General features: G+C 38.1%; 1 protein-coding gene and 1 long non-coding RNA gene across 2 annotated transcripts; both read left to right on the top strand.

Annotated features, from left to right (window-relative positions):
- The first annotated feature begins 16,037 nt into the window (after nt 1–16,037).
- LOC128011191 (uncharacterized) lies at nt 16,038–43,505 on the top strand. The gene is made up of 3 exons (XR_008182503.1): nt 16,038–16,274; nt 24,345–24,617; nt 42,984–43,505. It is a non-coding gene; the product is annotated as an uncharacterized LOC128011191 (long non-coding RNA).
- Nucleotides 43,506–51,545: 8,040 nt separating this feature from the next.
- On the top strand, nt 51,546–69,598 carry zgc:113278 (Translocating chain-associated membrane protein 1-like 1-like). Its single transcript, XM_052593323.1, has 11 exons — nt 51,546–51,809; nt 52,565–52,631; nt 52,860–52,984; nt 53,866–53,982; nt 54,065–54,123; nt 54,646–54,730; nt 55,013–55,083; nt 55,917–56,021; nt 56,200–56,343; nt 61,452–61,609; nt 65,680–69,598. Exons 1-11 carry the CDS (start codon nt 51,690–51,692, stop codon nt 65,751–65,753), a joined length of 1,125 nt encoding a protein of 374 aa, XP_052449283.1. The 5' UTR covers nt 51,546–51,689; the 3' UTR covers nt 65,754–69,598.
- Nucleotides 69,599–72,089: the final 2,491 nt, after the last annotated feature.

Raw genomic sequence — 72,089 nt, 5'->3', positions numbered from 1 at the left:
TATGTCTGAGCCTCGTCACAAGCATTTCAATGCCCAGTTTTCCCCAGTGTTAACTATGCAAATGACAAATAAATGCCTCTTGACCTCTTGACCCTATATTAACCAGTCATTTTCTGTTTGTCTTCATGGAGTCCTTTCTTTCCGTCACCCAGTTTCCTTGTCTTCTGAGTTCCTGTTCCTGTTCCCATTCCTGTTCCCGTTCCTGTTCCTAATCCTGTTTATTTATTTGTTCGGATGGATTTTTGGTTTTGACCCCTGCTTGTTCATTTCCTCTTTGGATTACCCAAATAAACCCATACTGCGATTGGAACTATCGTCTCCTGCATTTCACTGGGTCTCCGATCATCACAGTTTTGGTCCATTTATATTTAGAAAAGACAGTTTCTGTGTCATTCTCTGACAAACATTTCTGTGGAGACCAGAGGTTAAAAGGCCCCCCTTAAGAATTTCAGTCTGGTTCTGCTAGGTGGGGGAAGTGCTTATTACTCTCATGGGTTTACATGTGATGTCCGGCATTGCATATCAATTACTTGCCCCAAATTTGACAATCTCTTCTCCGAATTGAAATTGTCAATAATTGTTCTAATTGTGTTAATGTCAAATGTTCTGTGAAATTTCTGTGTTAATGTTCTGTGAAAGAGTTGGTTGGTTGGTTATCTTGTTTCTGACTTGTGGCACTAGGACTGATTTATGACCTCCTGTTGCCTTCCTGAGGAATTTAAATTTCATGTTTCAACCAAAGTCCTAATCGACTCTTTAATTTGTCTGGTTCGGGTCAGATCCGCTACAAGAAGAACCAGCTGTCTTCAGCCATCCTGGTGAACTTCTACAGGTGTGCGATTAAGAACACCCTGACCAGTTGGGAAAGTCTTTGAGTGTTTAGAATTGAAGCAGTGTTGCTGTGCTGCTGTATAATTCACAGAGATTAAAATTGTTTCTCTCTAGCATGTTACAAGTATGCAATAAAGTATTGTCATGCTCTCTGATATATTAAAGGGGGGGTGAAATGCTCGTTTTCACTCAATATCCTGTTAATCTTGAGTACCTATAGAGTAGTACTGCATCCTTCATAACTCCAAAAAGTCTTTAGTTTTATTATATTCATAAGAGAAAGATAGTCTGTACCGATTTTTCCCGGAAAAACACGAGCGTCTGTAGGTGTGACGTGTGGGCGGAGCTAAAGAATCACGAGCGCCAGTAGGCTTTTGCTTTGATAGCGTTTGGAAGCTTGAGGACAAAACCAACCAAAAACAAACCATGGCTAACAGACAGATTCAGCGTATATTTATGATCCAGAATCAGATCCAGAGGCTGAAATTTAACAAGAGCAGCAGCAACAACAGTGTCTCTATGTGGTATGTACTGAAACTGTATATATATTTGCTTATATTTACTTAGTTTTGGAAAATGACTAAGTTCCACTTTGTCGTCTTTTTCTTTTTTTTTTGCTTTTTTTTTTTAAGCTGTACATGTGGAAAGTGCAGTTTGATGACAACATCGCATGTTGTTTACTTGATGTGCTTACAAGCCGATAGCTAAGTTAACAACACATAGATATATGAAGCAGTTTTACTCATGCAGTTTGATGACAACATCACATGTTGTTTACTTGATGTGCTTACGAGCCGATAGCTAAGTTAACAACACAGAGATATTTGAAGCCGTTTTACTCACCGCATGCGGTTCCAACACACGATCGTGACCCTTTTTCGTTGGGACTGCATTATCCTTAAGAAATAAACGATGTGCAAATCCGTGGTCAAACTGGGCCTTGTTTGTAAAACAAGCATCTACGAAATGCAGGGAACAAACACTTGCACAACTCCGTTGATGCTCTGTAAAAATAAACTCCATCCACTGGTCCCTTAATGCTGTTTCTCTTTAGGTAATCTGTGCAGGGTTGTCTTGCCCTGGCAACCAAAAACACACTCCTTTTGTGACTTTTTGCGACGCTCTCGCTCTGATCAGTGAAGTCTGTTGTGCTCTCAGTGCTCTGCTATACAGGAGCGGGCGCTCTTCCGGCAGAAGTGCCTCAGGACCCATATAAGGAAATTCCGCTCCATCTAACGTCACACAGAGCCATACTCGAAAAAAAACTTTCCGAAACTTGTGACAAACCGGAAGGAGTATTTTTGGAACAGAAATACTCCTTCAAACGTACAACTTAATTTTTGAAACTTTGTCCATGTTTAGCATGGGAATCCAACTCTTTAACAGTGTAAAAAAACTCAGTATGCATGAAATAGCATTTCACCCCCCCTTTAATTATGATTTAAAATTTCAAAACTGTCTTTCAAGATTATAATTAGTTACAGCAAAACAAACTCCTATCACTCTGCATGGAAAAGAATTGGAAAGACATTTGTTGACTGCACTAGTAAACAAAGCGTTTTGAAATGCAACATCAAAAGGACATTTACTCATAGTTTAAATTCTTAGATGATAAAATGATTTGTAATTAATGAAAGCTGTTTGATAGATCGAGCACTCCGGTCTTTCCAAAATCATCTTATTTATTTTTTTTCTCTCTCTGTCTGTCTGTCTCTCTGTCCAGCCATTTCCCCATGATTCTGCTTTGTCTCACTTTAAGTCCATGGCACTGAAATCACTGAGAAACATCTTGCACAGGAACAGAGACAATACAGCTCTGTGTTTATTGCTGGAAATGCTCAGTGTCTCTGGTCCACTGGGAACATAAACACTTTAGCCATGCATGTGATATTATAGAAATATTGGGAGCTAAAAGGTCTGCATGAGCTCTTGATTAGCAGATATGTCTAGAACCAAACAAATCTTCTGATATCTTCTCTGGCAAGGCATCTTGGGAAGTACCTTTTGGTATGCATTCTCCACTTCTGGTATTTTTCAGCTGTAATTTCATGGCATGCAGCATCCATTGTATGCTGTAGGGACATTTGACTCTGTGGACGGTGCTCAAAAACCTTCAATCTCCAGAATCAGAAAAACTCCTCAATTGGGGTTGAGGAAAGGGGAGTAAGGGCCAAGGAAAAGAGAAATAATTTACTGACTGCTCTGGGAATGGTGGAATGCCGCATTGTTCCATGTGATCACATATATTGGCAGGTGATCTCCCACCTGTCTTTCTCTGGCACCAGTCTTTGGTACAGATCTTCTAAAATCTCACATTTATGCAGGAGTGCACTTTTCCACACAAGATCAGCCCAAAGAGGTCCTCTTTTAATGTATGACCGTATGAGTTAGTTTATAACATGATGTTATCTGTTCTCGCTTTCAGTGTGAAAGCATTTGAAAATTTTCTAGTAAAATTACATAGTTTTGGTCTTGGTTGAGCTTGTGTGTAAACAAAGTTCAAGCATTTTAAATTTGTGTTAACTCTATGCATTTTGTGTCAAAGCAACAAGATATTTGTTAGTTGTATAGCCTACACAGATGGATGTTGTGCAAACTGTGTTAAAAGTTTAGGAAAATTGTTAAAAGTATTGAAAAAAATTGTCATAGTGATCCTAAAAACCTGTAAATAATACGCAAGATGGCTAATGTCCTGTGAGTTTAGTGCGCGTTTGGAAATACAGCAGCCACCAGTTAGGTTTTATTTTTACTGTTAGTCATTACAGCATTTCACTAGATTTGTAGTGAGAAGCGTTTTTGTAAACATGTGTTCACTGAAGCTGAAGTTTTCCTTCAAAATAAAAGCTCTACTGCCATTTCCGTCCAAATAAAAACTTAAAAGTGCAAGAATGAATTGCTGCCAGATAGAAGATTTAATTGCAGTCCAAATTTGAAATATCTCTTTTAAGTGAAGAAATTTGGAAATAAGTATTGTAATGTCCCTACTGTAGCATAGAGCAAAAATAATATACCTATGAAATATTAATTTTCACTTATTTTACAGTGCAATTGTTTTACAATATATGGCTATTATTGTCATTGTTGTTATTATTATATTTTAAATTAGTTTTTTTTTTGTTTTTGTTAGTTTTTTTGCTTCCTAAAACCCCAGAGTAAATGTAATTTAAGCTAAGACAGTGAGACAGATACAAGTCAATTCACAGACTTTTTTCTAAGTTAAGTTTTCTTAGTTAAGAACATGGGTTAGAGCTCATAATTTTGAACTCTCAAAGTTCAATAGATAGAATAATTTAACTTAACTTTTTTTCATTACTATTATATGTTCTCTTGTTCTTTTTTTCTGTAATGGTAAGAAAATATGAAAATAAACAGTTTAAAAAATAAAAATAAAACAATAAAATTAAATAAATTTCCCAAATCTTCATGTGTGTTTTTGTTTTGTTTTTTCTCCGGGGACTGCTAATATAAGTGTCTGTTCTGCTTTCTGGCCTTCTCAGTACAACCAGAGGTTAGGTTCCCTAAAATGCATCTACTGAGAGAAAAAGAGGCAGATAGTAAGAGAGAAATAGTGGGATGTCAGAGTGTCGGACTTCAACTACGCCTGTGTTTTCAGTGATCTGATAAGTCAAGAATCTTTCCACCTGGCATTATCATGCATCTTAAATGCATATCATGTGACCAGTTGTGGTGGATCTCTTTTGTTGTAGCACAGTGTGTGATGCACAAAGACTATTGAATGTTACACGGCTTATAACTGGACACATTCACAAGTGAGATTTTCAAAAACAAAGTTGGCAAACTATGTTTGCAAGTTCCATTGTTACCAACATAGTTAAACAATTCAGTGTTTTCCAAAACCACAGCTCAAACAAATTTTTCAAAACTGAATTGTGAAGATGTGTGGTTGGAACTACAACTCTCCACCTGTGGTTAGTATCATTTTGGGAAAAAATGTAATTTATGGACCAGTTGTAACGAACCTGGTTTGAAGTCTTCTGTTTGATAGCCACCAGAGTTTGCCTGTGCTTTGCATTGACTCTTGCACCACACAGACTGTCACAGATCACCCTGGACTACAGTTCCCACAATGAATCTCGCTGATTACATGCACATCTGAGGCCAATAAACATGCTCTACAAAAGGCTGTCTCTTTTGCCATCTGGGCCGAGTGTTGTTAGCGTTTAGCGTTTGAGAGCTAGCTACTTTGCAGAGCTGTTTATCTTTCTGAGTTTCATTCTGTTTCTTAGCTTTAGTTCTATCATTCTAGATCCTGACTTAGTTCCTAGTCTTAGTTCTACTACTCTAGTTATCTCTTGTCGAAGCTTTAGATTAATCATTCTAGTTTCATCCCGTGCCTCGACCTTCTGCCTGTCTTAGTTTTACCTCTCTAGTCTTGCCCCTATTAGAAATTGTCTGCCTCTTGATTGATCATCACCAATGGACCCATTGGACTACCCAATTGAATCTTGTTCGTAGATTGCAGATCCACGCCTTCCTATGCATCACTCTTCATCTTGTATCCTCGGTTCCTGTTTTCCAGTGTCTGATCTTAGCCTTGGATTACCATGTGGTCTAATAAAGCATTGCATTTGGATCCGCACGTTTTCCTGTTCTGTTTGCTCCGTAACACCAGTCCTAACTATTAACAAGTTTCTTATTAGCATGCATATCTCTAGCATATTGGCTGTTTATTATTGCTTATAAAGCTCAAGTTAATGTCTTTTTTTGCATGACCATATTTTAGATCCTTTTTAATCCACCCACACCTAAACTACCTTATTAACTATTAATGAGCAGCAAATTAAGAGTTCATTGAGGAAAAAGTCATAATATTTAATAGTTAATTAATAGTGAGAATTTATCCCCAAACTAAGTGTGACCATAGTTTAAGTATTACATGGACCAACATAATCATGTGAACATGCAGTAAAATCTATATCTTTCATTTCAAATATTGTATATATGCACATTTTATTCTGTCTTTTATTTTTGCTATGGTCATGATCTGTTTTGATTTAGTTTTCTGTGACTCCATTTCTCCTGCCTTGTTTGTTTCTATGGTTTTTGATTTGCTTATTAGTCATTATTAGTTAACTCCCTCCACCTGTTTCCCCTCATCAGCTGTCACATTTAAAGCTTTCTTCCTGTTTGGTATTTTTTTTCTCCTGGATATTAGTAAAAAAAAAAAAAAAAACTTTTTGTTGACCTCATTTGTCCTAGTATGTCTGTACCTCACCAGCCCATAACAACTTTATTCTATGTCTTTTATTTTTATCTATGTCGAGATTGAAAGTGCCATTATGAAGAGTGTGCATACATATTCTAGAAACTTTGGGAATATCAGAGTAATTTACTGTAAGAGGGAGCTTTCAATCGACTCAAATATCTGTAAATAAAGAAAAACTACATAGAAAAAAAATATCAAAGCAGTCCTCATTATTTACAGCAATAGACTGACATTAATTCCGTTTATGAGCAGAAACTACTACTCCACCATCTGCATGATACCATCAACAGCAGTTCTGTTTTGTTGAACCAACATGGTTTGAACAGCAGATGTGTGACAGAGGTAAAGGTATAACTTATACCTTTATGTAAAGGTTTAGGTTATGAGGTTAAAGGTTACATTATAAACTACTTTTAATTGTCTTTATGGAGCTTGACATTTGTGGTTAATATAAACTGTTGTAAGAGTTGTCGTAAATTAAAACAAAAAAAGAACAAAAAACAAAAACAGATTCTTCTGTGTTCCATGGTAAAAAAAATTTTTTAAATAAATAAATAAAAATATAAAATAACCATACCATTCATGTTCGGAAGAACTTGAGCATGAGTAGATTATGTTATAATTTAAATTTTTTAGAGGACTGTTCTAATAAGATGGGGAATTTTCTTGAGCATGTCAAAGAGAAGCAAAGGAAAGTGATGGCCACTCAGAGCTTCCCTATGTGAACTAAACACCTCAAACACACCCAGCATACATTTAATCTACAGCAGGCACAGGCCCGTTGCATACTATGTGATACATCTGGAATGTGTGTGACTATATGTGTGCGTATTTCTGAGGTAAGTTCACCAGGCAATGAGAAATACAGCTGCATAAAGTACATCATTAGCTTTCTAACACATCCCGCTCTTTCTCTGAGAGCAGATTTTCACATGAATATCAACGAGACATGAATCGCACACACAGGGCAATAGTAAATGTTTGGTGCTGTTTCACATTCAACATATTGACACAGCTGGAGATTTATTAGGGCAATTGAGCTTAAACACAATCCTTAGGATCCAGAGGCCTGCAGCAGCTGGTGTTGAAAAAAGTTCTCATGTAGTCTGAATATACAGTCAAGGTCTATTCTAAGAATGCATGAAGGGTGTGGAGCCCAAATAAATCCTGTGGGTGAAAGCTAAAACAGACACTCAAACGTGTTGACTTTAAATAGATTTCACATTTCATTGCTGTGGCTTGCTGTAAAGACTCCTGACTGATTAAGGTCCGTGTGTATGGAATTTATTTACAAATCTGCATTAGATTACAATCTCTAAAGCAGTGCTCTATATCCATCGCTGTCATATCACGTAGTCAACATACTGTATGTCTGTGATTTTCTTGGTCAATCTTCCATCAGTTAGATGAGCGCCAGCGTGGACCAAAATGTAAAGCATTGGAATCCACTGAAAGTTTTCACAAACTCTTTAAACGCATTTTGAACATTTATGATGTGTTTATGGTTTACACTTTGATATTGATGTTCATTGTGGATATGTTTTGGATGTGCATTGTAAACTACTACTACTAAGACTAGTCATTTACAAGTCTTTTTTTTTTAAGCCAAGTCGTAACCTTTTACATTCAGTTACATAAAATAGTAGATTGGTCTAATATGAATCCAAAAAGTGTCACACTTATGTTCTCTTTTGGTTTTGTATTGTTTGTCATTTGAACTTATTAGTTTGATTATCATTCGGTTTACCTGTTGTCTTGTAAATTATCTTGTCAGTCCCTGTCTATTTATTCTCTCCATTTGGTTCTGTTTCTGGTCTGGTGTCTTTCATGTTATGGTTGTGTTTTGCTTACTTACCTTTGTCCGGCTATATCCATGGATACTATTAAAGCATATTTTGACTTTAAATATTCTTGTGTGACTGTAAGACCACTTGGTTAACTGCTAGTCAATCAAACTAGTTGTTAAGACGCAGTCATAAGGCCTTTCCACTTGGAGTACGAAAAAGCAAAACGAATATCGGATGCGATGACGCGCTGGAATAAATCAATAGATTCCTATGGATGCTTTCACATTGAACGTGAACATTCACGGACCGAAAATGCAAATGTTTTTTTTTTTGTTTTTTGTAACCAGTCCAACGAAACTTTTCAGTTTTGCAAAACGAAAACACAGGCCATCCAATAAGATTTTATCTAGGATCACGTGACCAAAGCAGCTGCTGTTACACAAAAAGATGAGAGAGGTAGCGCTGTTTAGAAAAAACAGTGTAAACAAACACCGAAGAACAGTACTGCGGATAGGAGAATAGAGTGGATGCTGAGTTCTTGTTATTGTTGGTATTTGAGAACAGATTTATTCTCATACATTTTTATACAGAATAACATTTATATTAATTCTCTACTAAATTACGGTGATCTCTAAAGCACCGTCCATTTTTCTACACATAAAATATGATTATGACGATAAATTTTCTGTATGTGTTTTGTATGTAGCTCATTGTGTTTTTGTAGCAATAAAGGATGTTTATGACATATTATTAGTGTAGCATTATTAAACACAAAGAGTGCATGTGTCTGCTTATTAATCAAAATCAACTATAGATCAAAACTGGAAGTTATCACAAGCGCTCGATGATGGTTTAGTGGGTAAGCAAATACATTTATAATTACATTTTCAAGTGTAGCTTGATGCTAATTGTACTTTTATTATATTTTAGGTAAAATAGTTTGCAGGCATGAATTAGCAGAAGATGAACAATTGTTTCGTGTTCGGTGTGAAAGCACCGTTCGTTGGCATTTCAGCTCACATGGCGCTCAGTGTGGAAAGGCCTTTAATATTGTGTATTTAAGTAACTGGTTCATGTAACTGGTCCCAGGTCTGAAGAACTAACTGACAGGTTTCTATCAAAATATTAAACATGAGTGCAAGGTATTTCAGAACTGAATGTAAATTGGAGAATCAGTTTACAATATAAAGAGAGTACTGTCAGATTCCGCTCCCAATCTGCATGGACTGAATTTTTATGTTATAACATGGTTTCACAGTTTCACAAGTCAATTGTACTGCTCAAAATCTTGTTAAACTTGTTAAACGCTTTCTCATAATTTTCTTTGAGTTGGACAAGGGAACTTTTAATGTATTATGTATGATCTCTTTCCTGATTCCAGATTGCAGTACTTGCAGCAAAAGCCTTTTTTGAGTGATAATTAAAACAATCTACCATTTGTCAACGGGAAGTAAATGTATTGAAATTATACCTGACAACTTCTGACCAAATACTTTAAAAATCAGGCTTATGCATATGTAAGTGGAGTACAATGTCCAACCTACATCAGAATGAAAATCAGAGCTAATGTGGGCCAAATACAAATTTATACTGAACAAACATTTTAGCTGGTCTTGGTGAACAGAATCACTGTAAACAGATTATCTAGTCAAATTACTTCATAGGGAAGAGTGTTTCTACTCAGGAATGAGCTTTGTGGTAATTAAATATGTCATGAAAATGTCTAGAGCTCAGTTGAATTCGTTCTAGATAATGCTGTGTAAGCCTGCCTGAGTTTTTTTATACAAAGAGTCAAATATCATACGGACGAAAGTCGATATGCATTTATGAAAAGGTCAGATTTCCTTGCTTCCATTGAAGCACACAAGATGCTGTTTGGGATGCTGTCAGATCAAGCTGGATAACATGGAGCATCAGGTTTTGCCTGATCAAAATCAAGTCAAGTCAAGTCACCTTTATTTATATAACGCTTTAAACAAAAAAGATTGTGTCAAAGCAACTGAACAACATTAATTAGGAAAACAGTGTGTCAATAATGCAAAATGACAGTTAAAGGCAGTTCATCATTGAATCCAGTGTTGTCATCATCTCAGTTCAGTTTAAACAGTATCTGTGCAATCATTTGCAATCAAGACAATGATATCGCTGTAGATGAAGTGTCCCCAGCTAAGCAAGCCAGAAGCGAAAGTGGCAAGGAACCGAAACTCCATCTGTGAAAGAATGGAGAAAAAAACTTTGGGAGAAACCAGGCTCAGTTGGGGGTCAGTTCTCCTCTGACCAGACGAAACCAGTAGTTCAATTCCAGGCTGCAGCAAAGTCAGATTGTGCAGAAGAATCATCTGTTTCCTGTGGTCTTGTCCTGGTGCTCCTCTGAGACAAGGTCTTTACAGGGGATCTGTATCTGGGGCTCTAGTTGTCCTGGTCTCCGCTGTCTTTCAGGGCAGTAGTGGTCCTTTCTAGGTGCTGATCCACCATCTGGTCTGGATACGTACTGGATCCGGGTGACTGCAGTGACTCTCTGATCTGGACACAGACTGGATCTGGTGGCTACGGTGACCTCAGAATAAGAGAGAAACACACTAATATTAGCGTAGATGCCATTCTTCTAATGATGTAGCAAGTACATCAGGTGTTAAGTGAAGTGTTCTCGGTTCTGGTTTACCTAATTAATGCAGCCTAAAAATAATTTAACGGATTTGGATATTAGAAGCATATTAGTGTGTTATGTGTAAGCCAGGTTAAAGAGATGGGTCTTTAATCTAGATTTAAACTGCAAGAGTGTATCTGCCTCCCGAAAAGTGTTAGGTAGGTTATTCCAGAGTTTAGGCGCCAAATAGGAAAAGGATCTGCCGCCCGCAGTTGATTTTGATATTCTAGGTATTATCAAATTGTCTGAGTTTTGAGAATGCAGCAGACATAGAGGACTATAATGTAACAAGAGCTCATTTAAATACTGAGGTGCTAAACCATTCAGGGCTTTATAAGTAAGATTAAAAAATCTTTACAATGTTTAATAGGGAGCCAGTGCAGTGTTGACAGGACCGGGCTAATATGGTCATACTTCCTGGTTCTAGCAAGAATTTTAGCTGCTGCATTTTGGACTAACTGGAGTTTGTTTATTAAGCGTGCAGAACAACCTCCCAAAAAAGCATTACAATAATCTAACCTTGAGATCATAAACACATGGATTAACATTTCTGCATTTGACATTTAGAGCATAGGCCGTAATTTAGATATATTTTTGAGATGGAAATTTGCAGTTTTACAAATGCTGGAAACGTAGCTTTCTAATGAAAGTTTAATATCAAATAGCACACCTAGGTTCTTAACTGATGACGAAGAATTGACAGAGCATCCATCAAGTCTTAGACAGCGTTCTAAGTTATTACATGCAGAGTTTTTAGGTCCTATATTTAACACCTCTGTTTAGTTTTTTTTTTTTCAGAATTTAGCAGTAAGAAATTACTCTTCATCCAGTTTTTATATTGACAATGCATTGCGTTAGTTTTTCAAATTGGCATGTTTCGCCGGGCCACGAAGAAATATAGAGCTGAGTATCATCAGCATAACAGTGAAAGCTAACATCATGTTTCCTGATTATATCTTCCAAGGGTAACATGTAAAGCATGAAGAGTAATGGCCCTAGTAGTGAGCCTAGAGGTTCTCCATGCTGCACTTGTGATCGATATGATACCTCTTCATTCATTGCTACGAATTGACGGTGGTCATATAAGTACGATTTAAACCATGCTAATGCACTTCCATTAATGCCAACAAAGTTGTTGTCTATGCAAAAGAATGTTGTGGTCAGTAGTGTTGAATGCAACACTAAGATCCAATAGCACTAATAAGCCCCTTTCACACTGCCATTCCGGCAAGTGTTCTGGCAATTGTTCCCGGGTCGCTAGATTTTTGCACTTTCACACTGCCAGTGATTACCCGGGATATGTGCGTGCTTTCACACAACCCGTAAAGATCCCGTAATGACACATCACATCAGGTCGTGACGTGTAATGTACGAGTCGAAAATGTTAGGCACGTTATACTTTCACTGAAGCAAGCAAACAATCTCGGTGTCAGCACAGAAAGTGAGGAACTAACTGTTCCCTTTCAGTCGGTCACATTCGACGTTACAAATGGGATCTCGCCCGAGAGCCCAATCACCTACACAAAGTATCTTGGTCTGCAGGATTTGCATCACAAGCTCCACCCCGCAGAGTGGGTATATAAGGAGCAGTGCGAGCAACTAGCATTCAAGCTTTCGTTTCGGAGCCGAGCACATTGCGTGCTGTTTTCACCGGAGTGCTACAAGCAAGAGTCACTGGTGTTGGTGTGACAGCGCGATTCAGCGGTTTGTCTGGGTTTCCTGCGACAGCTCCCGCGTTCCGCTGAGCACTTCAACACATCTGAAAGAGCTATTTCCTTTCACAAAAGAGATACAGGGCGATCTGCGTCTATTTAAAGATGTAATTTCGCCCGTGTGTTTCTGAGTGAGGTCGATACATCGCTCCTTGTGACGGCCACGATTGCTGTGTCACGTGTCTGGGCTTCCAGCATGCTGAGACTGCGTTTGTGGATGGCTCATGATCTCATTGTGGGGACATGACCATCTCGGCATAGAGCTCGAGACTCAATTGCCTTAAAAGGAATAGAGTCCCCTCAACCACACCCCGTTCTAGCTCTTCTTCTTGTAAGAGGGCTACTTCGGCTGGTAGCCAGGGTGATCTGAGGGTTACTATGTGGGCTTCCCCGATGAGCCAACCTCCTCGGGCCACACCCCCATCACATACGCCGCAGCCGGTTGAGTTTCCGGATGAGTATGCTTGACCCTCTCAGGCTCTGACATCTCCTTCGGGCCTCGCGAAGAGGACCGTATGTCAATTACCACATCACAATGCGGGCTTGAGTCCTCAGGAGATGAGGATTTGGCTGCGTTGCCTCCTTCGGGAGTGCCAGCGTTGTCTGAGTCCGATCCCGAGCTGACGGCTGTGCTTTCCCGGGCAGCGGAGAGCATCGGGCTTGAGTGGAATCCTCCGCCCTGTCCCGAGCTCTCGAGGATGGATGATTGGTTCCTGGGGGCTGCTCATGTGGATCGCCAGCACCCCCCTCTGGTTCTCGGGCGAGATCCCATTCATAACGTCTCCATTCCCTCCTTCAGGGAACGAGGGTTACATACGTAACCAAGACGATCTCTGCTTCATTACAGTTTGCACATATTTTTTTGTCGCAAACGTTGATCTTCCTTCAAAACAGCCGGTAAAAGAGTTGCGCGATAACACGTGTCATCACTTCGACACGGCATTAGATCCGGCTTTTTTTACACAAGCTCCAGTCTGGATCCAGAACACCTGAGAAGAGATGATGCTGACCCCCTCATAGGAACCCCTGATGATGCTAACCCTGAATCAACAAATAGAATTAACAAATATTGCTACTTACTATGCAATCACATTATAATTGCTGTTAATATTGTTCATCATCTGATTGACTATGTCTTTTATACATTTTTTAGAAAATTCCTGTCATCTGTACATAAACTGACCACCACTTATAAGCTACTACTAAATATTTTAGAAACTTAATTTTCTGTAAAGTTGCTTTGCATTGATTTGTATCGTAAAAAGCGCTATACAAATAAACTTGAATTGTTGTTATTTTTAGTGATCTCCAACTTGCGAAGTCAAACATCATTAGCGTCAGTGTGAAATCTTAAAGTATTTAGGTTTAGCATTAGCCAGCACTTTTAAATTTGCCAAGATGTCAGGCGCTCTGGCTCCCAGTAAACATTTGACTATGGTGGCTGGTGTCTCAACATTCACGGTCCATACAATAGAATTGCCAATAACTAGAGCACTTGCATCAGGTTTCTCAGAGGATACAGCACTGAGTGGGGGGAACTTGTTTAATGTTTTGATCGAAACAGAATCGCGGTGTTTTGACCCACTTCTATGCCACATCACTCTCATACCAGAAATTGAATTCAACCTGTGCAAGATATTCCTGAGATTTATGATTGTTGTGCTTTCAGTCAAGAATGAGAAGGAGATGCATTCTCAAATCCCAAATTAGGAAATAACAAAATGAATAACTCTGACCTTAGACTTTAGATTCCACTGTATATTAATGCACTGCCTTTCAGATGAGAATGTTTGTGGATACAGAGATCTGCTTGTTTATGTGCTCAGTACTCTGATCTGTTATGTCATTACGTAAAGTACCAGGGAAGAAACTGGAGATGTTTCATCCTTCTGACCTGTTGTTTCTGTCCCTGGTCCAAAATAAAAGCATTTACTAGACTTTTTTCCAAAAAAAATAAAAAAAATAAAAAATAAAGATTTTTATTTAGTTTAAATAAAAAAAGAAGATTGTGGAAAAATATGGAGAAGGTAAGAAAATACCATGAGGCAATGAGTTTGCTCTCAAGTTCACTGCTGTCTTCAGGTCCAGTGGCTGCATGCTTTAATACTGAACAATCTAACATTGGCCAAAAATCAAATACAAATATTCATTGCCATGTTTTCATGGCCCCCAGTGATATTTAACATGGCATGTCATTATGTCATAAGACACGCTGCCATTAACCCAAACAATACCAGAAATTGAATTCAACATGTGAAATATATTCCTGATATAGATTTATGATTGTTGTGCCCTCAGTCAAGAATGCCCAAAAGATTACACCAAAATATTTTAAGCACTGAGGATTATTATCAATTATGTAAGGGAAACATAATTTTGTGTCCTGAAGACACAAAATCAGATTTATGTATCTGGGTCCTGGGTTTTGTCATAGTGTTGAACATTAGCTGAAATCAGATCTTCCTACAAAGTACCAACATCCAGTTTTCAATACCCGAGGTAGACAATGCAATATGATACCAGTGTGACTGAGCCCACTCTTCACTGGAGTTCATTACAAGTTTTCCAATTTTTTAAGTAGCCTAATAATATAGTAGTTTGGTGCTTCTCCTGGACCAGACCTCCAAATGTATCAAGGTTCCAGCTTTCTTGTATTCTTCTCCTACTCCTCACTTTATCTTTTACCTTTTTAGTTTAATGTAGGAAACAGGATTTCTCAAAATATTTTGATATTTACTGTAGTGGGCAATCTCAACTAGAAGAGAAAAATACCTTGAAAAATAAATTAAAGAAATAAATGTATATATATATATATAATTTTGTTTTTGCCTAGTGAGATATGTTTTGGGCGCCTAGACATGCTTACTCTCTGGTTGTTTAACAATTTGTAGAATTTGGATATCACTGTTCAAATTATTTAAGCATCTGGAGAAATCTTAAGTCCATGATCACCAACACCAGATGTTCAGCCAAGATACTTGCAAATTAATGAAGGGAAATCATTGATATATTTCACTATGTTGCAATGCTTAAAGGATTAGCCTAACTGAAAGACTGCAGAGATTAATTAATTAACAAATGAATGAAATAATAATAATAATAATAATAGATTAATTTTGCTAAGTTACAAAGAGAAAAGAGGGTGCAGTTGAGCATCCTGAATGCAAAACTGTTGACTATTTTTCAAATCTTAAATCTGTTGCATATTAAAGATTTCATAAATCTGTCATTATTTACTGAAGTCATTCCATAGCCATGTGTTGCTTTTTTTTTTGTTTGTTTGTTTTTATTTATTTATTTTTTTTTTTCATGCAGCTTGTTTTCCATTTAATGTCAAGCTCCATGCAGGAGAAAAAGCGCTCTAGTCCACTGCATTCTAAACAAACTTTTTGTTATGTTCCCAGTTTTGAGAAGTCATACAATAGCTTTGATTTTTTTTTTTTCTTTCATGTTTGACAAGTTTCAATGAAAAGACTGTGTGTGAGTGAATAATGGCTCGACTAGCCAGTCGAAAACATCTTCTATATGTTGCCTGAAAATTAACACCCATGGATGCTACAAGTCAAGGCACCTTTATTTATATATCATTTTTGCCAATACAGATTGTGACAAAGCACTTTACTATTTTCCTTTTAAATAGGAAAATAGTGTGTCAATAAAGCAAAAAGGCAGTTCATCATTGAAATTCAGTGATGTCATCATCCAGCGCAGTTCAGTTTAAATGGTATCTATGAAATCAAGTCAACAATATCACTGGAAAATGATGTGTCCCAAACTAAGCAAGCCAGAGGCGACAGCAGCAAGGAACCAAAACTCCATCGGTGACAGAATGGAGAAAAAAACCTTGGGAGAAACCAGGCTCAGTTGGGGGGGCAGTTCTCCTCTGACCAGACGAAACCAGTAGTTCAATTCCAGACTGCAGCAAAGTCAGATTGTGCAGAAGAATCATCTGTTTCCTGTGGTCTTGTCCTGGTGCTCCTCTGAGACAAGGTCTTTACAGGGGATCTGTATCTGGGGCTCTAGTTGTCCTGGTCTCCGCTGTCTTTCAGGGCTGTAGAGGTCCTTTCTAGGTGCTGATCCACCATCTGGTCTGGATACGAACTGGATCCGGGTGACTGCAGTGACCCTCTGATCTGGATACAGACTGGATCTGGTGGCTACGCTGACCTTTTTTTTTTTTTCTTTTTTCAATTGCTAACATTCTGTTGTCCAATCTGTAGACACATTTTCAAAATACTATACACAATTAACACAATATCAGTCTGTTGTGACCTTACCTTTAACACAATTCATGTTGTTTTCACACAATATTCAGTAAATTAACATTTCTAGAATGCTTAAATTTTATTTTCATATAAGCTTACCCCATTCCAAAATCATAAATCTTTCTTATCTTTTTTTACAAATGCTTAAACACAGCATGACAGAAATGAAGACCTAATATTCCAAACTTTAAAAATAGCGTAAAGCCTATACTTCTGCAACATCAGCAACTTAAAAGTATTGAAAAAATATTTCTATATAAAATATTACAACTTAGAAGTATTTTTAAGTAACAGATCACTAATATATTTAGAAATAGCTGATTCCAGTCTCAGTTAGAGGAATAGTCAGGTGTTGGTGCTCTTTCCATCACATCAACAGAGTAAAAAAAAAAAAAAAATGCTTATTTGAAAAAATCAGAGAGAGAAACAATAATGCCTGGGAGGGGAATAGTTGGAGGAGGGAGAGGAGTAGTTGGATCAGAAGAAGATAGGTAAAAAAAGGGGGGTTAAGAATCTATGCTGGACTTTGCATTTTTATGTTTGTTTATGTTTGTACCCTCTTTCGACAAGCATTCAAATAATGCAGCTCATAATCAGTGACTTCAGTTGCATCTGATCAAATGCACATTTTTATTCTTTAGCTTGGGTTAAACTAATTAATTTGACTTTGTTGGAACAGCAGCTATGCTAATGATGTCTCTATTTGTTTCTCTGTTTTGGTAACTAGGATTTACACAAGCTCCAGTCTGGATCCAGAACACCTGAGAAGAGATGATGCTGACCCTCAGAGGACCTCAGATGATGCTGAGCCTGAATCAACAAACAGAACTAACAAATATTGCTACAAGTGTGATTGCATCATATAATGATGCAAACCTTTAAACCTGACAATAAATGTGTTGCTCTCTGATACAGTTTCTCATGTCATGGCTTCAGATGGAAGAAACTGGCTGCCGGACACACATATAAAAAATCTATATATATTCAAATCAGATTACATTTAAGCGTACATTTAAAGGCACAATATGTCATATTTTTTATTTATTTTTTATTTTGCTGACTTGTGTACTTTCACTATCCCAAATGTTTCGAAGAATGTTTAAATCCAGAGAAACATGGAAGAAATTTTAACTAGTGACACAGATAGTGTCCATAGTGTCATTGTATCACCTGCCAATGACGTCATAACATCTCAGAGCTGCTTTACTTCACATATGCACGACCAGAAGGAGCAGAAGACGTCGACTGTGGCATAATAAAAGCTCCACTGCTTTCGAGCTGTGATCACCCTCGTCCCTCATTAGCAATTGCTTCAGCGGCCTTGTTTCGCTTACATATGTTTTGCATATTCATATTACAGTTTGCAAAAACTTACATATTGTGCCTTTTAACAGTTTCAGAATAGTTGTAGAGTTGACAAAATATAAAATATTAGCTTGTAAAATATAAATACAGAATTTCCCAAACTGTTCCTTTAAGAACTGAATGCACCATTATACAGAATGTTTTGACTTCACGTGCTTTTACTGTCTCTTTTCACCCTTAATTTGATATGTGTAAGCATGATTAGGCTTGCTGGTTTTCCTGCTGTAGGCTAAATACAGCTTCATTTCACACCTTCTAATCCAATTTCACACCGTTCATGGGGTCATGAAGAGAGAGACTGCCGACCCACAGTCTCTCTTCCCCCATTAAATGTGCTCCTTCTCTCCCTCCCCACCTCTCCACTGGACTAGGCCAGAGTTGAGTGGGTATTGGAGACACAGAGCTGGTTGTGTGGTTTGTAGCACATGTGTGGGAAACTGGAGGAAGTAATCATCACAAATGTGAGCAAGGACATCATACAAGTCTTTGGAGTCACATGGGGAAAACCATAGTGATAATTTTTTACAGATTAGGCATTAATTGATTGTAAATAATGTGGTGTGATGCGTGCATTAATACTGACACACAAGTTTTCATAAAAGGCATCCCTTCAAGTGACCTTTAATCGTGTAATATTCAACCACTAAAACACATATAAAACAAATCATAGTGACGCTACCTATGTTTACTCGATTTTAAGTATGTAAGGGACTGTAGGTAGGAAAATATGATTTCCTGAAAGTTTACCACAGACCCCTTCAAAAATCCTGTACTTTTCAAATATGAATGGCAGTTTCCTGAGAATGATCCAAAAGTTGCCCAAAGTTCTAAATGCCATTAATTCACTATTCAATCCCACTACAGTTATCTCAAATAACTGCTCTGTGTTTAGTGAAAAGGACATATTTTTTGGCCTTTTTAGACAGGCTGGAAAGATCATTCAAGCGTTTTACAATGGTAGTAATGAATAATGATATGGACAGGAAAGCAGAGGTCAACACAGATGGAGCGTAAGGTGCTAGAGGAATGCTAGCAGTGCTAATTGAACATGTAATTTACCTTGACACTCAAACTAACTACAGCAGAAATAATAAATATGAAAATCATTCTTCAATTCTTTGTTCAACTCTGATTTTCCACATACTTTTCAATGTTAATAATGTGAAATGTAGTTTTGTTCAGTAGTAAATCTGTTTAAGTAAATCAACATTTGAGCATTAAAGGCTCCTCGTATTTGGTATTAACTCTGCTTATGGACAGCAGGCAAAATTTAAAAAGAAACAGTAGCACTTAAAATTTTCTCTGAGCCTTGTTGGATGGTTTGAATAACCAATGACTTCACTCCCCCATGAAGTTCTGCTGCAGAAGACATTTGTCACGGTTCTTTTTGAACCGTCATTTCAAATTGTCTAGTTTATCATACTGTGAGTGTGTTAATGACAAAAAATAGGCTACTTGGTGATTCCATGAGATAATGGTATCAAGAATCCGTTAGTTTTTCCCCAAAAAGGGGCGTTACCCTTCGATGACGCAAAAGTAGCGTTGGTCTATATACAAGCCACCAGGGCACCATACAGACTTTATTAAAGAGTTTGGTGATTTTACATCCGAGTTAGTTTTGGCTGCAGATTAAGTTTTAATAGTTGGTGATTTTAATATCCATGTTGATAATGAAAAAGATGAATTGGGATCAGCATTTATAGACATTCTGAACTCTATTGGGGTTAGACAACACGTTTCAGGACCTACTCATTGTCGAAATCATACTCTAGATTTAATGCTGTCACATGGAATTGATGTTGATAGTGTTGAAATTATGCAACCAAGTAATGATATCTCATATCATTACTTAGTTTTGTGCAAACTTCATATAGCCAAAATTGTAAATTCTACTTCTTGTTACAAGTATGGAAGAACCATCACTTCTACCACAAAAGACTGCTTTTTAAGTTATCTTCCTGATGTATCCAAATTCCTTAGCATATCCAAAACTTTAGAACAACTTGATGATGTAACAGAAACTATGGACTCTCTCTTTTCTTGCACTTTAAATACAGTTGCTCCTTTACGCTTGAGGAAGATTAAGGAAAACAGTTTGACACCATGGTATAATGAGCATACTCGCACCCTTAAGAGAGCAGCCCGAAAAATGGAGCGCAGCTGGAGGAAAACAAAACTAGAGGTATTTCGTATTGCTTGGCGGGAAAGTAACCTATCCTACAGAAAAGCATTAAAAACTTCTAGATTCGATTACTTTTCTCCTCTTTTAGAAGAAAACAACATAACCCCAGGTATATATTCAATACAGTGGTTAAATTAACGAAAAATAAAGCCTCAACAAGTGTTGACATTTCCCAACACCACAGCAGTAATGACTATGAACTACTTTACTTCTAAAATCGATACTATTAGAGATAAAATTGCAACCATTCAGCCGTCAGCTACAGTATCACATCAGACAGTGCACTATAGACCCCCTGAGGAACAGTTCCACTCATTCTTTACTATAGGAGAGGAAGAATTGTATACATTTGTTAAATCATCTAAACTAACAACATGTATGTTAAACCCTATACCATCTAAGTTCCTAAAAGAGGTGCTTCCAGAAGTTATAGATCCTCTTCTGACTATTATTAATTCCTCATTTTCATTAGGATATGTCCCCAAAACCTTAAAACTGGCTGTTATTAAGTCTCTCATCAAATAACCACAACTTGACCCCAAAGAACTAGTTAATTATAGACCAATCTCGAATCTCCCTTTTCTGTCCAAGATACTAGAAAAGGTGTTATCCTTACAATTATATTCCTTCTTAGAGAAAAATGGTATATGTGAGGATTTTCAGTCAGGATTTAGACCGTATCATAGTACTGAGACTGCTCTCCGTAAAGTTACAAATGACCTGCTCTTATCATCTGATCGTGGGTGTATCTCTCTGTTAGTTTTATTGGATCTAGTGCTGTGTTTGACACAATTGACCACAACATTCTTTTGCATAGACTTGAACACTTTGTTGGCATCAGTGGAAGTGCATTAGCATGGTTTAAATCATACTTATATGACATCAGCTCATAGCAGTGAATGAAGATGTATCATATCGATCACAAGTGCAGTATGGAGTACCTCAATGCTCAGTACTAGGGGCTGCTACTCTTCACGCTTTATATCTTACCCTTGGGTGATATCATCAGGAAACATGGTGTTAGCTTTCACTGTTATGCCGATGATACTCAGCTCTATATTTCTTCACGGCCCATAGACGGTATAAAAAACTGTATGACGAGTAATTTCTTGCTGCTAAATTCTGAAAAAAAGAGGTGTTGATTATAGGACCTAAAAACTCTGCTTGTAATAACCTAGAACACTGTCTAAGACTTGATGGTTGCTCTGTCAATTCTTCGTCATCAGTTAGGAACCTAGGTGTGCTACTTGATCGCAATCTTTCCTTGGAAATCCATGTTTCTAGCATTTCTGTTACATTATAATGTCCGCTACGTTTTCAAAACTCAGGCAATTTGGTACCTGGAATATCAAAATCAACTGCGGGCGGCAGATCCTTTTCCTATTTGGCGCCTAAACTCTGGAATAACCTACCTAACATTGTTCAGGAGGCAGACACACTCTTGCAGTTTAAATCTAGATTAAAGACCCATCTCTTTAACCTGGCTTACACATAACATAGTAACATGCTTTTAATATCCAAATCCGTTAAAGGATTTTTAGGCTGCATTAATTAGGTAAACCGGAACCGGGAACATTTCCCATAACTCCCTATGTACTTGGTACATCATTAGAAGAATGGCATCTACGCTAATATTAGTCTGTTTCTCTCTTATTCCGATGTCACCGTAGCCACCAGATCCAGTCTGTATCCAGACCAGAGGGTTCACTGCAGTCACCCGGATCCAGTACGTATCCAGACCAGATGGTGGATCAGCACCTAGAAAGGACCACTACTGCCCTGAAAGACAGCGGAGACCAGGACAACGGTAAAGATCTTGTCTCAGAGGAGCACCAGGACAAGACCACAGGAAACAGATGATTCTTCTTCACAATCTGACTTTGCTGCAGCCTGGAATTGAACTACTGGTTTTGTCTGGTCAGAGGAGAACTGGCCCCCTAACTGAGCCTGGTTTCTCCCAAGGTTTTTTACTCCATTCTGTCACCGATGGAGTTTCGATTCCTTCCCACTGTTGCCTCTGGCTTGCTTAGTTGGGGTCACTTCATCTACATCGATATCGTTGACTTGATTGGAAATAACACTATTTAACTGAACAGAGATGACTGAATTCAATGATGAACTGCCTTTAACTATCATTTTGCATTATTGACACACTGTTTTCCTAATGAATGTTGTTCAGTTGCTTTGACGCAATGTATTTTGTTTAAAGCGCTATATAAATAAAGGTGACTTGACTTGACTTTTGCCTCCTGATCAAATGCAGGGAAATATATTTTGTATGCCTTAAATTGGCTGCCCTTCTTGCATGCTCAGTTTTGGGTGATTGGTTTTGTTCTTTTTTTTCCCGTAGATATTACTGTGCACTTACAGTAGTGAAAAACATGTTTGTAGGACACATTTGAAAATTGACAGAGGTCACAGAGCAAACCGCAGGCTTTTGAGAAGAGGAATATATTTTTTTTTACTTTAATTTGGGCTGGTTATGGCATCAGGTGCCAAGAGAATGCTTTCGTGTTTAATCTGCTTGAGAGATGCAGTCCACAAACAGATATCACAGCAATTTTACAGTCACAAAGATGAATGTAGATGAGCTGCTACTGCTCTACATTTGCAAGGATGCTAAAGGAAAAACTGATGAATATGGTTACATGAAATTCTTCACAGACGAGAAGAGTGGGAAGAATCCATCATTCCATTGAGAGAGCTTTCATCTTTTGAAGAATAATGTTTTTAAAACTTTTGAATGAGTCAGCATCACTTAACCTGGACATTGTGAAAAAGATTATCAATAAAATATACCTGATATTAGGAGGGTGTATTTAATGTTGTGCCTGATCAGTGTAGATTATTAGATGATAAATACTCAGAACTGAAAGAGAATATAAGTATCAAAGTACAAAAACTACAGCATCATTTCCACAGGTAAGGATTTGTCAGGATTTGTTTTGCTGGAAAGCTTCTGTTCCTATACACACAGTCCCACTTGCTTTCTGCAGAGCTGATCAGTGGATTTATCCATGAAACTCTATAGCTATGTTGCAATAAAATGTGGAATGTAAACAAGCAGCACACAAATGCAAGAAGATTATAAAGCACATGAGTGACAAGATATGCATAAGACTGCCCCAGAGTCTAAGTGTAAATGCCTGATTAAAAATTGCCTTGATTCTTACAAAAATAATGCTTAAGTGCTTAAATGGCCCTATATTAATAAAGCCACAAACCCTGAAGACTTGTCTGGAACCAATCATAGTTTGGAGCAGAGAAGCACTGAAAAATACATAAGAAAGGCATACACAGCCATGCCCGATTAATGCAAACAAACAGTGAAAAGTATGCACATTCAGAATGGGTTCACTCAGCTGCAGACTTGTAGACCCAGAAAGCACAAGGCATTAGGTCAATTATAAAAAATCTAATAAAATCAAAGCACAACATGCACTTAACAAATGTATTTTTACGACCAAAATACAGCCAGGCCACATTTCAACATTTATGTAACATTTGATTTGTTTGTTTTAATTTGAGAGAGAGAGAGGAAAAAAAAAACTATTTAAAAAGTTTACTTATTAGATAGCAAATCTGTCAAACAACTACCACTGCCAAACAATTTAAATTGTTAATTATATTATTCTTGAATGAGTGCATAAGAGAACAATTCTCTGTGTGTAATAGCTTTCAGGTGAACATGTGATTGGTTACAGCTGTGTGCAATCAGTGCAATGGATGTTGGGTAATGTAGTCCAGGATATAGTGGAACAGTCTATGTAGTGTGAAAATCCATGTAGTGAGCGGGTGAACTCTGGTCAATCAATCAATCAATCACCTTTATTTATATAGTGCTTTAAACAAAATACATTGCGTCAAAGCACTGAACAACATTCATTAGGAAAACAGTGTCTCAATAATGCAAAATGATAGTTAAAGGCAGTTTATCATTGAATTCAGTTATGTCATCTCTGTTCAGTTTAAATAGTGTCTGTTTTTATTTGCAATCAAGTCAATGATATCGCTGTAGATGAAGTGACCCCAACTAAGCAAGCCAGAGGCGACAGCGGCAAGGAACCGAAACTCCATGGGTGACAGAATGGAGAAAAAAACCTTGGGAGAAACCAGGCTCAGTTGGGGGGCCAGTTTTCCTCTGACCAGACGAAACCAGTAGTTCAATTCCAGGCTGCAGCAAAGTCAGATTGTGCAGAAGAATCATCTGTTTCTTGTGGTCTTGTCCTGGTGGTCCTCTGAGACAAGGTCTTTACAGGGGATCTGTATCTGGGGCTTTAGTTGTCCTGGTCTCCGCTGTCTTTCAGGGCAGTAGAGGTCCTTTCTAGGTGCTGATCCACCATCTGGTCTGGATACGTACTGGATCCGGGTGACTGCAGTGACCCTCTGATCTGGATACAGACTGGATCTGGTGGCAACGGTGACCTCGGAACAAGAGAGAAACAGACAAATATTAGCGTAGATGCCATTCTTCTAATGATGTAGCAAGTACGGTGTTATGTGAAGTGTTTCCGGTTCCGGTTTACCTAATTAATGCAGCCTAAAAATCCTTTAACGGATTTGGATATTAAAAGCATATTAGTATGTTATGTGTATGCCAGGTTAAAGAGAGGGGTCTTTAATCTAGATTTAAACTGCAAGAGTGTGTCTGCCTCCCGAACAATGTTAGGTAGGTTATTCCAGAGTTTAGGCGCCAAATAGGAAAAGGATCTGCCGCCCGCAGTTGATTTTGATATTCTAGGTATTATCAAATTGCCTGAGTTTTGAGAACGTAGCGGACGTAGAGGAGTATAATGTAAAAGGAGCTCATTCAAATACTGAGGTGCTAAACCATTCAGGGCTTTATAAGTAATAAGCAATATTTTAAAATCTATACGATGTTTAATAGGGAGCCAGTGCAGTGTGGACAGGACCGGGCTAATATGGTCATACTTCCTGGTTCTAGTAAGAACTCTTGCTGCTGCATTTTGGACTAGCTGTAGTTTGTTTACCAAGCATACAGAACAACCACCCAATAAAGCATTACAATAGTCTAACCTTGAAGTCATAAATGCATGGATTAACATTTCTGCATTTGTCATTGAGAGCATAGGCCGTAATTTAGATATATTTTTGAGATGGAAAAATGCAGTTTTACAAATGCTAGAAACGTGGCTTTCTAAGGAAAGATTGCGATCAAGTAACACACCTAGGTTCCTAACTGATGACGAAGAATTGACAGAGCAACCATCAAGTCTTAGACAGTGTTCTAGGTTATTACAAGCAGAGTTTTTAGGCCCTATGATTAACACCTCTGTTTTTTCTGAATTTAGCAGTAAGAAATTACTCGTCATCCAATTTTTTATATCGACTATGCATTCCATTAGTTTTTCAAATTGGTGTGTTTCACCGGGCTGTGAGGAAATATAGAGCTGCGTATCATCAGCATAACAGTGAAAGCTAACACCATGTTTCCTGATGATATCTCCCAAGGGTAACATATAAAGCGTGAAGAGTAGCGGCCCTAGTACTGAGCCTTGAGGTACTCCATACTTCACTTGTGATCGATATGATACATCTTCATTCACTGCTACGAACTGATGGCGGTCATATAAGTACGATTTAAACCATGCTAATGCACTTCCACTGATGCCAACAAAGTGTTCAAGTCTATGCAAAAGAATGTTGTGGTCAATTGTGTCAAACGTAGCACTAAGATCCAATAAAACTAATAGAGAGATACACCCACGATCAGATGATAAGAGCAGATCATTTGTAACTCTAAGGAGAGCAGTTTCAGTACTATGATACGGTCTAAATCCTGACTGGAAATCCTCACATATACCATTTTTCTCTAAGAAGGTGGTGGTTTTCTCTGGTGGTGAGTGAACGGAAGTTAGTAACCTGACTAGACTCTGGAAGATCAACTGTGACTTGACTAGACTCTGGAAGATCAACTGTGACTTGACTAGACTATGGGAGATCAACAGTGACTTGACTAGACTATGGGAGATCAACAGTGACTTGACTAGACTCTGGAAGATCAACAGTGACTTGACTAGACTATGGGAGATCAACAGTGACTTGACTAGACTCTGGAAGATCAACAGTGACTTGACTAGACTATGGGAGATCAACAGTGATTTGACTAGACTCTGGGAGATCAACAGTGACTTGACTAGACTCTGGAAGATCAACTGTGACTTGACTAGACTCTGGAAGATCAACTGTGACTTGACTAGACTATGGGAGATCAACAGTGACTTGACTAGACTCTGGGAGATCAACAGTGACTTGACTAGACTCTGGAAGATCATCTGTGACCTTGTCTAAGGCCTAACAAAATGCCTGTCCCAATGTTCCTCAGAAAAGCTGGTGGGTCCTTGTGCGGCCGAGTATTCTGTATTGGGGCTGACGAGACGTAAGACATGTGGATCCATTTACAAGCTTTTTATTTAACAGAGAAGTGGTCATAAGAAGCATGGGGCAAACAGTGGCAAACAGGTACATAATAGGCAAGACATAGAGTATTCCTATGGCAAACAAGGGTCAACAATCAGCAAACAATATCCAGAGGGCTAGATACAAGGGGAAATCCAATAACAAGAGCAATAGTCCAGGGCGAGGTGCAAACACAGTCCAAAACAGAAAGGCAAAGGGTTAGTCCAAGATAAACTGGCAATAATCAGAAAACACGTAATGGGTCAGTAAAGCAGCTAATACTAGGAGAGTGAAACATGCTGAACAATACTCAGGGAATTGAGCAGAATCTGGGTGGGTGTTATATAGTTTGTGTAATAGCTTTCAGGTGAGCATGTGATTAGTTCAAGCTGTGTGCAATCAGTGCAATGGATGATGGGAAATGTAGTCCAGGGTATAGTGAGACATTAGTGAGCGGGTGACCACTGGTGGTGAGTGAACGGAAGTTAGTAGACCGGATTCGTGACACATACAAATTTGCATTTTATTTTTTTTATTTGTTAATGCCCTGAATAACCTATTTCACATAATGGATGTTGTTAACACTTTATAATACTGTTCCGTCATTAATGAATAACTACACAGGAAGACCTAAATAACATAATATTAACACTCTAGTAACTAATAATAACAAACAAGAAACTCTTATTAATTAATTAGTAAGTAATAGTGCTTTTACAGTTTGATAATTAATATGAATAATGCATAATGTGTAGTTCATTTGAAAGTGGTAGACCATTAGTAATGACTCAAGTATTACCAAATCCCAAAAAAGGAATTATTTATTATTTGTATCAACACTCTAAAGTGGAGATCATGAGGTCATTGTAAACCTTAAAGCAATCACTCAGCATGTATTTTTAATCATTTTAAAATGGTTTAATATTTATGCCTTAGATTATTCACATATTCATTGCATTGCAAGTTCGCTCTTCTGATTGGCTGTGATTTGTGATTGATTTTGTCATCTGGCTTGGACAAATTACTTATTGCTGAAATCGTATCAGTTCTAGTTAGGACTGTATAAGACTGCAATAAAAAATTAAATTAATATTTTCTGAATGTATTCTGGGCTTGTCCGGAAATGGATGTAAATGGCTTAAGTGTTACCATATAAATAAGCAGATATTTATGACAATCCAAACTACAGAAAATCATAAAAGGGAAATCTTGACAAAGCATACAAAACACAGACATATTGCGGTAGTTAGGAACAGTTGCTAATGCAGTATGTCTGAATTATATGCTTGGAACTACAAGTACATTAGGTCAAAGTTTAAAGTAGCAAAAGATAAATGAAGCTTTGAAGATGAGCGGCCTGGAAGATGTACCAGCATATGTGGTTCACTTTCGCTCAGGCTGGATTGCATGACGTTGCCCAAAACTTCTAATAAAGATGCTAATAATTTCAAGAATGGAAAGATAAGGTTCAACTATTGTTTTCTTTGAACATGGAAATGAAGTGGGTTACTTTGTCTTCAGTGTGTCTCAATGTTTTCTTTTAATAAAGACTTCAATGTACCAACAGTGAGTTATAAACCTTGTCATCTTGAAAACATCCCCTGGAATCGTACAGATGTACCACCACATGGTCATGGCTTCAGAGGCAGACATCCCAGGACCCTTTTAAATCTCAGGGCATCAGTGTGATTAATGTCCGGAAGACGCTATGAAATCAAAGGCACAGGTTTTTCCAAATGACTAAAAAATACATACAGTCTGCGCTGGGGGAATCTGACTTCAGCTGAAATTTACAGTGCTGGAATTAGTAAAAAATAGAATTGCAAGTGCTTCCAGAGTGAAATGTGAAATATGCAACAAGTGTTGACTAATCAAGTCAACACTGTACTGTGTCTCTATGATTCATTAAATGTGAAACAATGTTTTGAGCAGCCAAGCCAGTTCACTGATCATTCAGAGCCACTCAAGTCAACCAACACTTTCTGCTGAACTGCATCAACAGAACAAACCCAGGATTTGTATTATTTTTTTCTCATGAGATGTCTTCATCTGTCTACAAATAAAATGTCAAAAGCTACATATAACTCCTATTTTCCACAAATAATAGCTGACGATAAGAAGCGCTTGAAGTGAATTATACTTAGACACATTTATGTTCTGATAGTTTTCATAACATCTGAATCTATGTATATTATTCAGTTCAGTATTTTTTTTATTTATTTATGCTCTCAGTTATTTTCGCTGTGATAATTGTAGGCAGTTAGTCAAGATCAGAAAGGAATAACAGTCTCTGGTAACACTTTCTATGAAGCCCGTATTCATAATATAGGATATAAGGGTATATAAGGGTATTCTTAGGGCATTATAATGAATTAATAATGCATTATACAAAACCTTATAATATGTTGTATTATCTCATGAATATAGTATAATTATATTATAATATTTACTTATTTGTGGTTATAGCTTTTAAGAGTATGATGATTTATAACACAGTGAACAAGTTGCATCAACTTTTACAATGGATTACACTTCACATAATTATAATGTATTATAAGTCTCATATCTTGCCATTTTTATGATGCTTCTTTACTTAAAGCGGTCAAATAACACTTATAAGTAGTAGTAGTAATAATAATAATAATAATAATAAATAAATAAATTATCTAAAACAGCCATAAGATCAGATATCAGATCAGATGAATGTGTAATATGACACATTTGCTTTGAACTATTTTTATTGTAATATCAGTTTGATTATTTTGATGGTACCCTTTAGACAGCTGTTGATAAGTATGTCAACTAGTGGTCATCAGAGTATTTTTATGTCTGCTACTGTAAATATTGTTACAGCTGCTGGTGTGTAATGAAGGCGCACGAGGAAGACAATATACAAAAGGGGTTCTTTTAATGATCGCGGGAGAATAAGGGCACATCCAACATAATACATTACAATACATTACAATAATCACGGACAAGGAGGAACTCAAAAGACAGGGTATTTAAACACGAGGGAAGTCATCAGGGGAATGGAGACAGGTGGGGATTAATCAAATCAACCAAACAGGAAAAGGAAGATGACCAAATAAGGAAACTGAAATCAATGAATGTAACAAATATATGCTAACACTTTATTTTGATGGTCAACCAACAGATAAACTGACTATAAGTGTCTTTGCAAGTAAGTCAACCTATTCTACCATACTAGATTATAAATAATATTACTCTTAAACTTATGACCACAAATACGTATTTTAATGTATTATAATTGTTGCTATGATTATTCATAAGTTAATATAACATATTATACTTTTATTTTTATTTTTTATTATGCATTCATTATAATGCCTTAAGAATACTCTTATAATGTATTATAAATACAGGCTTCATAGAAAGTGACACCCAATCGATTAGCAGGAACGTGGACTGCATGCTTCAAAATGACCACAAAGACAGACAGACTGGACTCGAAGAGAATCATCCAAAATCTACATTCTAAGGACAAGAACACAAATCAAGGCATGCAAAAAGTGAAATAAACCCACAAAAATCCACTTCCTCTAATTAAATGTTGACATTTGCCCATCATCTTTCCTAAATATTATGTAAGATTGAAAAATAGTATGTTGGGTAAATCCAAGATGGATTTACAGATAACAATCTACCAGTAATTACATTTGTGTGTTGATAATGACATCCAACCAACTCTATTATACAAATCACAATGATGCGTACTGAGCGCAACGTGATACAGAGTGTCCAAAGAACCGAAAAGTTTGGTAGAGACCAATTTATACCGAATGTTTCCATAATCAAGGACTGGCATAAATGTGGCAGAAAACAATCTTCTTCTTGTCTCGGATAAGAAGAACCCAAACTTACTAATAGAACCCAAACTTTAACTTTAATTTTGTCCTTAGTTGATTAACATTGGATTTAAAAGATAAGGAGTAATCAAGCATTAAACCGAGATATTTATATTCTGTCACTACAACAATTATACCCTGTGAGGTTTTGGGTGATAGTTGATTTGCCACTTGTTTCTTTGATCTTGAAAATAGCATAGCTTTAGTTTTAGTCACATTCAAAGTCAGCTTGAGGCCACAAAGGCTTTGTTGCACAACATCAAAAGCATGCTGGAGTAAGGATACAGCTACAATAAATCACAGTGTCATCAGCATAAAGATTAAAATTAACATGACCAATATTTAAATCAAGAGTGTTAATATAAATAATACAAATCTGAGGCCCCAAAACAGATCCCTGAGGAACACCCTTTGTAATCTGCAATGGTGCAGATGAATGGCCTTCCATTTGCACAAACTGTGTTTTACCCACTACGTAGCTTTTGAACCAAGAGGTTGTCTCATTTGACATCCCTGTTTGTTTCAGTCTAGTTTTTAATAAGCAGAAATCAATGGTATCAAAAGCCTTGGACAGACTGATAAAAAGTGATACACAATAATGACCTTTATCACCTCAATGAAATTGTTTATAATCCTTATAGTAGCAGCTGTGGTTGTACTGTGTTGTTTCCCTGATTATGTGATAAAATATCATGTTCTGTAAGATATGAAATCAACTGCTCACTAATAAGAGATTCAAAACCCTTAGACAAAGTACAAAGTTAAGAAATTGGCCTATAGTTACTCATTTCATCTTTTCAAGTTTATTTGTATAGCACTTTTTACAATACAAATCGTTACAAAGCAACAAAGTTATCATCTAAAAAAAATTGTATCCCCTATCATCTCAAACCATCTCCTTGGTTTAAGAATGGGATAACAAAGGCAGACTTCCATATATTGGGGAATTCAATCAAACTCAGTGAGATATTATAAATATATGAAGTGCTTCTCAATAAATTAGAATGTCAAGGAAAAGATTATTCATTTCAGTAATTCAACTCAAATTTTAAAACTCACGTATTAAATAAATTCAATGCACAGACTGAAGAAGTTTAAGTCTTTGGTTCTTTTATTTGTGATGATTTTGGCTCACATTTAACAAAAACGCATCAATTCACTATCTCAACAAATTAGAATATGGTGACATGCCAATCAACTAATGAACTCAAAACACCTGCAAAGGTTTCCTGAGCCTTCTAAATGGTCTCAGACAATCATTGACACCCTTCACAAGGACTGTAAGTCACAAAAATTAATTGCCAAGAAGCTGGCTGTTCACAGAGTGCTGAATCCAAGCATTTTAACAGAAAGTTGAGTGGAACGAAAAAGTGTGAAAGAAAAAGATGCACAACCAACGAGAGAACCACAGTCTTATGAGGATTGTCAAGAAAAATCTTTTCAAGAATTTGAGTGAACTTCAAAAGAAATGGACTGAGGTTGGGGTCAAGGCATCAAGAGCCACCACACACAGAAGTGTCAAGGAATTTGGCTACAGCTGTCATATTCCTTTTGTTAAGCCACTCCTGAACCACAGACAACGTCCGTGGCCTTACCTGGGCTAAGGAGAAGAAGAACTGGACTGTTGCCCAGTGGTCCAAAGTCATCTTTTCAGATGAGGGCAAGTTTTGTATTTCATTTGGAAACCAAGGTCCTAGAGTCTGGAGGAAGGGTGAAGAAGCTCATAGCCCAAGTTGTTTGAAGTCCATTGTTTTCACAGTCTGTGATGATTTGGGGTGCAATGTCATCTGCTGGTGTTGGTCAATTGTGTGTTTTGTAAACCAAAGTCACTGCACCCATTTACCAAGAAATTTCGGAGCACTTCATGCCTCCTTCTGCTGACCAGCTTTTTGAAGATGCTGATTTCATTTTCCAGCAGGATTTGGCACCTGCTCACACTACCAAAAGCACCAAAAGTTGGTTAGATGACCATGGTGTTGGTGTGCTTGACTGGTCAGCAAACTCACCAGACCTGAACCCCAGAGAGAATCTGTGGGCTATTGTCAAGAGGAAGATGAGAAACAATCGACCAAAAAATGCAGATGAGTTGAAGACCACTGTCAAAGAAACCTGGGCTTCCAGACAACCTCAGCAGTGCCACAAACTGACCACCTCCATGCCACGCCGAATTGAGGCAGTAATTAAAGAAAAAGGAGCCCCTACCAAGTATTGATTCAAGATTCAAGATTAAAGATTTTTATTCATCACATACAAAATTATATATAGCATATATAACCAGCAGTGAAATGTGAGTCAGGTCCGCTCCATGGACAGTGCAATTATTAAAGAAAAAAACACAGATGAAAATATACATAAATATAGCTATGTAAGAATGAAATAAAAGTAAACAATAAAAATATAATAATACATTTTTTAAAAAGATGTATATTGTAGAATTTAATATAGAACACAAAATAATGTGCATGAAAGTAAACTGTAGTCTTAAATATTAAGATACACAGGGATGTACAAAGTGCATATGTGCATTATACTGTAGTCTTAAATATTAAGATACACAGGAATGTACAAGAGGCAAATGTGCAAACAGGTTGACCCTGTCAGTATGTCAGTGTGAGGTAGAGAATGATGAAGATCTTACTGATAAGTACGCTGTCTAGTCTCTGTTTCCCTGGTTGTCCACTAGTGAGATCACTTCCCCTTAGGCACTTCACCGTAGGCACTAGAATTCCTCTAGTCTTGTCCTGTCTTCACAATAATTGCACTCCTGTTAATTGCACCAGGTGCAGGCAATCTATTGTCATTAGCCTCCCTATATATTCCAGTCTTTTTCTGTTGTTTTTATGGAGTCCTTACCTTTCGTGTCATCAGCCTGCTCATCATCCGAGATTCCCCTTTGTCTTCTCGTCCTCCAAGTTCCTTTCCTGTTCCCTCCTTTGTTTATTTGTTTGTTTATTTTTGGACTGTCTTTTTGGCTGTGACCTCTGCTTGTTCGACCACAAATTGGATAACCTTGAATTGATAATAAATACCTGCAATTGGATCTCTTACTCTCTCCTGTGTCTCTCTGGTGCATGAATCATCACAGAAGGACTCAGAGTCAAGTCACTGGTGATCTTCAAGGACAGAGTCAAGTCACTGGTGATTTTCAAGGACCGAGTCAAGTCACTGGTGATTTTCAAGGACACAGTCAAGTCACTGGAGATCTTCAAGGCCAGATTCAAGTCACTGGTGATCGTGATCTTCAAGGCAAGAGTCAAGTCACCAGTGATCTTTATGAACAAAGGCAAGTCACCACTGATCTTCATGAACAAAAGCAAGTCACCATTGATCTTCATTAACAAATACAAGTCACCAATGATCTTCATGAACAAATGCAAGTCACCAATGATCTGCATGAACAAGAACAAGTCACCAATGATCTGCATGAACAAGAACAAGTCACCAATGATATTCATGAGCAGGGTCAAGTCAGCACCGATCTTCTGGAATCCAGTATAAACACCATGGGATTACAAGAGTTTCGTCACTTCTCTGTGGAACTACCCGAGCCTCTCCATGGATCTGATGAACTACCAGAGTCTCCCCTCACCTCTGCGGAACTTCCAAAGACTCATCATGTCTCAGTCGAACTCTCTGAGCACCCGACTGTTCCTGTTGTGGCCACGGAGGCTACCCCTAACATATTCATGTTCTATGTTTCAGACTTGCCCAACCAGACTTGTCCTCCTGACTTGTTCCGCCCTGGGGGGCTTCCGCCCTGACTACACGGTTGTGGTGGTCTTCTGCTCCGCCCTGGGGGCCTTTTGCCTCGACAAGGATGGGGTGGTCTTCTGCTCCGCCCTGGTGGGCATCACGTGATGTCCTTCTTGGACTTGTGTGTTTGTTTATTTTTTGTTGTTCTTCTGTCTGTGTCTTTCTTTCTGTTTCCTCCTATGGACTTGGCCCTCCGTCCCTCCCCCTGATCCTCCGCCGGTCCACCTCCCTCCTGGGTTTCTTGTCTGTGTCTTTCGTTCTGTTTCCCTCTAAGGACCTGGCCCTCCATCCCTCCCCCTGATCCTCCGCTGGTCCACCACCCTCCAGGACTCCTTGTTTTGTGTTGCACTTCTCTTCTCTCTGTTTCCCCATTTTACCTGGTCGTCTTGTCTCTGTTTCCCCATTCTACCTGGTCCTCTTGTCTCTGTTTTACCATTTTATCTGGCCCTCCGTCCCTCCCCGTGATCCTCCGCCGCTCCACTTCCCTCCTGGTCCCTTGAGTTCGGGTGGAGCATCTGGCAGCTGCTCCGTGGAGGAGGGAGTACTGTCACGCTGTCTAGTCTCTGTTTCCCTGGGTGTCCACTATGGAGCTTATTTCCCCTTAGGCACTTCACCGTAGGCACTAAAATTCCTCTAGTCTGGTCCTGTCTTCACAGTAATTGCACTCCTGTTAATTGCACCAGGTGCAGGCAATCTATTGTCATTAGCCTCCCTATATATTCCAGTCTTTTCCTGTTGTTTGTATGGAGTCCTTACCTTTAATGTCATCAGCCTGCTCATCATCCGACATTCCCCTTTGTCTTCTCGTCCTCCGAGTTCCTTTCCTGTTCCCTCCTTTGTTTATTTGTTTGTTTATTTTTGGACTGTCTTTTTGGCTGTGACCTCTGCTTGTTCGACCACGAATTGGATTACCCTGAATTGACAATAAATACCTGCAATTGGATCTCTTACTCTCTCCTGTGTCTCTCTGGTGCACGAATCGTCACAGGTTTTTGTTAAGTGTGAGCCAAAATCATCACAATTAAAAGTACCTACTTCAGTCTGTGTGCACTGAATTTATTTAACACACAAGTTTCACAATTTGAGTTGAGTTACTGAAATAAATGAGCTTTTCCAAGACATTCTAATTTATTGATTTACCTGTATGTCAAAGAAGCACCAATGTAATCTGCAGCTAATAAAAAAAAAAAGTGGTTCTAATTTTTCAGGATCAGCTGTCTTAGTTACATCTAGTAGTTTGAGAGCTTTTATATCTGACAAGTAGAACGCGATTTAAGATAAAAAAAAAATAAGAGCTGTTGTGCCTTCCTCTGATTTCCATATCATTATTCATATCTATATCATATTTGCAGTGGATTTGGGAAATATGTATCCCTACATACAATTTGGCTTAACGTCACCCACATTCCATTGAGCAACGTAAGAAGAGGAGTTTACAGCCATTTCTTTTTCAACTTTTCCAGATGTAAATATATGGTGAGCATTTTTTTAAATGTGTAAACCGAAAGTCAACTATAAATTTGAAGGTTTATGGAATTTATCTTGATGCTGATGTTTACAGCATCACTCTACCCTAAATCCACAAACACTGAGGGCATCTTGTTGACACGGCACACACAAACACTCGTGAGCATGTTAGTAAACTCAAGTGTACTGTATATAAAGACTTGCTTCACTTGTGCTCCTGTAGCTCGTAGCAAGTTATGAAATAAATAATGCTGTGGTCCACTGATATGACAGACAAACAATGATGTACCTGATTACGCTTCTACATAAAATGCCCACAAACACAGATATAACAGCCATGATATCTGTGAGAGCATATAATACATACATTTACATTTACTTCTTTATGACATCACAAGCTTATTTAGATGTGAAAAATAATGTAGAATATGTACAGTCAGGTCCATAAATATTGGGACATTGACACAATTCTAATCTTTTTGGCTCTATACACCACCACAATGGATTTGAAATGAAACGACCAAGATGTGCTTTAACTGCAGACTTTCAGCTTTAATTTGAGGGTATTTACATCCAAATCAGGTTAACGGTGTAGGAATTACAACAGTTTGTATATGTACATCCCACTTTTTAAGGGACCAAAAGTAATGGGACAGATTAACAATCATAAATCAAACTTTCATTTTTTAATACTTGGTTGCAAATCCTTTGCAGTCAATTACAGCCTGAAGTCTGGAGATCAATTAGACATCAGCGTACGCTGGGTTTCATCCCTGGTGATGCTCTGCCAGGCCTCTACTGCAACTGTCTTCAGTTCCTGCTTGTTCTTGGGGCATTTTCCCTTCAGTTTTGTCTTCAGCAAGTGAAATGCATGCTCAATCGGATTTAGGTCAGGTGATTGACTTGGCCATTGCATAACATTCCACTTCTTTCCCTTAAAAATCTCTGAACAAAAATCTCTGAAATTACTGAACAGTCAACTGAACAGTCTTTTTTAGAACTGCTTTATAGGAGAATTTCAATTTATCTTATATTTTTGAAGTTTGCATCAGTAATTCTGCTATTTTCCTGTTTATTACTGGAACGCTGCTTTAAAACAATCTGTTTCTTATAAAGTGCTGTATAAATAAAGGTGCCTTGACTTTATGCAGAGACTGCAGACAAAAAGAAATTGTGACTCTGGAAGAGAAAAGGACCGTCCTCATATTGCTTCAGCAAAGTTGGAAGCACACAGGCATCTAGTTTTAAGATTAGAGTTGTTGATTTTTATGAAATCAAATCCCAACCAAAGGTTCAGTCGGCGTCAGTGGATAACTGAAGAGTATATTGGTAACAGTATTATTTCTGTGGTATATTTACAGACTGGTTATAAACTGTGTGGCTGCTGATGTTGATATAGACAGCTGACTCTATTAAAGGTTGAGCCAGATGCAGGATCATTAATGTTGTTCGATTAGAGTGGTGACAGCGAAATGAAGGGCAGCTGGAAGATGACTGACTAGAAATAAACACGCTTCCAAACTTGTGTGGCATTCTATGTATTATAATAGGGCTAGACAATATATTGAACGATATGATCATGTGCATCTCGTCAGTAAAGTCTGTTCCATGATTAGTGGTAAATCCCCATCACCTGTTTTCCAATGGAGCGGCAGTTAATACACCGAAAAGAGAGCCTTTTTACATACTATAAGGTTACAATTAACTGGTTAAACTAAACCTTTAAGCCATGTCATTCTTTTTTTTTTTTTTTTTTTTGAATCTCTGTAGGCGGTATGTTGCAATAATTTCTTCCAAATGAGCAAAGCCTTTTTTTCCTAGATCTCCACCCTAAAAATGTTAGTGAATTAAAAAGAAATCAAGTTAAATGCTTTGAATGGAACAGATGTCACGAAGAAGAGAAACAAATTGGAGGACAGAATATGCATGTCTACCATAATGCTGGCCAAAGGAATCATATGCATTGAGCCAAACAGTAGAAAGAGTGAAAGCGATAAAAGAAGGACATAAAGAAAGACAAACTATTCATGGTGCTGTTAATGTGTCAGGCAATTGGAAAGTGAATCTCTTTACCCTGGCTCACAGTCTACCCATAATCCCCCAAAGGCTAGTGAAGAGTTAGCAAATGCTGCTAAAGATGTTTGTTTACTGCACTAACAATGAAGAGAAGTTCAAAAGTACTGATTGAGTGAGAGATACTAAAGTCAGGGTCTGATTACTTCAGTGAAGAAAAACAAGTTGCTTATATTTCTGTTATGTAAACAGAGTAACAGGCAAATGCTTTTTCGACAGTTTTTTGGAAGCCAAGATCTCTATCACCTCCAAGTTCTCCAGCACAGTCACACAGCTCTCATATAAAAATCTGAGCCAGGCCTTCAAACTGAAAAATGTGAGTTTTAATAAGCCCTGCATCCAAACGTAAGCATGAGCTCAGCCAAATGGGAGATGACTGGGAAATTAATCCTCCATCAATTACTTTGCATCTCTACAATGTCATTTTAACTCACATGCAAATATAATGTTTTTAGTAACCACGTTGCTGGTTACTAAAGCTATTAAAATGCTATTAAAACACATGCGATTTTAATAAAAAAGGCATGCATAAATCCATACAAACACAAGTTCCATACACCTTAATCAGTCAAGTCTTCTTTCAGTATTTTAATATCTTAACAAGATTTATAGGTTTACCAAGATTTCCAGGTTTTTCTGTCTCTAGAAATGATCTTCAGCTGCAGCTCAGCTTTTCTAGGATGTGGTCCAAATGCTGAAATGCCTTGCTGTCTACATCCTAACCGAAATGAGTCCTGGTTTAAAATGCCTTAGAACACACAAATGCTTCAAAACGCTACTGAACTCACACTAACAGCTGTTCTGATGTTAGCATAGTGCTTAGCTAACAACTCTGAACTCAACTCAACATTTGTAATGCATCTTGTTTGATGGTTTCTTAAAATTGGTGCTACATGACTAGAGAAAATGTCTGTGCTGATCCCTTTCATTAAGAAGGTAGGAAAACGTCAGCACCCATAATGCACTGGGCTTGATCTGACTATTTGTGGGCAGGTATACAAAAACGTGGAAGTATTGATCTGTATTTTTTTATTTTTATTTTTTCTAAGCCCTAAAGCTGTCCACTGGATGAAGCCTAGGCTATTTATGAAAAATAAAAAGAGATATCTCTATGCAGGTGACAAAGAAGAAATACAGATTGTTTGTTTCCATGCGCTTACTAACACTGTAACAATACGAAGCTGGCCAAAATTGGCAAACTTAGCCTTTTAGATAAATTGCTTGCATTCCTCATTTGTAAATCAATTTGGATGAAATAATCTGTTAAATTAATAAATGCAGATAAAAACTGTAAAAAAGGTACTCCTTGCTATAGTGCCCAAATTTGTTTTACATTATACTGAATTATGAAAAGGGGCACAAGAGGGTGGTAGGGTTCACAAAATGTTTACTTACTAAATTTGATATTATTACTTTTCATCTGAAATCATAAAAAAATTTCAGTATAAAAAATGTATCACAATTGTTTTTGTATCATATATGCCTTATAAGAGGCCTACAAATTGCCGTTTCAGCTAATATGTGCAAGTCTTTATATTGACACAAGGACAAAAACAAGAGCTGGACAGGATAAGGTATCCTGATGGAAAATAGAAAGATAGAGACGGGTGGAGGGTGGAAGGAAACTGTAAAAAAGGAGGACTAGGAAAATTGATGCCAAAATATGATATACGCACTGAAAAATATCCAAATGTCTGTTATTGCATCAGAATATTGGGAACAAGAACACTGATGGCATTGTGTCTAAGCAATGATCCACAGCTGAGTTTCTCTACTTCCTCTTTTAAAGCCATTGTCCGATTCTCCTGCTTGGGTCTCTGGCCAGAGGGGTGCGGCTTCATATTGCTGTGAATGCCACAACAACAAGAAAGCCATGTTGAACGGAACAAGTTTTCCAGCACACCTTCGCTTTTCACTTTCTAGAGCGCGAGCAGGCAAAACGAAAAGTGAAATAGTATCTAACTCCTGAAGCTCTTCAGATCTTTCAGGAGTTGACAGGGTCTGCCAGAGTTTAGAGAGGGTTGCCAAAAACAATAGCAGGCACCGTGGCAAACAGATTTCCTTTAACCAGACCGGCTGCCTGACGGACAAGTGGAGAAACTGAAGGAGAGAAGGAGAAAGGGAGAGTTTCCTCCTCTAAGTGCACTAAAGTTAGATGAATGTGATTACCTTCCAAGAACCGATGAGAACATTGGTTAACCTTCAGAGAGATAAAAGATCCTCCATTAAAATAAGTAAAAAATAGGATAAGAAGACCAAAAACCCACTTTGGCCTTTTTCGTACCCCTTAAAAAAAATACTTCTTTCACTTCTTTGCCAGCTTCTGACATCACCCTACCAGGCAACACCTGGAAGCATTTAGCGTCAAATATGGAGTTTCAGTCCAAAATTCATTTACACACTCAAGTGCCAGGCCAACACATCAAGCCACTATCATCAAGGGTACAATTTATCACGAGAAATTAATGGGAACAAAGCGAAAGCTACATCCTTTAGCCCTGCTGTTATCCACCGGTGCAGAACAATGGGGCTCTTTGTTAGGCTTTGGAGCAGAGCTCTCAGAAGGTGCTGCTTTCGATTGCGTCATCACAATAATACCATTTTGTTAGAGACCATAAAGTCTCTGCTTAACTTAATGTGCAATAACAAGAACATTAAAGTTGTGCAGTTCATCTGCTATAATGCTGTAGTTATCGTGATGATTAGAAATTATGATTATGCTCTTAACTGAGCAATCAGCAAATTGCTAATCTCTTGCTTGGTCCAAAAATGTGATGTTATGCCCTTAACTACTTGTTGATGCCCTTAAGTACCTAAGACCCTTAGATACTCTAGAATGGCATTATTGGATCCCGCTAGAGTGTTTTTCCTGCCGTTAATAGGCAAATGGGGTGGGGAAAGATGTTCAGTTTTGTGAAGTAGTAGTACATGTTGACATACTTTTAAAAAAAGAGTACACTTTACAGAAATAATGTACTTTAAAAGAAAACTAAATAAACTGGTTTCAGGCACTTTAAATAGCACTGCATGTTATTTAAAATTTAATTACAATGTAATATAGTTAATACAGATTTACAGTGGTGACTAAAATTATTAGAACACTAGTATTTACACGAGCTTAAGAAATGGTTTTAAAGGGATAGTTCACCCAAAAACTGAAATTTCTTTCATTAATTACATTCCCTCATGTTGTTCCAAACCCATAAGACCTTTGTTCATCTTCAGAACACAAATTAAGATGTTTTCGATTAAATCTGAGAACTGAAGCATTCCCAGACCCAGAAATGCAGTGAGGACATTGGTAAAATGGTCCATACGACATCATGAGCTCAACTTAAATTTTGCAAAGCTACGAGAATAATTATTGTGCACAAATAAATAAAACAATAACGGCTTTATTCAACAATTCCTCTTCACCGCATAACCATCTTTTGAAGAGTACACGACGCATACACATCCTTGCCCAGAATTTTAACTACTGATGTCATGCGGCTTTATTTATTTATTTTTGTATGATGTCCTTGCTGTGTCTCTGGGTCTGGAAACATAGCTTTTGTTTATCTTTGTGGCGAGTGGGGCGGGGCCGAGGGATGTGGGAACAAGGAGTGAGGCCGACTCGTCTGTCTGTCCTACCCCCAGGTTTCCGCAGGTCCCCGTGAGCTGGAGTAGAGCGCAGTCTCGAGGGTACCCCCGGCCTGCGAGGGGCGATGGGGGTATATGGCGAGTGGGGCGGGGCAGAGGGACGTGGGAACAAGAAATGAGGCTGGCGGAATGATTGGGAAATCAGCGACACCTGCAACCCACCGGCGGTCTCGAGTCCCACGTAGGAGATGGAAGTATATAAAACTGGAGCGACGACAGTGAAGGACAAGAGAGGACCAGACCTGGGCTTTATTTTATGTTTGCTTTGTATTTGCGCGCATCAGTCGTCCGTGAGGGCCTGGTGCGCTGTTTTGTTTATTTTGTGATTATTAAAGTTTCATTTGATTGTCCACCGGTTCCTGCCACCTACTTCCCAATGACTATGGAGATCTTATTATTACAATCTTCTCTTGTGTTCTGAAGATGAATGTAGGTCTTACAGGTTTTGAAAGACGTGTAATTAATGACAGAATTTTCATTTTGGGGTGAACTATCCCTTTAAGTCAATTATTTATTTCTTTTGCTGTAGTGTGTCAGTATCTGTTTACATTTCCCAACATTAATTTTGCCATTAATTGTTATAATCAAGTGAGATTTTTCTCTGACAGCAGCCAGTGCTCCACACAGAGATCTGTTCTCATTAACATCCAGTCTGTCTGAAATAACATGAAGAAACAGGACAAAGTGAGACAGACTAAATCCAGAAGAACTGTGTCTATGAGACACTACAAGAGGGCGCAAAGTTACAGTCCTGTTAAAAGTTGTGTAAACTTGTGTAAAAAATGCTGTAAAATAAGGATGCTGTGAAAAATCTTATGAATAGATTTTATCAATTTCTATTAACTAAATGAAATCAAAATTTGGTGTGACCATCCTTTGTGTTTAAAACAGCTTTTGCCCTCTGTGCACTTGAGCAGAGTTTCTCAGGAGCTTTGCAGGAAGGTTAAGTCAAAGTCAAAGTCACCTTTATTTATATAGCGCTTTAAACAAAATACATTGCGTCAAAGCAACTGAACAACATTCATTTGGAAAACAGTGTGTCAATAATGCAAAATGATTGTCAAAGGCAGTTCATCATTGAATTCAGTTATGTCATCTCTGTTCAGTTAAATAGTGCCTGTGCATTTATTTGCAATCAAGTCAACGATATCGCTGTAGATGAAGTGACCCCAACTAAGCAAGCCAGAGGCGACAGCTGCAAGGAACCGAAACTCCATCGGTGACAGAATGGAGAAAAAAACCTTGGGAGAAACCAGGCTCAGTTGGGGCGCCAGTTCTCCTCTGACCAGACGAAAACCAGTAGTTCAATTCCAGGCTGCAGCAAAGTCAGATTGTGCAGAAGAATCATCTGTTTCCTGTGGTCTTGTCCTGGTGCTCCTCTGAGACAAGGTCTTTACAGGGGATCTGTATCTGGGGCTCTAGTTGTCCTGGTCTCCGCTGTCTTTCAGGGCAGTAGAGGTCCTTTCTAGGTGCTGATCCACCATCTGGTCTGGATACGTACTGGATCCGGGTGACTGCAGTGACCCTCTGATCTGGATACAGACTGGATCTGGTGGCTACGGTGACCTCAGAACAAGAGAGAAACAGACAAATATTAGCGTAGATGCCATTCTTCTAATGATGTAGCAAGTACATCTGGTGTTATGGGAAGTGTTTCCGGTTCCGGTTTAACTAATTAATGCAGGCTAAACATCCTTTAACGGATTTGGATAATAAAAGCATATTAGTATGTTATGTGTAAGCCAGGTTAAAGAGATGGGTCTTTAATCTAGATTTAAACTGCAAGAGTGTGTCTGCCTCCCGAACAATGTTAGGTAGGTTATTCCAGAGTTTAGGCGCCAAATAGGAAAAGGATCTGCCGCCCACAGTTGATCTTGATATTCTAGGTATTATCAAATTGCCTGAGTTTTGAGAACGTAGCGGACGTAGAGAAAGCTTGAAACCTCTCGGAGACACAAGGCCTTTCTCAGTGTCAAGGAAGGATCCTCGGAAGCCAGAATTTCGAGTATTCTACGTCATCGACATCCGTCAAAGGACTGTTCCAATGTCGAGGATCCTCGGAATTTCAACCAAGGACTGAGTCCTTCGTTCGAAGAATATCCCATACACAGGAAAGGATGCATATGTGTATCCTTCGCGCTCTCAAATCACCCACAATCCTATGCGCAAGGCTTTGCTATCTTGTGTGTTAACGGTTTTTATTTAAGTTACCAAACATTTGTTATAACTGTAGTAAATATAAGTAAAGTTTAACATTTAAATGCCAGTACAAATTACTACCATATTGATATTGTAAATTATTCAAATACAAATTACGTTATTGATGGCTAACTGAAACGGACCTGTCATTTAACAATTGTAAGCTTTGTTGTGTCATCGGCATCTATTTTACAAATAACTAGTTAAGTTGTCCAAAGTAATTTAACGTCAATATTATACCATTATACCATTCACAGCATTATTCAAATGGACCTTTCCACTGACGTAATGATAAAATGATGTACACTTGCTAGCCTGTTCCATTTAAGTGTTCTCCGAATGCTAAAGAGGAGTCTCGTCTAGCCTCTGAAGGAAGTGACTTGGAAGGACCAGTCCTGCCAAGGAAGTATCCTTGACATTGAGAAATGCCTACAGTTCTTCTGGATCGAGTCGGTCTCAGTTTGTTCTGTTTCTTCATGTTATTTCAGACAGACTGATGATGATCAGATCAGATCTCTGTGTGGAGCAATGGCTGCTGTCAGACTCAACATAATACAGCTCAAATTAATATCAAGCACCTTACACATTCTTTTAGTATGTTACTTAACACATCAAAATAAGTCTTCAATGCATGACTTCTTTAAAGCATGAGTTGTACAATATAGACTAACATGCCACAAAACAGGCATCATATTTCATTAAATAGAATTAACTGAATTAGAATTCAGTTACATAAACCTTATCTGCATTTAAACATTTAAAATTAAGTTGTAAAACATTATTTGTGTGTGCGTGTGTGTGTTTAGTAAACAAAATTAGACAGCCACCAATTTATTCCATGTAATATGTATATAAAATGTATTCCCTGACAGAATTGTGTTCTGTAAAATCACAGTTCATTTGATTGCATGATAAAAAAATTAAAAAATAATGTTGTAATGACAGAAAGATAATATTTCATAAGATCACGTATCATATTTAATTAGAAAATGTTAGAAATGTGTAACGTTTGGGGCACGGGAGATGAGAGATCCAAGAGCAGTGAGAGTTTATTGGGTAATCCAAAATCAGAATCAAACAAGCAGGGGGTCATAACCAAAAATCAGTCCAAAAAACAAACAGGAACTCGAAATACAAGGAACACGAGGAAACCAGGTGACGGAAAATAAGGACTCCATAACACAGAGAAAAGACCGGTTTATAAAGACAGTATAATGACTATGAAAGAGAAGACAGTTAACAGGTGTGCAATTACTGTGATGAATGGACAAGGCTTTGTGGGAAATGTAGTGCCTGCAGTGAGGTGCCTATGGGGAAGTGAGACCACTAGTGGACACCCAGGGAAACACAGACCAGACACCGTGACATTACCCCCTCCTCTATGGAGCAGCTACCAGATGCTACACCCGAACACCAGAACAAACCAAGGAACACAGAACTGGAACTGGAGCCGTGCGGTTGAGACAGAAGCCCACCACAGTGTGATCGATGGCACAGGAGAGCAAGTCTGGTTAGGCAAGTCTGAAACAGAGAACATGAACAGATTAAGGGTTGCCTCCGTGGCCACGACAGGATAAGTTGAGCCCTCAGAGAGTTCGGCTGTGATGTGACTAGGCTCAGGAAGTTCCACAGAGGCAAGAAGAGGCTCTGGTAGTTCGGCAGAGACACGGAGTGGAGAGGCTCTGGTAGTTCGGCAGAGATGTGGAGAGGCTCTGGTAGTTCGCAGAGACGGGGAGAGGAGAGGCTCTGGTAGTTCGGCAGAGACGTGGAGAGGCTCTGGTAGTTCGCAGAGACGGGGAGAGGAGAGGCTCTGGTAGTTCGGCAGAGACGTGAAGAGGCTCTGGTAGTTCGGCAGAGATGTGGAGAGGCTCTGGTAGTTCGGCAGAGATGTGAAGAGGCTCTGGTAGTTCGGCAGAGATGTGAAGAGGCTCTGGTAGTTCGGCAGAGATGTGAAGAGGCTCTGGTAGTTCGGCAGAGATGTGAAGAGGCTCTGGTAGTTCGGCAGAGACGTGAAGAGGCTCTGGTAGTTCGGCAGAGATGTGGAGAAGCTCTGGTAGTTCGGCAGAGACGTGGAGAGGCTCTGGTAGTTCGGCAGAGATGTGGAGAAGCTCTGGTAGTTCGGCAGAGATGTGGAGAGGCTCTGGTAGTTCAGCAGAGACGTGGAGAGGCTCTGGTAGTTCGGCAGAGATGTGAAGAGGCTCTGGTAGTTCGGCAGAGATGTGAAGAGGCTCTGGTAGTTCGGCAGAGATGTGAAGAGGCTCTGGTAGTTCGGCAGAGATGTGGAGAGTTAATGTAGTGCCTGCAGTGAGGTGCCTATGGGGAAGTGAGCCCACTAGTGGACCCCCAGGGAAACACAGACCAGACACTGTGACAAACTGTTCATGTACTGGAGTAGACTTAAATTGCAAGTTGTTTCCACAAAACTTTTAAGCAGACTGAATGACTGAATTTCCAGAAATGTGTGAAAATGTTCGCAAACTTTGTGATCAGAACTTCTGTAAAAAGCACAGATTATTTCACTGATGTAACTGTTGTAACTGCATATCGACTGCCATTTCATCAAACTCCATCACAGTCTGAAACTGAACTCAAATTCCCATCTGCCCTTGATTAAAGTTATTTTTTAGAAAGCAAACCTGTGAAAAGCAAACAGTAAGTTAAACCCTCTAGAGCTCCACAAACGGCAAGTTCCTGCACTGTTAAAGACATCATATTTACACGTGCCATACAGAGCCCAAACTCAAAACACATCAAAGCTCTACGTCTCAATGCAGTGTGTGTTTTCTTGGTAGTTTTGGGAAAATAAAACACAGCCTACTGAATAATCCAGACATCTATTAACTTTTTTATATATAGTTTTATAGCAGAAAATGCATGCAGCTGGCACTTCCTGGGATGAAGGGCAAAGCTATAGAAAGAAACACCACCCGGCTATTATATCGACAGGGATTACGGGAAATGAGAGGGACAGAGGTGTTCATTTAGATAACGAACTGAGCTCCACATGCAGGCAGTGAAAGTCTCTTTCTGAAAGTGTCTAAGAGACAGAGCAGACTAGACTAGTTAATACTGACTGACACATTTCAGCCCTTTAGCCTGCTCTCTCATCTGACCCTCACAAAGAGATGAGACTATAACTCAAGTCTGATTCAGGGGTGCAACTCTGGTCTCACAAGTGGACAGGACTTCTAGAAAATCTGGGAAATCTAGCAAAAAGTAATAAAATACATTTATTACCATACTAAGTATAGTTCAAATCTATTAACATATTTGCTAACAGATAACTCAAGACTTACTGGTATAAACATTATAATTAAACTGTATTTGGAGTACTACTTGGGCACAATGCACTTTTTTTTATATTAAACCTAAAATGTGTCACTATCGATGAGAATTGTGTGACCTTTAAATAATATCAATCTTTAAATGCAAGATATTTAACATGTACCTGAAGTGTACTTGCAATAGCTCCACTTTATCACGATCAGATATACCTCACTATAACTTTAGTTGGACTTCTGCACTATTTCTGCACAGTTAAAGTGCATTAAGCACAAAATTAGTTGTTGCAATTTAGCAGACTTCAAGTATAAGCTACGAGTTTAGTATAGTAAAGTACAATTGCAGGGCATATTATTAAGTACATAAATGTTTGTTTATAGCATGAAATAAATGCATTTCAAATACATTCAAGTATGTTTATTTTTCATTAGGGTACAAACATTTGCATTTTTAATGCAAAACTAGAGTTCCAAATGATGTAATTTTTTGCAAAAGTTTGTATCTTGAAATGTATTTATATAAATCGAGAAGACTAGGCCAAGTAATCACACAGTCCATGTAGCTACGTGTATAAAGTTTACATTTAGTGATGGGAGACAAAAAAAGTGTTGAGGCTTTCATCAAAGGGGATTATGCTGAAATGCAGGTTTTACCGCTTGAATGATTCAGTGCATGGGCGTCCAAATGATTCGCAAAACTATTTTGTGTTTAGCTTACTAGTAAGTTTTAAGATTAATACATGTTTTAATGTATTAACTTTGTTTCAGATGTTCTCATAAAATTGTTTGGAAAATAAAAGTGACAAATTAAATGAGATCAAAGAGACACTGACAACTGTTGACAGCACAGTTATACAATAAATGTGGATGGCGATAAATGTTTGTGTTCATAACGAAACCTTAACATTTGATTGCATATTGGCAAATCTGGGCACTGTTTATTATTTTTCTCATATTGGAGAAGCATCTGGGAAGCAGGAGGCTTCAGCACAAACAGGACTGTCCTGCAGTGATCAATCTAGTGTGAAATCCTTGGCACTAATTTCAATAAAATTCCAGTGCACAGACATCATCTGACTCGCTGGAAAAACCTGCAGCAAATCTGCCTGGACGAAACAGCTAGATCTGTAGAGCCAAAATCACACCTGGACGCTGTGAGACAATGTTGAGCAATATTAAAATGCAACTAATTCTACTGTAAACCACATAAAGCAGTGTCACTCATGATGTTCAGGCTTCAGTGCTTTGTATTACATCTCCTGACGGATATAGAGTTCAGTGTCTTCTTTTATTGGGCTGTTTGCATTAGGTGGGATTGTGTTGGTCAGTGGTCTGATGGAAACAGAGGGGTCTGTGTCTGCTTTGGCAGCTCACTGATACAGTGACAAACAGAAAACCTGATTAAATAAATGTGAAGAATAAAAAACTGCCAAGAAAATGTTACACTGAGGGAAAATAATAATAAAAATCATTGAGATCATTTTCATAGGAAACTGAAGCTTTAAATTTAAGATCTGAGTTTGTGTTGACATTTAATACTCAAGGCTCTGGGTTTGTTTTGAGCATTATTAATAGTAATGTTGTCTCAGCACACACCTCAATAAACAGGGTGACTTTGAAATGAGCAACAGGTTAAGCACAGCTTCATGTGTACTGGCCTGTCCTCTAGTGGTCATACATGATATTCAGGAACACAAAAACGCAAAAAACTGTATATGTGAGAGGAAGTGGATCACCACTGGAGCACATTCACCGAGATCTGTGTCAAAGTCCCAATCAAACGTTTTAGTACAATTGACTTGACATTTTTCTGCTCTTTTCTGTAAAGTGCTGTCAACTCCATGACTGCTGAAAAACTGGAAGAGGTCCTGTATAATGCACTGACAGAAAGAAAGATATAAAAACAATCTTTAAAACAGCCACAATTTGGTAAATGCATAACAATCTACATGCTGGCTGACAAATATGTCCGGATTTATATATGGTAAATTTACATATAGTATTTCTATCTTTTAAAGGGGGTTAGAAAAGGAGAAATGTTCCTTAATCCATTAAAACCAGCTGCAAGTTTCATCGTTTAAAACATCCTCTTCCTGACTCGTGTCAGAAGCAAATAGATCACATTATAATCACTGATGCTTTCTACATTGCATACAGTATACAGAAGGACCTGAGTGTCAAGAAGAAGAAAACTAGGAATTTTTAGGAAAAAACATTTATGAAACATATGAATAAAACTTAAATGTGACCCTGAATCACAAAGCCAGTCATAAAGGTAAATTTATAAAAAATAAAATTAAAATCTTCTGAATAAATAGGCTGTCCATTGATGTCTGGTTTGTTAGGAGGACAATATCTGGCTGAGATACAACTTTTTAAAAATCTAGAATCTGACGGAGCAAAAAAACTAAATATTGAGAAAGTTGTCCAAATAAAATTCTTACCAATGCATATTACTAATCAAAATTATGCTTTGATATTTATGGTAGGAAATTTGCAAATATCTTCTTGGAACATGATCTTAATATCCTAATGACTTTTGAAATAAAAGAAAAATTGATCATTTTGACCCATAGAATATATTGTTGGCTATTGCTACAAATATACCAGAGCTACTGATGACTGCTTTTGTGCTCCAGGGTCACATATGAAACCCATAGAAAACAGATAATTTAATTAAGACTATCTAAAACAGATTTATATTACAATCAACATGAAATGCCTATTTTAACCCCTTTTTTAATTCCACAAGGTGATGTATTTCCACATTAAACAATAAGCAATGAGGGGAATAAGGTAGGATGGGAATTGATTAGAAACAGATCAAAGCCTTACCTGAATGTGAGCGTACAACAGATCATAGAGGACTCCAGCATCAGAAACACCTCTGTTTGAGGAGGTCTGCTTGGCCCGGACATGAAGACTAAAGAAGGCTGGAAATCACTTTATCACAGTGATACAGCATCTTTTTTTTCTTTTCTTTTTCCATCTGCATTTCTATTTACATCTATTACCATTTTCTTTTGCCTCATTTCTTTCCTTTCCCGCACCCTTTTTCACGAGTTCATCAAACAACAGTCAGAATCATCCTTCAATCAGCGTGAGTAATGGCTTCTCCTGCTATTGTTATTTGCACCTCTTGCCACATTTACAGTTTATCTATCTCTGTCGCTGATGAGGGATTCACATGTGATAAATGCAGGGAAATAGTTAGGCTGACAGAGAAGGTTTCAGAATTAGAGACACGCATCCAAACTTTAATTGAGGACAGTAAGAATGTGAGGGCTGCAGATACGGCTTTGGACGGGACTAATTCCCACTTAATGATTCATATAATGACATATTGTAAATACAACTTATCCACCACCTGGTAAGAACATCACTAAACATAAATTAGAATTAATTTAGCATTTAATGTTTATTTAAACACTTTTTTGGAGATTTGTAACATATAATTTAAAAAAATCCTACAAATATATTAATTGTATTTAAATCCTCATCACTGATTTTATGTGCACTCAATTTTGTGCATTGAGCTAATATATTACATAGCTAATGGCTCTATCAAAACAGAACAAATAATGAATAAAGTTATTTGGGCGGGAAAACAACTTTGCTGCCTCAATATGCTTCCCCAGATTTGGTGGTGAACTTTTGAAGCCAGACATTTACCTGATGAAAGCCATAACTGAAGTAGAAATGTGTGTTTGATGCATGAAAACAATCATCATTAGTTCTCACACACACGTTTGAGCTGTTTACCATATTTAATGTGCATAAGATAAAATAAAAATATAATGTACTTTTCGAGATTAAATAAAATTTTAAGGGGTAAAAAGTACTGTTTTTTCTTCAGAAATGTAATCAAGTAAAAGTAGGACAAGTAGTCAGTTTCAATTGTAGTTGAGTAAAGTACAAATCCACCAAAATAATACTTAAGTAGGCTACAGTAATCAAGAAAAATTACTCAAGTATCTACATATGACATGTTTAGTCGGATTCTTTTTCTCGTCTGACGGCTTGCCGCTAATTTGTATGGAAGTCTATGAGAAATCTAGTTTATTTTCGCCTAAAAAGGGGCGGTACGAAATTGACAGTTACGTTCCCGGTCCGCCATGAACCTGTACGCTGTTTGCGTACCCAATTCTGCTGTGTGCTCGAGTTCAAGCCAAACAGCGCCTCCTGGGGCAGAATTTTGTGTAACACCGGAATTATTTACAATTTCCTAGGAGAAATGTTGTGGAAATATCGTAATATCCTTTCAACCTTTAATTGTAGTGTACTGCCCCATGGCTTGCGTCAACACTAGTCAATACATTGATTTCTATGAAGTGATCGAAGCAGAGGAGGAGGGGAGGTTAACGTTTTTGATTAAAGATTATGAGGGCACATGAAATAATTCAAAATATATGAAGTGCGCGGATAAATTATTTATAATAAACACTGCAGTATTCCATAAAAAAGGGAATTTAAAATTATGATTTCATGGTAACTTTAAATACTAAACAAAAAAAACTACACTGAGAAACTCTTTGCCTCTCTATCTCAAAATATTTATTATTTTAGTTAATTTTTATTTGATGTGTTTTTTATACTTCTAATGATTCGTGCCGATGGTTTTTTTTCTTCCCTCATTGTAGCTATTTTTGAGTATAATAATTATTATTATTATTTATGTTTATTATTTGTATTATTTTTGGTGAATGTGCCTTATGTTGTTGGATGTTTCCGGTCTTGTTATGTACAATTTGCAATAAGTTATAAAAAAATATACTATTTTTTTTGTTGTTGTTGTTTACGTTTAAAACGCCTGCGCTCTTCGTCGCGCGCTTCACGTCTTCCGGCACACGTCGTACGCGGATGTGAGTGTAGCAGGGCTTTGATGACTGACTAGAGTGATTTCCCCGAGCTCTGCTTCAGCTGCGCGTCTCTGCACCGATCAGGAGCCGTGGTCCCCCGCGAGAGAAGAGCGATGGGCTTCCGAAAGAAGAGCAAGAGTCCTCCCGTGCTGAGCCACGAGTTCGTGCTCCAGAATCACGCGGATATGGTGTCGTGTGTGGCCATGGTCATCCTGCTGGGACTCATGTTCGAGGTGATGATCTCCTCCAGCATAGACTCACAACACAACATGAAATCATGTCTGTTTAGGATTAAATCTGCAAGATATAACATGGCCATCATGTTCGAGGGTTTTAACGTTAAACTCGTATGATAACATGCTGTTGTTATTGAGTATATATTCATCTTTACTATTAAAATCAACCAGGTCAATATCAGTTTACATTTCCAAACGTTATTTTCCTATAGTAATATATGCAGCACATTTAAGGTTATTACTTTTATTCGGAAATAACGACATGATTGTCACATTTTGGGTTATTTTTGACTCTTAGACTCGTGTAAAAACATGATCATCACATGATATTATGCGTCAGTGCAGTCTGTTGTATTATGCTACACTAACCCATAGTGTCCCTGTAGTGTAATACATCACAGCTCTTCCAGTAATTCCAGTCTTAGTAGACGAGACGAGTCTTATTTTAGTATCAGTTCAACAGCAGCAGCAGTAAACATGCTGGATGAAATAATGAAAGCATAAAGCCGCTTGATCACATGCTCTGACTGTGCTTCCTCGTACAGACAGGACTATGACCTGCTAAACCACCTCTACGTTTAGTCTGGCTTCATGATAACAGCTGAAGTCTGGCTCTGTTCTAGCATTGCTGTAGTTTGTATCAGTAAAGGCAGGAACTGTTTGATGCGCGGCTGTTAAACTTGTGGTTTGTGCATCTCGTTTGCAATATGTTTGTGTATACTTGTATGTATTAAATGATTTGTTTTTTGCAGGTGACAGCAAAATTTGCGATTATGTTCATCACGGTCCAGTATAATGTCACGCAGAGCCTGGACACAGGTACGATCTCGATCTTTCAGTCACGCTTGTACTAAAATAAAACTGCTAGGTGCAGTCATCAGGGTCCACGCGTGAGCAGATTTAAATAAGAGGCTTCCTCGGTTGTGGAAATGTGACTGTGTGTGTGATGAGAGGAAATGTCGGGACGTCACAGGTCTCGTACGTGCTCCAGTTCAGTCTCTAATGAGTGGAGATGAGCTGTAATTCTGTCCGCTTGGTTTTGTTCAGATGCAGAGGACAAGCCTGAGTCTGTCAACTACTACAGATACGGTCCCAAGGACATGGCCACGGTCTTCTTTTACCTGCTCATTGCCATAATCCTTCATGCCCTGATTCAAGAGTACATACTCGACGTAAGTCATGTCACCGATTCTCTGCGGTTTCAGATCGTGCACCTTTTCTTGATCACTATGAGAAGTCCTTGTCACAGAAGCTCACAGTTGAAGCTCAAAACCAGGTCTCCTCAGACATAACCAGCTCGAGCCCTGGCTGACATCAATTAACAACGTTAGACATTAAATCTTCTCGACCATTATTAGACTGATTGTTAGACTGACTGCAGAATTTATAATTAAAGACGTATGTTTTGTCATGATGTTTATGTGTATGAATGCTCACCAACACAGCATTTATCGAATCAAAAAATATAGTTAAAAACACTGTTGTGGTAAAATATTATAACAGTTTAAAAGAGCTCCTTCAAATATTCAGATTTGTTGCTCAAGAAGCATTTCTAATTCTTATCAGTGCGTAATTGTCATTAATGGAAAGTTCAAAATGACATTGGTATGATAATCTTTTGTAGCATTTTAAACATTCAGTGCATCCTCGCTGAATACAAGTGATCATTTCTTATTAAAGAAAATACATAATCGTAAATATTTTACTAATACCAAACTTTTAAACAGTAGTTTATATGTGAGACCATGGACCACGAACACAATCATAAGGGTCAGTTTGTGAAAGTTATGAATAAATAAGCTTTCCGTTGATGTGTGGTTTGTTAGGAGGAAAATATTTGGCTGAGATACAACTATTTGGTGCAAAAAAAAAAAAAAAAGTTTTTAGCAATGCATATTACTAATCAAAAAAGTATTTTTCAAATATCTTCATGGAGCATGAGCTTTACTTAATAACCGAATGCTTTTGGCATGAGAGAAAAATAAAGATACTTGAAGCTCGTTTTAATGGTTTCTTCAGCTCTTGAGGTGGTGACCTGCTTGTGTTTCCACAGAAAATCAATCGTCGGCTGCACTTGTCCAAAACCAAGCACAGCAAGTTCAATGAGTCGGGACAGCTGGCCACCTTCTACTTGTTCTCCTTCGTTTGGGGCTGCAGCATCCTCACCAATGTAAGAGATGTGCTCGTGGCGTCCCAGGACACCCCTGCTCTCTTCTGGGCACACACTAACTCACTGTTTGTTTCATCAACAGGAGGAGTTTGTGACAAACCCCACTTTTCTTTGGGAAGGTTATCCTCATATCCACATGGCGTGAGTGTGAAGTCACGTGACATGTTTGTTCTAACAACCATCTAAAAGAAGTCCAATCCCTAAGAAAACTAGCACATCTCACTTGGATAAATCACATGTTTTGAGGGATGATGGAAGTTCAGTAGTTTTGGTTTAGTGCTTATTCAGATCACTAACCCTAGTTACAGTGAAGAGCATTAATGAACTCCCTTATACTATTCAGAAATACATTTCTCACAAGCTCTGTGTATGTATTGACAGGGCTTTCGTTGTTCTTTAATAAGTCTCGTAATGCTTGACTCGCCAAGAGACTTATCTGGCAGATCCATAGTGCTTTTGTAGTTGAGTAAAGGTTTAATATATTGTACCCATCATTGTCTGTTTTCGATTATTGCCGGATCGTAAATGCCCTGTAAATTAAATGATCCAAACAACCCAGAAAACAGAGTACTCAAACTGGAACCTGTTTGTATTAGCATCTGACACATTATGTTCCCCGTAGCGGATCACAAGCTAATCTACAGCCCTCTTTCTGTCTTTTAGTTTCCAGGTGAAGTTTTTCTATGTCTGTCAGATTGCCTACTGGCTCCATGCTCTTCCTGAGCTGTATTTCCAGAAAGTACGAAAGGTAAGGCTCAGTGTTTTGCCTCATATATTTGAAGCTGACAGAAATGGTTTCTAATATATACAGTACTGTGTGAAAGTCTTAGGCCACTAGGATTTCACCAACAGAAATGGGTTTAATTTGGTTATTTGAATAACCATAGAAATAACTGACTTAAACCCATTATTGTTGGTGAAATACTAGTGGCCTTAGACTTTCACACAGTACTGTATAATTACAGTATAACAATATACAATATGGTTGTTGTTATACATTATTAAATTGAAATTGTATTTTTGTTTTTAGGAGGACATCCCACGTCAACTTTACTACATCTGCCTTTATATATTTCACATCACTGGTGCCTACGTCCTCAAGTGAGTGTTTTCTTATTTGCGTTTATAATGAAGGTAGACCGAAAGCTGTTAGTTTAAGAGCTCGGGTGTCTCTTTAAAAAGAAAATAGTGAAAATGAACAGCAAAAGTGTTGCCATTTAGATTAAAAAGCGGTGTAATTCTCATAGGTTTTCTGAAAAGCGAGCGATCATGTTTCGAATGTTGGTAAAGTCTTGATGTTTAGTCGTTCCCGAGATCAAGACTCCAGCTTAGGGCTGTGTGATATATCATCGCCAATAATATCACAAGTGTTGTTTAAACGGCGTGCACTCTCCACATGAGTTTTGTCTTATATTTATATAAAAAGATAAAGTTAAACAATACAGTACTGTATCACTTGAGCAGAAGTGCTGTTTTCTCAGATATCAGCATGATTGTGAATGTCATTGATTTGATACAAAGGTTAATATTTTGACTTGCGTTTTAGACGCAGTATGTTCATGCTTTATTTTGTCAGTGAAACTTTCTTAATGAAGCACAGCAGAATTGTTTTGCATCTGTAAGCAACACATGAACAATGACAAATGAATCAGCTCTTTAAATGAATCTGAATGGATGACTCGGTGATTCCTCATTAAGAGCTGATATTGGTGGTTTTAGTTTCATAGCATTTTTTTTTCATTTCATAATATATATATAAAAACACTTAATACAATGTATTAAATACAGTGCAAATGTAATTCACCTCTGAGCTGTATTAAACCTCTGCAGCATCTGAAGGTCTGGTCTTAGTTTAGCCGTGCATGGTAGATGAGTGCAGGAGTAGTGTCTGATTGTTTGAGGAGTGACTCGGTCTCCTGTGTGTCTTCTCTCAGTCTCCACCGTCTGGGGCTGGTTCTTCTGGTGCCACATTATCTGGTGGAGCTGCTCTTCCACGCCTCACGACTCTTCTACTTCAGTGATGAAAACAAGCAGAAGGGGTTCGTTCACGTCCTGTCTCCAACTCTCACATTGTGCTTGTTGCCATATAATCTTAGCATTGGATAGGATTTCTTCCCTTCCTCTGCTGAGATCTTCATCTTGTTCAGACTGTTGTTAAGAGGCCTGGCCTGTGTGTGTGTGTGTGTGTGTGTGTGTGTGTGTGTGTTTGTCTCATAGGTTCACGCTCTGGGCTCTGCTGTTCGTCATCACACGCCTCCTGACGCTCACCGTTTCTGTCCTGACGTTTGGTTTCGGCCTGTCCCGCACTGATAATCAGGGATTCTCTTTAGCAGAGGGAAACTTTAATGTGCTGACTGTCAGGTAAGTCCTTTATTTGATTTAGCAGACAAATACATTATGTAGTGGGGTGTGAACCTACATTGGTCTTACCATTCAGTATCACGATGCACTGCATCCTCAATTCTCAAATGTATTTCACATCTATACAATTTTGTCAATAAATACAAGCAGTCAGAATGATGAACTGAACCTGCTCACAGAAAACACGTTTCAGACAAAACACAGAAGACAACAGGACCATTTAGAACAGACACACAAATATTCCCCACCATTGGGGGGAAGTCGTGGCCTAATGGTTAGAGGGTTGGACTCCCAATCGAAGGGTTGTGGGTTCTAGTCTCGGGCCGGACGGAATTGTGGGTGGGGGTAGTGCATGAACAGCTCTCTCTCCACCTTCAATACCACGACTTAGGTGCCCTTGAGCAAGGCATCGAACCCCCAACTGCTCCCCGGGCGCCGCAGCATAAAAGGCTGCCCACTGCTCCGGGTGTGTGCTCACAGTGTGTGTGTGTGTGTGTTCACTGCTCTGTGTGTGTGCATTTCGGATGGGTTAAATGCAGAGCACAAATTCTGAGTATGGGTCACCATACTTGGCTGAATGTCACTTCACTTTACTTCACTTTTTTTCACTTTACTTTATATAAATACTTAAAAAAAAAAAAAAAAGTGCATAATGCAAGGAGTTAAATTAGAGTTCAAATTAAGTTGGGCACCATATGCAGATCAAAGATTGATATTGTTCTGTGGACAGGTCTGAGTTTTTATGTTGTTTTGGCTAGAGATCGGTACCGTAAATGGGCCATGGGGCAAAATTATGAAAGGCATTGTCGGTTCTGCTTACAGTCCTGGAGAAATTAAGAAAATACACTCATTTATTTTTGCTACTTTAATCCTAGCATGCAAAATTCTATCTTACCAAACGTTACTATTTGCGATAATATAAGGCATTCAACTATGATTCATCTTTGTTCTAGAGAGATCTGTTTCTCGCACACTGCAGAGCACACACAGGAGGAACATCACCTTTAAAAATAAATAAATATCGAGCGGGGGGGGGGGGGGGTGTTTTGGTTAATATCTTTTTTTTTTTTTTTTCATGAAAAATTAACAAAAGAACCGATAAGATTACTGCTAAGCCCAAAGTATATATATTTTTTACATGTACAGTAGTGTAGCTATGTGCTGGGGTGAATCGGTAAATCAATTCGTGGATTGATTCTGCATTTTTATTTTATTTTTCCGAATGCATTGCGATTCTCTTTAACAGTAGATGGCACAGCGTGTCTTAGATACAGCCATACTCTGCTTGCATCCAGTTCCTAACCCTTACACGGTGCATGTACAGTACAGGCATATAATGCTCTAATGATGAAATTCTCATCATGTGCATACGCATACCCTAGTGTACATGTAAACAGTGATGCAAACTTTGAGCTTGACTGATTATCACCTTTATTTTTTATATAGTGCTTTAAACAAAATACATTGAGTCAAAGCACTGAACAACATTCGTACTTATATGACCGCAATCAGTTCGTAGCAGTGAATGAAGATGTATCATATCGATCACAAGTGCAGTATGGAGTACCTCAAGGCTCAGTACTAGGGCCGCTACTCTTCACTCTATATGTTACCCTTGGGAGATATCATCAGGAAACATGGTGTTAGCTTTCACTGTTATGCTCATAGGACGCAAAATACATTGTCAAAGCACTGAACAACATTCATTTGGAAAACAGTGTCTCAATAAAGCAAAATGATAGTTAAGGCAGTTCATCATTGAATTCAGTGATGCCATCTCTGTTCAGTTAAATAGTGTCTGTGCATTTATTTGCAATCAAGTCAATGATATCACTGTAGATGAAGTGACCCCAACTAAGCAAGCCAGAGGCAACAGCGGCAAGGAACCGAAACTCCATCAGTGACAGAATGGAGAAAAAAACCTTGGGAGAAACCAGGCTCAGTTGGGGGGCAGTTCTCCTCTGACCAGACGAAACCAGTAGTTCAATTCCAGGCTGCAGCAAAGTCAGATTGTGCAGAAGAATCATCTGTTTCCTGTGGTCTTGTCCTGATCCGGATCAAGAAGCAGTACTGAAAAGAGCAGTAATGCTGTAAAAACCTTAATGATACCCATCCCTCGTGTTGACCTGCTGGGCAGGATTGTGATTGGATGTGGGTTTCAGTTGACCTCCAGTAACCCCCTTTGGTTACTGTTGTGAACTCCTACAAGGACAGCTGTCAGTGTGAAAACCTTGTACCTGTATCTTTTTGATCATTTTGATTTTGGACACAGAAGGACCACATGACATGGAGGGATATGTAAAAGAGTTTAAAATAAATATTGTGGGTATTAATTAGTAAGCGAGGGTTTACACGTGACAATGGAAGCGGGAGAAGCCTCATTTTTACATGCGTCATGATCGCAGATAACAACATCCCGGATCTACACTGTTCATGTATCACAGGGTACGATAAAATTAATTTACATTAACCAGATTAATATGAAGAGACAGTGAAATGTGTTTTTGCCCTTCACAAGACACGAGAATAGTCCTCATTAACTTTAACCTTAGCTAGTTTGAGCCAGAGATACCTTGCTAAAGCAGATGACATTAATGTTCTGCTTGAGAAGATGAAAATTGTAACTTAATGATAGTATGACAACCAGAAAATGAAAGTTTTTGTCTTCACTGGGATTTTGTTTGGTTTGGGTTTAGGAAATAGAATAGAATAAAGTCAGTTGCCCATCCTCTCAGGATACCAGAAATCACTGCCCCAGGCACATCGTTTTTACTTTTTTGAAGCATTAACACCATCAAACCGACGCAAGCTTGTATTCTGGAGTCAACCGAGCTTCACGTCAGTAGCAGAGCTGAATGATCTCAGTGTAGTTGTGTATATGTGACCAATCACGGAAAGTAGGGACACAAGTCGGTTCTGGGGCATTTTGAGTTATTCACAGATTCTGAAAGTGTAGTCTCCAAGCTTTCCAACGATGTGTAACACATGGAAATCTGATAATATTTGGAGAAGTTGTGGCCATTTGAAGGTAGGCACTCAAAAAAGCTCAAAAAGCAGAAAATAGCCTTTAAAGATTGTGCAGTTCTCACTACTGCGAGTGACAATGGGGCTCATTCACATCTCATTTAGATAAGCCATACCCCCTGCATAGCAACGACAGACACAACGGGAAAAATCGGACCGCATACTATTAATAATAAAGGAAAATGTGCATTGTAAATGTCAGTAATTTATCTTTTTTGACTTTTATAAAAATGATTTAGAGGCTGAAATATGTGAGTTTTATCTTTTTATAAAAAATCTTTAATCTTTCAAATGTGCCCATCATTTTTAATGTTATTATTTTAATGTTTATGTAAACAAAAAGTACATATTGATGCTAATTTTATTTGTTATTTGCTGGTTTTCTACATAAAACTTGGTGAATTGATTTCATTGTGTAGCATTAGGACTTTTTTTAACAGGATTCTGTGATAACCGATGAGCTAGCTAATAACAATAGGTAGATATGGGAAGGTATAAACAAGGACTAAACATTTTCTTACGTTTTCTTAGAATGAACACAAGACGACAAACTTTGATGTTTATGGAAACTCACCCCATAAGAAACAAAAGTATTCTCGCAGATCTCGATGACTCCAATATAGGGCTGGGCAATATGGCCAAAATTTCATATCCCGATAACGATATACATAACGATATAGCAATTTTTCTGTTAATTCCGTTTATGAATATTCTATATAAAATTGCAATGTGGAAATGCAGTTTGAAATGACATACAAAACAAATAAAGGAAGTATGGACTAAATATTTATTTTATTTAGAACCTTTTTTTCAAGCAAGACTGTTGGTCATGTTAACACCTGACATTAAAATATTTCAACCCGCTATTATCGACCGTGTAGATATGCTTGGCAACAGCAGAAGTGATCTCCTTCCATCTGTGCCACGGGTAAAAGCCTGTGGAGCCGTTCACTTATTGAGTATTTTGCGCGCTCAAGTTCGTTATTTCCAATGTAGGTGCGCGGTATGCGCGGTCATAATGGAAGCGCGGTGCGTTTTTTCCAGGCGCGTCCGCACCGCATCGAGTTAAAAACATTTAAACCTTTTCATCCGTTTTAGGCGTCCATGCAACAGAAGTCGCCCCTCTTTTAGGTACAAGCTCCTCGGTTTGGGTTGGCTGGTCATCTTGTTGCGTCTACTACCGTCTTCCTCCATGTTTGTTTATGTATTGCAGCGTGCATGGGCAGGCCGTTGCGTGAGGTGCATCTTGACGTAAAATTCTGCCGTAAACGCCTTATCGTGGCGTAAACGATAGAGCCTTATATAAAACGATAGACATTTTCTATCGTCCAGACGATATATTTCGTCATATCGCCCAGCCCTACTCCAATACATTCTTCCTCGTCATCATCATCTTCGCTCAGTTGTAGATTAGGGATATTACAGTCTTATTATGCCGCTTTCATCATCGCTCAGATCGTCTTCAGAATCAGTGAGCACTTGTTTATAAGCATCCGGCTTGTCGAAGAAGCACTTCAAAACATTTTCGGTGTAACGGTCACGGTTCAGCTCGTCTGCGTTCATCTTTGCGGCGTACATCTTCATTGAATTTTGATATCAGCTAGAGCTGGCCAGAGCGCTGCATACTAAGTAGCCATGCTTCCCTCGGAGGGCGGGGGCAATAACTAAAGAAACAAAAGCCGGCTTATTCAGTATGGAAATACAGACAGACAATGAAACGCCCCTACTGCGTGCTAGAATCTCCGACAAACAACCTGATTTCAACCTCAAAATGTACACTTTTAAATATACCAATACTGCTTTTGCAAACACGGAGAGGCTTCTTTGTGATATCAACTAACAGATTCTGCAAAAAAACGAAAATCACCAATTTTGAAAAAAAAAAACACTTCTTTCTCATTTTGCTCGAAAGTTGTGCTGCCGACTTGTCACTGGTTTCCGTGACGGGTCACATATATGCAATGGTTAGGTGATGTGACTTAGACAGCCCTCCCATCCAAGCATCGAACAGTGAGGGTAGGACTCAAATGTGAGATATTCTGAAGCTATATTGAAGTATTTGTGAATGATGGTCTCTCTTTTAGGATGACATGCCTGTCAGCCATCTGCCTGACCCAGGCCTGGATGATGTGGAAATTCATCAATTTCCAGCTGAAGAAGTGGAGAGAACAATCTCAGATCCAAGCCAGCAAGAAGAAAGCTGTCGGCCAGAAAAGCAGACCCAGCAAGAAGGACTCTCGGGGTGAGTCTCTCCTGAAAGTGATTTGGCATGGAGATTAGAATACTTTCTGAAAGAACCCTATTTATCTTTAGTACTCTAGACCATACTCTTCAGCCTATTCACAAGTGTTGCACTATGGGCCCTATTTTAACGATCTGAAACGCAAGTGTCAAAGCGCGAAGCGCAAGTAACTTTGTGGGCGGGTCTCGGCGCTGTTGCTATTTTCCCGGCGGGATAAATGGCTCTTGCGCCCGGCGCAAATCTAAAATGGGTTGGTCTGAAGTAGCTTCATTATTCATAGGTGTGGTTTGGGCGTAACGTGAAATAAACCAATCAGAGCGTCATCCAACATTCCCTTTAAAAGCAGGTGCGCAAGTTCCATTATGGATTGCTATTATTATGGCGTATTTACCAGGCGCACGCCAGGAGCGGTTCACAGCCGAGGAGACTGATGTTCTTGTAAGAGCAGTGAAAGACAGAGAAAGTTGTGTTGTATGGGGATGGGAGAAACCCACCCAAAATAGCGTCATGATTTCCGTCATCTCATGTGTTAATATTTTTTTAGTGTAACAATTTATGATTTGTAGAAATAACTGTTGCATCTGTGTAGATTACATGAGCAAAGTGTATGCGCGCTGTGCATGCTATACATTATGGTCAAGCATGCGCCCCTAAAATAGCATTATGAACAATGCGCAACGCGCCACTGACTTTAGACTAGTTTTTTTCTGGTCAGTGGCGCAATTGTTTAATGGAACAGCAAAATAGCACCAGGGATTGTTTGCGCCAGAACACGCCTCCTTTTTTGTACTGAACCGCCCAGGGAGCGCAAGTTCATTCACTAGTTTAGCGACGGGCTTCTGTGGAGGGAAAAGATTTCAGACAAAAGATGCAGAAAAACTCAACTGAGTACAACACCGATCCCAGCTCTCCTTCATCTGAACGAACAAACACCAATCACAGTTTAAACAAGCAAACAGAAGAAGACTTCAGCTCCCGCGCAGTGTTCTGTGCGCAATTATAATTCATTACATACCTTTCTATCAAAGTCATCTGACATTATCAAGATTCATCTGTCCTGACACAGTTTAACTCTGAGTTCTTATCATATTTTATTACCATTTTCTAAACTATAGCAAATAAACTGTGATGATGTGAGAAATGTTGAAGGTGTCTGAATCAAGGTTATTATAGTTTTGCATTTTTTATTACATTTAATTTGTATTTCGTTTTGACTTTTTGTTTTCAAATTCGGTTTAGTTTTAATTAGTTTTTAAAGTGGGTTTGACTAGTTAACTTTCTAAAGAAGGCTCAATCCCTTCTCAGGTCGACATTAACACACTGACAAAATTATATTCAGAATGTAAAATATTTGTATACCACTTGTGTGAAGGTTTTCACGAGATCGAGATACCAACTTTTCGCGAACTTGCTTTCAACAGTCGAATACTCATGCTCATGGAGACGCGGTGTGCACGGAGGGGGTGTGTGTGTGTGAAGAGTGCTACTTTACATTTGATTATTCGGGTTCTGTACCTGGACACCTACAAACTTGAAAAATCGTAAAAATTGTGTAAACAGCACAAATAAACAGAACAAACATACAAATTAAACATGTTCACCCCAGCTACAGCCCTGCAAAAGACCATTTAAAATATTCATAAGAGAATCGTGAAAAAATTGTTTTCTCAAAAATAAAAAGCAACACAACTATTTCCAACATTGATAATATTCAGAAATGTTTCTTGAGCAGTAAATCATCATATTATTCTGATTTCTGAAGATCATGTGACACTGAAGACTGGAGGAATGATGTTGAAAATACAGCTTTGATCACACGAACACAGTGGCCTATATGTTAAAACATTCAAATAGATATTTAAATTGACAATATTTCACAATATTACAGTATTTACTGTATTTTAATAAATAAATGTAGCCTTGGTGAGCATAAGTAACTTTCCAAAAAAAAAAAAAAAGACATTGAGGGTGTACTTGAAAATATTTTTCCCTACAAAAGGATGCCCAACAGAAATTTTTTTTGGAAACACTGGCCAACTCAAACATACAATATTTTATTTAATTTAATTCATACAAGCCTACCTCATGTTGCATGTTTGCAATTAAAAAAATAAATAAATAGTGGCACAATAAAAGAAAAAAACTATGTCCAATCCCTTACTTTTACAATATTTCTATTTATGTATCCGATAACTGATGCCCGTTAAACGATTATTAACTGTTAACCGACAAGATTATTTTCAATTAGAATTTAATTAAATTAGAAAGGATAAGTGTCAGTGACCCGTTAAAAATATTAACATTTGTTTCCCGGCGATTCATTTTACATGTGCAAAAAGCAATAAACAACAGAACAACATTATTAATGTGTACGAAAACGGTTTATAATATCACAAAAATGTTTCTGTGCATTAAAAAAGTTGAGTGCAGTGTATCATCGGTTGAGCTACCGAGCTGAGAGAACGAGTTGCTTCAGCAAGTGTCGGCTGTTTCAATGCCTAGTAAGCTGCCTAGATAGGCAGCATTTTTGAGCATTACTGAAAGAGAAAATGTCAGTATTTAATAAGTGTTGTCGATCTTGTAGTATTAATTTTCACATGCAGTTACACATTATCGGTTAAAGACAAGACAGTGGCTGTTAAAAACATTGAGTGGCTGGTAGATTTAGAAATCCACAGTGGCCGGTGGTAAAAAAAGTTAATTTCCATCCCTGCAAACTACGCAATATTGTGTTCATTATCGAAGGCGATTCATCTGGGATAATGAAAGAGATATTGCGTAGCTTGTCAGTGATCTATGGCTCTGTCTGTTAAATGCCGCTCCGTTTAAAAGCAGGTGATGGCGATTTTAGCAAAAATCATTGAACCAGATTTACTGACTGGATGCGCATGATCATATCATTAGATATATCACCCAGTCCTAAATTTGAGCTCATATCACCCACCGCTAGCATGAGTGTGAATCTCTCCGCTCGCAAGCGGATTTCCTTTCCTTTGACACGCGCTACACTCGCCCGGAGAGAGTGCCCGCACTTAAAACATGTGTCCCCTCTCGCTCAAACTGTGTCCTGTGCACTCACAAATCTCTCTATGCTCACACGCTACATATTATTTTCACACTTTTCTATTTCTAACCTTTTCTGTTCACATTTTTCGCATCTTTTACCGTGTGCAGTGTGAACGCTCTGATCTGTTAACATGGGCTCAGAAACAATACACACCACAGACACAGTGTGAACCTGGTGTTACGTAGTCCTGTACCTGCTCTGTTCGGTTCTCGTGTCCATTTAGGCGAGATAATGGTAGATACCTGAATGTTTGGAGCATCCCACATGAAAAAATACTATAGTAATTTATAGTAAATACTATAGAGTTTTTGAACCATACTATAGTAAAGTGTATTAACACTGTATTAACTACGGTATAGTGAACTGATCAACTGTAATAAATACTGTAGTATACTTTTAGTTTTAGTATTTTAGTATATTACCCTATAGTTGTAGAAAACCTAGAAGAGTATTGGGTAAAGGAATTTGTTTATATTAATTTTATATTACTTTACTATAATATGGTTAAAAAAATTGACACACTTTTTTAATTTGGCTTTAGGAAGCCGGACCAGAAAGTTTTAAAAAACGTTTAAAGTTTTAGTCTGAAAACTTTGAAATTTGGATGTATTGAAGGTATTATCGTCTTTCAGTGATAGATAGATAGATAGATAGATAGATAGATAGATAGATAGATAGATAGATAGATAGATAGATAGATAGATAGATGGTTAGTTAGTTAGTTAGTTAGTTAGTTAATTAGTTAGTGCCTGGGGTGGTTTCTAGGGTTTTGCTATTTGGTTGCTAGTATATTGCTACTATGTTGCTACTATTGTTATTTACTATAAATTACTATAGTTTTACTATAGTTTGTTTGTTTTTCATGTGGGATGTATCATATTAGTTCCCTTTTGGGTTGTAAAATTACTACCAGAAAAAGCTTAAGCACCAGACCTGTATTGGCATTGAAATCTCTGTCATTGTGTTTTCTTAACCAAATTATCTTTTAATTTGTCTTTGACAGGGGGTTCAGTCAATGGAGTCGTGAAACCAGATGACAAGACATCACCAAGAGCAAGAAAATCTAAAGCCTCGTAAGAGGAAACCGAGAGCAGGTGCCCAAAATGTGATGCTCTGTTTCCACTCTGAACTTTAGAAAAGAAACGGATTTGATAACCGCAAAAAGAACCACAGGAACAAACTAAAGAACTTAGTTGTACGGCATGGTTCAGGTTTTATTTGTCTCCTGTTTTTCCTGTCTGCATCTTTAAAATGAACTCTAGATTTATAATCAATCATTATATCCATATGCTTGTGACTTTTAGCAAGACTGAGATGTTTTCTGAGGGTTTTGTGATTGACGTGAAGGGAAGATGTTGCACTTGGCTTGACACTTGCTCATTGAGTTGTGTGGTTTAAGTCCAGGATCTGATCGACAAAAAAGTCTCTGAAGCATTTATCCAGCCCTTAACACAATTAAATCCTATTCACCGTGATTTTTGCGCTTTCTGTGAAACACACGGTGTGGACCGAAGCGTTTGAGAAGTGTCCTTTGTTAACTGTTCACATTTAGCCCCTCAGTCCTATACGCTACTATGAAGCTCAGTGAGAAACCCCAGGATGAAGAGGCTGAGGTGGCGAAGGACTGCTACACCAATCGTTTTTACCTAGCTTTTAAATGACCTGAGCTGTGTGATTTTACATTTTGATAATGAATTTAGTGTCTCGTTTGCGTGTGAATGTTGTTGTTCGAGGATAATCGTTTTATAATTTGTATCGACAATGTTTGAGGTGGAGCTGTTGTGTGTTGGTGTTGTGGTTGAGGTGATTAGATGATGGCTCCACCTGCAGGCTTAGATGGTCTATTTCTGTAAGGATTGATATCCATTTTTGTAGAAGGGTTCAAATGCTGACCCAGGACTATTAAAGAGCCTAACTGGCCAGGTTTGGGAGATGGTCCTCACTGCATAACACAAGATCCAGGGGGCGTGGTTGGATCCAGATCCAACTCCTCCCAACTTACATATACCTAAACCTACCCATCTCCACCCCTAAATTTACCAATCTCCACCTTCCCATCTCCACCTGTAAATGCACTCATCTCCACCCCTAAACTTACCAATCTCCACCTTCCCATCTCTTCCCCTAAACCTACCCATCTCCACCCCTAAACTTACCAATCTCCACCTACCCATCTCTGCCCCTAAACCTACCCATCTTCACCCCTAAATTTAGCAATCTCCACCTACCCATCTCTGCCCCTAAACCTACCCATCTTCACCCCTAAACTTACCAATCTCCACCTACCCATCTCTGCCCCTAAACCTACCCATCTTCACCCCTAAATTTACCAATCTCCACCTACCCATCTCTGCCCCTAAACCTACCCATCTTCACCCCTAAATTTAGCAATCTCCACCTACCCATCTCTGCCCCTAAACCTACCCATCTTCACCCCTAAATTTAGCAATCTCCACCTACCCATCTCTTCCCCTAAACCTACCCATCTCCACCCCTAAATTTAGCAATCTCCACCTACCCATCTCTTCCCCTAAACCTACCCATCTCCACCCCTAAACTTACCAATCTCCACCTACCCATCTCTGCCCCTAAACCTACCCATCTTCACCCCTATATTTAGCAATCTCCACCTACCCATCTCTGCCTCTAAACCTACCCATCTTCAACCATAAATTTAGCAATCTCCACCTACCCATCTCTGCCCCTAAACCCACTCATCTTCACCCTAAACTTACCAATCTCCACCTACCCATTTCCACCCCTAAACCACACATCTCCACTCCTGAACCCACACATAAACTAACCTTGAATAATGAGGTGATTATGTTTTTATATGGACCACTCATCTCTACGCACCCAGCTCCGCCCCTAAACCTACCAGTCTTCACCCCCTAGATGTGGATCCAACCACACCTCCTGGGTCTTGTGTTCTGCAGTGAGGGGCTACTGAAGTTTGGGACCTTGGTGCTTATCATTGATACTTTACGGTTATCGATATAATCCATAACACATATCAAAGTAATAACGCTTTTAGTTTCAGTTGCAAAAGCCTTGGAGCTTATTAAATATTTTACTATGACATTGTGCAAGTGTGGATTTTATCTTCAACGCAATGAAAGCCAGCCTTTTGTTTTAAATTATCAAAAAATCTGAAGAGGTTTTAAGTGCAGGAGAAAGTTAAAAGTGCATGTATACTGAGCTATAGAGAAGTTTATGAAGCCCTGAAGCTCTGTTTTGATGTGAAAAGTGTTGAAACATCACTCTTTCATCACTTTGTGGCCTTTTCCTTGCTTTTGAGTGATCTGCTCTGTTATCTGTTAACTGCGCTCGACCGTGTCTGTCAGCACGTAGTTTATATGAAACCATACGATTCTTTAAGTGTCCTTAAACTGACAACAGTAGAAGTTCTTTCTGGGTTTGAGCACCGTTGCTCTCTTTGCACCTGTGTTTATTAGTGTGATGAGAGAGTTTGATATTCTTTTCCCCATTGAAATGTCGTGAAAATGCATGTTGCGAATTTTCAAAGAATTGGTCATTGAAGCATTTGATGCCTAAGGGCAGAAATAAAACTGTAGGCATGCAATCAAAAGTGGCCGTCTGTTAATCTTTTTTTTTTGTAGTGTGAAAGCAAGACTCAAACTGCCAGTTTGTTGTTTCATTTATTTTCTGAACCCTGTCTTAACACACATTGTGTCGGATCATATAGATGCTGTGTACCAGTTGCCAAATAATATGAAAGGGACTCGCTGCTCTCTCCCAGTTACTTTGGTATTGTGTGTACAAGTTAGAAATCATACAGTACCTGCTTTTCGGATTAAGTTTGTAGGTTAAGTGCCTAAATCTGGCTGCAGAACTGGGTCCAAATGGAGTCAATGGTTTGCTTTTGTTCGGTGCATTAGTGAAAGAGCCCAGATTCAAAGATTTCATAGAAACTTCCCCCGTGGCCTTCATAACACACAGAGAGGTTTGTTTGTGGTGCAGAGCTAATTCTGGGAATTTAAGTTGGTGCTGGTTCTTCTCTAACAGATGTCTGGAGGACTTTAGATTTGATAAATACTAAAATCTCCCACCTTTACACAAAAATGATCTTGGTTTTGTTCTTGTTCCAAACCTCTGATTAACATCCATTGCAAAGTAGAATGCTTTTTTCTCCATGAAAGAGTTTGTTTTTTGTTTTCCATTTAGTTTTGTTTGCTGAATGATCTTTTAAAGGAAAATAATTCTCTAGAGTAATTCACTACTGAATAATTTTTAAACTATTTTTATAGCGTTGAACTGTTGAAAGATTACCATTATTTAGAGCATATAAATATTTTACTGCTTATGGGTTTATTATTTTTATACTGTGTGGGAGAAGCTTTCTACCATTTCAGTTGGACTGCAAATGATAAATACTTTTGTTGACTAAATGTTGTGAAAATATTACTCTTTCCCTGATTTGTCAGTGTTTTTAATTTGGGATATGAACAAGTGTGCAATCTGGTTTATTTTTGATTAGTGGGATTGTAGTGGATAAAAACACAAAGTGGCGGTGAGAATAAACTTCACACGCTGTCATTGTTCTGTCATGTGAGAGATTACTGAATAACTGTGGTGTTTTCATGTGGCTTAGTGGTTTTGATTTTGTGTATATAAATTTAAATGGGGGAAAAAATCTAATTCACAAAATACATTTTTACAATATTGTTTGCAGTGATCAGTCATCATCATAATTATTCTGATATGTCACATTAAAAGATGCACCAAAGCCTTCTGGAAGATCAGATACACAGAAGCTCAATTATATTTCACCCTGCTTTACATGCCTGTATGTTGACATATATTGGTTTTTAATATAAAATGTTAATGTATGTATTTATGCAAGTCTGTGTGATGCTTTTTGTATGTTTGTCCTATTTGATTAAATCTTTTGCGTAACCCTAGTGTGAGCTTGTATTTTGTTGATTTTGACCCTGTATAGACCTGTAATAAATGTATGACTGTACTGCTGATGATTATACTCCCCTATATCAGAGTCCTGTCAGAGATTGCATTTATAATACTTTAAATACGTTAAATGTCTAAAATTTTCAGAAAAACAATTTTTTTACACATCATGTGTCATCAAAATATGTCAGAGGAATAGTTTATGAATGTCAAATTGTAGACTGAAATAATTAAAACATTTAGTTATGTTGTTATGTGCCTGTATGTATAGTATTTTCTGTTTATTTATTTATTTTTAGTGATGTAGGAATATTACTGAATAATCCCTGCACACACCGAACAGGGTATATTTGTACAATTGACTGATGATAATCAATAATATTTGTATAAAAAAAAAAAAAAAAAAAAATCTTAAATCTTTTATAAAAAAGTATGAAATATGAAATTAAATTAAAAAAAAAAAAATATATATATATATATATATAAGAATGTATAAATGATATATATATATATATATATATATATATATATATATATATATATATATATATATATATATATATTACTGTCAATTGAATGAAAAGTGGGGACCCCATAACTGATGAGCAAACTTAAAAGAATCTCTTAATTCAATAATGCAAAGCGCTATAATTTTCAATATGATTTTAAATTGATTTTACAGATTCATACAGAGTTATAAAATTGTTAAAATCTCAAAATAATTGTTTAGTCTTAATCTCAATAAAAAATATTAAAATTGTATTATGTTGTTGATGTAATTTTTTTAAAATAAAAATAGCTCATCCTTTTAAATAATAATAAAATAAAAGCAAAAATATTATAATAACAAATCATTAAATCTATATCTTTGTGTGTAACATAAATCTCATCTTCAGCCAGCGGGCGCTCGGTGGCTCACAAAAACCAATCTCCAAATCTCAGGGCATTCTTCTTCTTACTGGGGATATAGGTAAACTAAAATGTATACTCCTATATCTAAATCTAATGAAAGAAAATTTGTATCTGAAAAAATAAGAAATCCAGAAAAAAAAATGTAAATATTTTATTTTTACATTTTAAATACAATTTTTATAATAATTTATAATATACAGGTGCATCTCAATAAATTTGAATGTCATGTAAAAGTTCATTTATTTCAGTAATTTAACTCAAATTGCCAAACTTGTGTATTAAATAAATTCAAAAGCCTTTAAAATGGTTTCTCAGTTTGGTTCACTATGCTTCACAATCATGGGGAAGACTGCTGATCTGACAGTTGTCCAGAAGATAATCAATGACACCCTTCACAAGGAGGATAAGCCACAAACATTAGCTGTGTTTCCACTGTCGGGCCAGTGCGAGCCAGGGCTTAAAGTGGGCCGGGCATGGCCAATAGCCTCGGGCCAGTAGCACCAAGGCCAGAATAGCGCAGGGTTTCCACAGTGTAGCCTGAAGCTCCGCTGCTCGTCACTAAAACACGCCCTTTACACACCTCTCAGAACAACGTCACGCAACCTCATAATTTCACCAACAAAGAGAAGTTATCAGAAAACTAAGAAATAAGTCACTGGAACATGCACGATCACACACTATAAAAGCGACTGTTTGTTTGCATGCTTTGTTATATATTCAAATTCAAAAGCATCAATGTTTTACTATAGAATAAGTGATACATTGATCATATTGATTTAATTTATCAGGACTCAAAATTAATCACACTGAAATACACTTATTTGTATTTTATTTATTTATTTATTTTTAACGCATTTTAAAATAGCCTGCTTATTCGGTAGAGTCTGTTTCTGTTTATTTGTAGCCACAGTAGCCTATATACGTCACATTAAGAATGAATGATAATATTTGTATTTTTATAAAAGCTCCAAAACAAAAACATTTTATACTTTTATGATAGGAAACGAGGAGCTAAACTCTTGAGACGAGATTTATGACAGTATAAATTACTAAATAAATACACAATTGTGATAGAGAATAAGAAGCTGATGTCTGATTTCTCCAACTGGTTGCATTTACCATGTTTACTTTGTTAACGTTAATGTTTAGCGTGCACAGTCTTTTACATTGCTTAAAATATTTCTGCCTTGTTTAGTGATTATAATTCACATCGGAATAAATTATTTCAAACACTCTGAGTTTTTATCTCAACTTATTTTATAACGTCTTTAATGCTTGTGTTAAAGTGGTTATCTTTCTGAAATGATCTGCGCTGACGCACTCTAGACGCGGAGAAACTCCTCCTTTGTTCATAACCCCTCCTCTAGCCCCAGCTGGCCAGCTTTGGCCCAAGGTTTTCGGAGGGCCAGAAAACCCTGGCTGTTGGCCCCGAGGAAGCCCCAGCGAGGCAAGATCAAGCACCGGAAGTGACAGTGGAAACGAGACTAGCCCTGGCACGCACTAGTACGCCCGGTTTAAGCTCGATAGTGGAAACCCGGCTATTCATTACCAAAGAAGCTTGCTGTTCACAGAGTG

Source organism: Carassius gibelio, chromosome B23, assembly GCF_023724105.1.
Source record: "Carassius gibelio isolate Cgi1373 ecotype wild population from Czech Republic chromosome B23, carGib1.2-hapl.c, whole genome shotgun sequence".
In the NCBI taxonomy this organism is placed as follows: Eukaryota; Metazoa; Chordata; class Actinopteri; order Cypriniformes; family Cyprinidae; genus Carassius; species Carassius gibelio.
Note: the sequence above shows the minus strand (reverse complement) of the source record. Positions and strands in the feature narration are given on the sequence as shown.

What these genes read in the sequence shown, in the direction of transcription:
- zgc:113278 (XM_052593323.1), top strand. Translation starts at nt 51,690, where the DNA reads ATGGGCTTCCGAAAGAAGAGCAAGAGTCCTCCCGTGCTGAGCCACGAG. An exon ending in TTCAAGAGTACATACTCGAC is followed by an intron (nt 52,985 to 53,865) that starts GTAAGTCATGTC and finishes GTGTTTCCACAG; the next exon opens with AAAATCAATCGTCGGCTGCA. An exon ending in CAGCAAGAAGGACTCTCGGG is followed by an intron (nt 61,610 to 65,679) that starts GTGAGTCTCTCC and finishes TGTCTTTGACAG; the next exon opens with GGGGTTCAGTCAATGGAGTC.